Source organism: Pelobates fuscus, chromosome 7 (genome assembly GCF_036172605.1).
Source record: "Pelobates fuscus isolate aPelFus1 chromosome 7, aPelFus1.pri, whole genome shotgun sequence".
NCBI lineage: Eukaryota > Metazoa > Chordata > Amphibia > Anura > Pelobatidae > Pelobates > Pelobates fuscus.
Genome location: NC_086323.1, coordinates 55,148,482 through 55,220,570, shown reverse-complemented (window position 1 = coordinate 55,220,570; position 72,089 = coordinate 55,148,482). Strand labels below are relative to the sequence as shown.

The following is a 72,089-nucleotide window of genomic DNA, read 5'->3' as shown; positions in this document are numbered from 1 at the left end:
CCTTCTCTGAACTCTCTCTAAATTATCAATATCCTTCTAGAGATATGGTCTCCAGTACTGCATACAATACTCCAAGTGAGGTCTCACCAGTGTTCTGTACAATGGCATGAGCACTTCCCTCTTTCTACTTCTAATACCTCTCCCTATACAACCAAGCATTCTGCTAGCATTTCCTGCTGCTCTATTACATTGTCTGCCTACCTTTAAGTCATCAGAAATAATCACCCCTAAATCCCTTTCCTCAGATGTTGAGGTTAGGACTCTATCAAATATTCTGTACTCTGCCCTTGGGTTTTTATGTCCAAGAGGCATGATCTTGCACTTATCCACATTAAATGTCAGTTGCCACAACTCTGACCATTTTTCTAGTTTACCTAAATCATTTGCCATTTGGCTTATCCCTCCTGGAACATCAACCCTGTTACATATCTTAGTATCATCAGCAAAAATACATACTTTACCAACAAGACCTTATGCAATATCACTAATAAAAATATTTAAGAGAATGGGTCCAAGTACAGATCTCTGAGGTACCCCACTGGTGACAAGCCCATGCTTCGAATATATTCCATTGACTACAACCCTCTGTTGCCTGTCACTCAGCCACTGCCTTACCCATTGAACAATATTGGAATCCAAACTTAAAGATTGCAGTTTATTGATAAGACTTCTATGTGCAACAGTGTCAAAAGCCTTGCTGAAATCTAGCCAATCAATGTCTACTGCACCACCCTGATCTATAATTTTAGTTACCCAATCAAAAAAATCAATAAGATTAGTTTGGCATGATCTCCCTGAAGTAAACCCATGTTGTCTTTGATCTTGAAATCCATGTGATTTTAGATGTTCAACAATCCTATCCTTTAACATGGTTTCCATCACTTTCCCCACTACTGAAGTAAGGCTTACTGGCCTATAGTTGCCCGACTCCTCCCTACAACCTTTCTTGTGAATGGGCACAACATTCGCTAACTTCCAATCTTCTGGGACTACTCCTGTTATCAATGATTGGTTAAATAAATCTGTTAATGGTTTTGCTAGTACACCACTAAGCTCTTTTAATAGCTTTGGATGTATTTCATCAGCTCCCATTGACTTATTTGTCTTTACTTTTGACAGTTGAAGTAGAACCTCTTCCTCTGTTAACTCACATGTAACAAATTACTAATTTGTCCTTTTTCCTAACTGAGGCCCCTTTCCTTCATTTTCATCTGTAAATACTGAACAGATTGCAAGTAAGATTTTTAGGACTGAATTACAGCCCTGACAGTAAAAAGCTATCATACAAGAGATTGTAACTAGAATCAGCTACTATCTGACTGGTTTGGATCCTTGTCACTATTTATACTGGCTGACTACTACTCAGATCTACTCACAAAGATAGTGACCGATTTCAGATCAGCCAGTTGCTGGTAAAGCCCAGAAATACATCATCATTAACAACAGCCACAACTTCCCGGTAGAAAAGGCTTGCCATTAGAATGCATACGTCACCCTTCTCTTGGCCTTAACAATAGAAAGCTACAATGTTACAATGCATTAAACCGTTAATCTGTACTATGTCAGTTACAGTACGTAACTTTTGATTTTGTTTATCAGCTGTCCTTTTAAGTGACACATGCACTTTATTTTAAAGGAATGTGTTAGGAATGCAAAGCTGTATTCCTAACACTGTAGTGTCCCTCTGCTCCTTAATGAATGCAATTATCTTTTGGCACTACAGCTGTAGTGGATCCAAGATGAGGAATGTAGCTTAACAATATATGCAATAATGCAAAGCCGTAGGTTACCCATGGTCTGTTAAAATCTTTAATCATGGAACAATCTACTATTTTATAAAAAAAATATCATGGAGCTTATGAGGCTTGTAAGTTGGTGAGCTTCAAAAGAAAAATTACATTTCACTGTATCGGTTTACAAATGTGAAAACACAATATCACAAACATTTATCGTCCAAGTAAACAGGCTTCGTTCTAATGTTTCTGCCAAGACGTTACCATGTAAAGTGGATGAAGCACTAAAAGTTCAAAACATTTCCAGGGACTATGTTTCACAACATGTGTTGGCAATACCAAGGTTATTTGTACTTCCTGGTGACTGCTTACCATCTCTCGATGCTGTCCTTTGTACTCTTACAGAAAACACAATTAGAAGAAAGAGTAACTGATCTACATAGCTAGAATTAATAGCAATGCTTCATGGTACCCCTTTTATGGTTGTCAGTTCTGTCCAATCTTAGTCTAATATATGAGATTACTGTATCAAAACAAATTGGATTGATACATATTTTTAACTCACATGTTTAGGAGTTCCTTCTCATCTCTGAACCTGAGTAACACCAATCTTGTTTTATTTAACACAAACCTTTCCTTATATACTGTGATGGATTTTTTTCTCTGGATTGGTTTATTTATTGCACAATTTCGAGGGCTTCAAAGTGAATTACAAAATGTTTGACAAAATAGCCAAATTAGAAAACGAGTCCAAATCATTAGACAAAGAAGACTTTTGCTTTGTGTTGGATATATTTAATCTGTGAGCATTTACACTGTGCCAGTTGTACAAGGAATAATGGGTAGCTAAGGTGAGTAAAATTAGATGTTCTGAATGGTTGAGACAGGAATCCCAATCTAGAGAATAAAGGTTTGGAATATAAAGATTATATGTTTGGAATATAAAGATATGAGCGTTTCCACTGCAAGTCAGACCTTCAGGGGCCATGCGTTGTTTAGAAAAAATGCTCTTCCTGTCCACCAATCAATGGATTGTAAAGTCACTCCGCTCTAACTGAACCGTACCATTTCCTATGGCCCTACATCTGAAGCAGGAACCTGAATGGTGCGGTACAGTTCGGTTGTATTAGCCACTTTCATAATAGAAACACTCAAATTAGCGAACCAAACCGAACCGATCTGCTCAGTGGAAGCGATGCATATGATTGCATCTTGGTTAGTTCATATGGACTATATTGATTTAGGAATCAGGGAGAAGAGGGTTACTCAGTTGGATAGAAGTTTCACATATCATTTTAAAACACAATTCAACAAAGGTTTGGATATGTAGTTGTCATGGTAATCACAACTCAAACACACAGGATATGAAGCTTAAAAAAATAACACAGATAAAAAAATGTGTTACTGGTCCTTAGAGGTGATCAATCTTCACGAAAGACAAGGGTAGTAGAATAACTAGCCAAGGTGAAGGGATTACAGAAAGCAGGTAAACAAGAAAACTAACAACATATCATTGGAAGAGGAGGGGGACGGAAGGAGGGATTCGCAGGACCGAATCAGAGCATCGCATAATTGGCTGCAAGTGAGTAAAGTTGCTGGCCTCCTGGCAGTAGTTGGGACAGGATGTTACTTTCTCGTCTTGTTTGAAAAGAATCAGGATATATGCCTCTCATTTTTCTGTGGGGAATTCACCTGTCACAGATGGTTAAGTATAATTGCTAGATGAGGTGTCAGGGTGTCCTTTAAAACTCTATAATTCAGGAAGTTAAATTCACATCATGTTTTTAGTGGACAGAGTATCTAGCTGGCTTCAGGGAGGCCATAGCCTTCCTACCTTATATTTGTCCCTCTTGTGTCACCCACCAAGTGCTTAGTGCCACCATATTACTCTGTATAATCTTAATGTGAGGGCTCTTCCAATCGCTTACAGAGGGAATGGCATTTCTCTGGTAATTACACCATTGAATACAACATTAAATGTCATCTATAGCAAGTTAACCATTTTTTTCATGTAATGCACAGTTGTTATCTTTTAAACATACATATTAAGAGATTTAGCAAATCACATCAAAATCCAGTTCATACCAGATACAGCCAGGGCACACAATGCTCTGGAGATGAAGAAACAGACATTATTTCTATATCTCTTCCTTTCTCTACGCTGACATACAGGTACAAAGATGATTGACAGGGAGCTAAGATGGAGGCACTCAGTTCAAGGATAGGAGACAAACACCAGTATGGAGTTTTATATTTAATATTTAATATTTAATTTTTAAATTAAACAAACACATATTGGTAAAATATAGGGGATGCATAAAGGTAATATTGAAAATTGTGTTAACTTTCAATTCCCCTTTAATAATATCACATGTTAAAATATTACAATATAACTTATTTTGATTCTGGAAATCGAGAGTAAATAAGGCTCTTGAGATTATGTTAGTGTGTGGAGCGGGTGGGAAAGAATTTGCATCCTAGCACAGTCAGTGTTTTCTGTATGTAAGCAACAGCGAGATATTCAGCTCCTTAATTCAGGTCCCCAGAGGCAAAAATCAGTGGCAAATTAGAAAACATGTACTATAAATTACAACACATGCATTATGTTAAAATTTGGCAACATGTTGTTTTTTTTATTCGTTAGGGCATAGTGCGAAATTTAGACAACTAACATGTCGAAAACTTTTCCAGTTATTTTTCTAGTTCAACTGTTTTGTCCTGTGATTTGCAATTTTTATATCTATTCTCCTTAAGGCACACTCCAGGCACCTAAACATCTTCATCTAAATGAAGTTGCTATGGTGCAAGGCGGCCCGCTGGAAGTACTCTTACCTCAAGGCAAATTTTAGATGAAAAGTACAGAATTGAAAAAATACAATTCCAACTCAGCTATAGTTAGTTTGACACTTTTATCTGAAAATAAATTTTTAATTTTAATTCCCTACAATCCTGGGCTATGTGAATAATCATTGTTACTTTGCACCGTTTGTGTCCTATACAGTTTGTCATTACCAGTTTAACTTTAGGTTGTTTAACAAAGATATAACACAAACAGTGCCACACATAATAGATTTACTGTTCATATTTGACTTTGCTATCAAACTGTAGACTTTTGATATGCATCCATTAACAGGTGTTTGTAGCGCATATGAAAGGGAAATGTTATGCAATCATTTTTCTATCTTTTGCATGTTTAAAGGCATTTTTTTTATTTTCTTCACAGTTACATTTTATGCAGTGTGTGTAGATTTTTATGTTGTCTTTCAATATTATTATTTTCTTAAGGCTCTAATTCTATCTGTTTTCTAAACCTATCACCTCCGTATCTGAGGGTTTCTGCAAATAATAGAAAGTGGCAAAAAAAACAGTGTGAGAAATAACCCCAAACCATTATCCATGTCCGGAAAATAAAGAAAATTGGGAATGTAATAACTTCTAGAAACACCAACGATGGCCTCAATTTAATATTGTTTGATAATAGTTCTAAACGATGTAATATTTTTGGATAATTTTATTTAACTGATTTAATATTATGAAAAATATTTTAATTTTATTATGTTGATATCTCTTTCTATATATGATATATTTTTTATTCTTTAATATGGTTTTAAAAAGTTATTTTAAAAAGTTAGACAAAAATACTAAATCATTTGGAAAGCTTATCCAATGCTGAAAAATACATGTAAATCACCGTGGTTCGTAGGAGCATAGTTAACTACTGTATGTTGTGAATTTTAGAGACGTCCGCAATAAAGTTTTCATTTTATTTCATCAAACGTGCAGTGGTGGAAGTTTCTTCATTGATGCCACCTTCATAGTAAGCATCATATTTGAAAGATGGACCGTCTATCTATTGCACTACCAAGTGGTGGATTCAAACCCGCTAAATAGTCGTAGAGGGCCGCGCTTGCTAAATTCCTTCACATATACTCAAATGAATGCTGAGAAAGGGACTTTCTATTATATAGTTTTTTGTTGTTGTTGTTGTTGGATATATAGAGAGTTTATCCAATAATATGAAACCAAGCCAAAGTTATTCACCAACTGTGGGGCATTGACAAAGGAATTGCAGATTATATTTCAAAATAGTCGAGTAGGAAAAAAGAAAAAATCTCAAATTAAACTGCTTTTTGGTAATGCCTTAGATAGTCCTTAAAACGAATAAGCATACAAATGAGAAAATCTGATTGCGCAAGTAGAAAACCGACAAAGCATCATATTAAACACTTTAAAATCAACACACACACAAAATGTTCAGATTTAGTTTTTTTATTATAAAAAGAAAAACAAAATCTATTTTAAAAACCAAACTATGTCAGATTGAGAAGCCAGTTAGAAGCAGTAGGTCCTAACCCGCTATTAACACCAGAGGCAAACCCAGAAAAAAAAGGGGAAGGGATGAAGTTATTTTTGACTGCATCATTTTTTATTTGTTTATTTAATATTACAAATAAGGATTGATAAAATGTTATCAATTAATGGTAACATTAATTATGAGTGTTTGCTACCTGAATAATGGCATGGAGTCCGTAATCTATTAAACGGAAAAGCTTAAATATCAGCTCATCTCCTTGCCCCTTCCCCCACTAATAAAAACTTTTGGAAGAGCCTCTTAATACATCAAATATACCCAAGCATTGTATAAGGAAAATGTAACATACAGATATCCCATTTTCCCAAAATATCTCCCTTACAAAATATGACAGGACACGTAGAGTTTAAGTAACAAATAACTGAGAAATTCCAAAACATGGCAAGATGACTCATAAAGAGTACCTGCCTTAATGCCGTTGAATGAAAATCTAAAGTGTGCCTGGATATGATAAAGCATTTTTAAGTTTACAATTTATATCCCTGTTGAAAAAACATATATAGCTTGGTTTTCACAAACATTTAAGCAAAATAAGTGATGCTATCACTGACTTTTTTTATTGGGTGCAAGAATTTTGGAATTTTGGAGATCAATGCATAGTGAGAACTTTCTAGAGTAGTCCGTTCTGGAAGTTTTTTCAAGAATAAAACATTATTTGTCAATCCATCATGTTGATGGTTTAGAAGCATTTGATTGTTTTCCACAGTGCTGGTGGAGTTGCAGCACATGACACAACTATCTATCATTATTTGCTTTTTGGAGACTTGCTCTTAAGATGTTCTAATGAAAAGATGCGGTCTACGGTGTTGCTTGTTTTTTTTTTTTTGCTGTTCTAAAATGATTGGGATCTTGTCAGATTTTATGCTAAAGTATAAATTCAGTATTCAATCTTTCTAAGTAGTTTAGCACTGACATGCACATTTTTAATTATTCCCAAACACTGACATAATGATGTTCTTAACCATTGCTTAAAAGACTACATTTACATATAAATATAAAAAATTACTACAGAAATGGACCCAAATAACAACAGGGTTTTTCATTTAACAAGTGCTTTAGAGACTAAACAGCATCTGACAAAACACTAAAAATGAGCCTTGGTTCACTTGAAAGCTCACAATAGGTCACAGCTGGGCAGAAGAATAGGCCCAGGTAAAAGTAGGATGACTGGAAGTACCTGACAAACAGTTGGATGAAGTTCATTCTCCCTCCTTGTTAGTGGTTATTTACTGAAAACGAGTGGAGGATCTCATCCCAGATACCTATAAACCTATTTTCCACCCAACTCCCCATTTCACCATTTGAGACTAACAATAGATTATGACCTATGCATCGGTCATATAGGCATACTGTTTTACTCATTAAAAACAAAATAAAAAAATAAAAAAATCACATTATGTTTGAATTTTCTAGTTGATGTAATGCTGGTGCCCATGCCCATTTAGATTTCATATTTATATTAAATTAACCAACAAAAAACACCTAACATCCTTTCCTGCCATAGATGGCTGTATGCTATCTGCTTGAACAGGTTCCCTTGTTTTTAAGTTCACAAAAATTATCTCTTGCAGGAAAGTGCCATGGCCAGTCCTGTTCCTATCTTAATATAATTTGTTTATATTTTATTAGCCCTAAAATATTGTGGAGAAAGTGAGTGTTCTCGGACACTGGGCTCTGTTATAGCCTTGTCCCTTTTAACATGTTGCCATATATTATATATTTTGTGTAAACATCAGTTGGAGTTTCTACGTCCGATATCTATCTTAACTGCGTTTGCAATCAAAAAGTTGCAGGGATTGCAAAGAATATAGACATACAGTACATACAGTTAATGAGAGATATGGGCAGTTGTTCTACACAATTCTACTATAAAAAAGTGGCATTTTATGGACTTGGTAAGACATGATATAGACAGTGCTTCAAGACAGATTTGAAGAACAGAAACAGAACTGGCTAAAAAGATCAAGTGTAATGGCAATACAACAGCCAGAGATGGCAAGCTGTCTACTTTAGTTCTTGTATTCATGAGGTTCCTCTCCAGTTTCTTTCAGCAGGCAGGTCCGGATCAATGCCTCTGTCACAGCATAGGGATCACAGTTGGCTGAAGGACGACGGTCTTCAAAGTAGCCTTTCCCCTCTTGCCCTACTGTGCGTGGGATCCGAATACTTGCTCCACGGTTAGCAACACCAGCAGAAAACTCATGAATATTGGAGGTCTCATGGAAGCCAGTGAGGCGACGTGCATTGTCTGAACCTCCCTTGGGGTCATAGCTTCGGATGTGATACTCATGACGTTTGCCTAGACGTTCAATGGACTCTTCTATATGCCTGGAAAACATTGCAGTCAATAAAATTATTTTGTTTCTCAGATTTATTTTCGGTTTCCTAATGTGCGATTTACCTAAACACTCAAAGTTTGTAGTTATTTTTTTTTCATATTCCAACAGTTCCTCATAAAATTTAACAGAATACCATGCCCTGTGATACCCTACCTATAACCTATTTGAAAACCATTATTCCCTGTAAGACATTTTATCAGAGTTTCATCACCATTAGAGTTTATACAGGAATCTTTAAATTCACAATCAATGTTCTCAATTCAAACTGCAGGAACATATTTAATACGATTAGTTTCTTAAATGTTTTAGCTCTTATTTTCGGAAAATACTTACATGGAACATAGTTCACAGCCTTTTTCTTTAGCAATGTTCCATGTAATGTTGATGTCTGAAAGCCCTATCCCCACCTCTCAGCAAATACAATCCAATTTTAGACTTTAACTGTAATTTTATTTCTAAGACTCGGCTTCTGACATATTTGCTACATTGATTGTACTTACTTGATGCCTCCTTCCTCACGCATAGACTTGGTACTAAAATTTGTGTGGCACCCAGCTCCATTCCAGTTTCCAGTGATAGGTTTGGGGTCAAATGAGACAACAATGCCAAAGTCTTCACATACACGATGCAAAATAAAACGGGCTATCCACAGGTGGTCTCCCATATCGATGCCTTCACATGGTCCTACCTGGAACTCCCACTGCCAATTGAACAAACATAGTTTAGTTCATCTTCCAGATGATTACTACAGGTACTCCATCAACATGGAACGTCTGCTCTACTCAAGTAGGAGGTGGTATTGAACTTGATTATACTATATTTGGAATAATTACCTGTGCTGGCATAACTTCGGCATTTGTTCCGGCGATCTTCACACCAGCGTACAGACATGCTCGATAATGAGCTTCCACAACGTCTCGGCCATAGGCTTTATCTGAACCAACCCCACAGTAATATGGACCTGAAAACAAGCAGAGAATGAGGTAAAAGGTTAAACAATACAACAGAGCTTTAGCAAAGACACAACTTGGATAGAATATAATAGTAGATATAATAGCTTGTGGAACTTTACAAAACTGCAGAACTCAATGAATAGGGATAGATTATTCTAATATGAAACTTTTAGGCTTTGCATTGTTGTTCATAGCACATTGAATTATGGTATAGAGAAAATGCCATCAAATGTATCACTAAAAATAAAAATACACATTTATAATAAGTATGTGTTCTCAAAATTAGATGTGATTGATAGCTTCAACATGGAGACCTAAATTGAAGGACAGGGAGGACAATTTGGTCCGGCATTAGAGTAATCTTGGGTACACATTGCACAGCCCTTGTACATGCCTATGGGTGCTTGACTTTCAGATTTTACTCGGCGTATCTGATATATGAATAGGATATTGTAAAACCATGAGGTCCCTTCAATGAATATATTTTGGGTTATTATGTGCATTACACTTTATCTGTCTACATTTCTATATCTAAAGAACATTTTTTAGATGGGTGGAAAACATTTGTGCTAGTTTTACATTTGTATGTAGCCTATAGTATCAATACAAAGCCCACCTTGCACCCCATGCCTAAATTTACAATACTGCACAACTGTCCCTATTTTGGGCCAAAATACTCTGTCACAGTAATGAGTGCTTAAGCTGCAATAATATGTCTAGAAATCAGTCTGTGTAAATATTTATAATTGTTCTAAAGTACATTTTAGTAGCCAAAACATTTAGTAAGCCAAGATTTCTCAGAATACCCCTTCCCATGGTCATATCTCCAAACACCCCTAAAATGAAAGTGCCCCTCTTTATCCATTTTAAAATGCTATGATAAAAATGTATGATTTAAAATGTATAATTTTGTACAATTTCAGGTTGCACCTTATTGAAGCAATAATAATAAAAAATATTTCTTATTGCCTTAAAACTAAATTTATTTCCATTTTGAATTCACTTTAACACTTTAAGGTGATTATCTTGGCTGTTATAGTCATATAAATTATAATAAACTAGCTTTCACAAATGTGTATCGTTTGTGTGAGGTTCCTCAGGTCTTGTCCTGCTTTGAATATACATCTCTGACATTAAAGTTAACAAAGAAACATTAGTTGTAATGGAAGATAAAAATCCATTGGCCCACAGAGTCTGACCATATTTCACAATTAAACTGAATTACATTACACTGTTAGTGCCAGGTGACCACTGCCTAGAATGGCGATGCTTATCAAGAAAGTGTCTTGTGTCTGGGATTAGAAAGAACCCAGTGTTGGCACTGTTAATACCTTGAGGTCCTGGGAAACCATTAGAAGGCCAGCCAAAGGGGTGTCCATCCATCCCCAACAATGTGTACTCTTGTTCCATTCCAAACCACGGAATCTCATTATTAACCATGTCCATGATCTGTTTACACGAGTGACGTAAGTTTGTTTCTGGAAAAACATTCAAGGTGTTAATACAGAAATTAGCATTTGAAATCAAAAGTCCAAATTAGGCATACATTCATCCTTTTACAGCCCAGCTGGATGGCAGCTTTTTTGCCATCGGGGGAAGTGATTCTCACCGAGTCAGAAATTAGTGCCACCCCATTGAGTAATTTTGTCCTTTAGAGAAGCAACTTAACCACTTCAAGACAAGTGTCTAGGCTAATCCCATTCTACCATGGATTATCCTGGAACTTTGGTCATGAAGAAGTTACCGTAATATCTGTGTCCATTAATTAAATGCTCAATAAATTGATCAGGTAAATACTACTTTAAGATAAATGCCTAAACTGGAGGAATTTAATTGGTCTTATTTTAAATTTGTTTGGTTAATCTGGAAAAATATTTTGATTCGCACAATAAGGCTACTAATTGACAAAAATAAAATAACCCTTCTGTGTGATTTAACTGGACTTGGATAATGCAGTTAACTAGAAATAAATATATTTGTGCATCACATCAGACATGCTCATTTACAATTATGAATTTTAGGTTATGGTCTGCTCACGGTAGATTGAATATTTAAAACAGTAAATCCTACAGGCTTTACAGGAAAGCCAGGGACTACGCATAACTACTGAGGTCATCATCTGGTTTGGAGACTTATTTGATCTGCAATTCTTAGAAGATGCAAATTCTCTACTTGCTGTTATAGATTAAGAGAGATGAAAATGATTGTTCTACATTTTCTTTGGCAGACTTGTTCCAGATCTTGCATTCTTCCAAAATGGCTGTCTTTGTATTGAATTAGACATTTATACTCTGGCTATTACAGACTTCATCTCGTCATTCAATAGATATGTTTTACTGTGCTTATGTTTCTCTTTAGATTATTTGAAAAACATTATAAATCTACTAGTATGTTAATGACCAATGATAAAGTAAATTCCACGGATAATAAACTTCTACTCCTCACTTTAACCATCTTAATTAAAAAAAAAAAATATGTTGAATAATATTTCAAAGGATCATAATCTCTTACCTGCTAGAGTTTTGTTGTATTTCAAGACTTCGCAGAGCACCAGTTTGTTGGGATCTCTCCGAAACGGATCTCTAAACATGGCGACCGGATTCAAGAACATATCACTGTTTGATCCCTCTGACTGATATGTGCTAGAGCCATCGAAGTTCCATTCAGGCAAATCTGCACAAGGTTAGAGCCATATTGTAGGGTGCTACACATCCTTGACCACAGCAGGTATTTTTTTTGTAATGGTATCTTTTAATATGTTATTGGATTTCAACTAGTAGTTATAGGTTAATGACTATATTATTTTACAATATATATGCATTAAGTGGCAAATATCATGTTAAGAGCCTTAATGATACAACATATATATATATATTTTTGTAAAGCTTGTTTGAGCAGGGTTCTTGTCAACCTATTATTCCTGTAACATTTTGTAATTGTCTAATTTATTCTTAAATTTGTAAAGCGCTGCTGAATAAGTTGGCGCTATGTAAATGCTAATAATAGTAAATATATATGTATATAGTGATGTAACGCTAAAATGCAAACCAGTATAGTCTAACTAATATATTGGATAAACTTGCTGTCTGGTAATAGAAGTGTTAATAGACAAAAGCATTTGCTCAGCAGAATAATTGCTAAGCAGTATAATTATGTTGTAACAAATCTCTCAGTGTTTGTAGCTAAGGTTTTCAGGGCTAGCAGGTGTGTGAGGGGTTGTCCTACTCTCATTGTGAGAAGTTACCCTCCTCCCAATTAGAAAAGTCTACTGCTTCTCCTCTTTCGCAATAAAGAACGTGATCCTATACTTACACTATTCCGACCTCTGACTGGTTCATTGTAAATGTTTTTTTCAGAGGGTACTGTCTATTTGGCTACCAATTAGATCGACTAAATAATCTACTTCGTTGTTTTTTTTTTCTCTTCTTAAAGCATCATTGGGTACAACGCCTTGCATGACATAGATCACTCAATCTGGCTACACTGTTGAGTCAATTGTTAGGTTTCCACATTGTGCCTCTGTGCAGGATAGAAACTAGGGGGTGCTATGTTTCTTAAAAGGGTAAAGAGAAAAGTGTTTCTGCTGGTAGAAGGGGAAATGCACACCTTCAATAGTCTTGGGTTCAGAGTCCAACGTGCGAGTCTTGCAGCGCAGACCCTCCCCTGTTCCATCAATCCATATGTACATAGCCTGGACCTTGTCCCCCTGAGGCAGTTCCATGTACATCTTCTTTATTTCCTTAGACAGCTGTGCACTCTCTGAGGTCGCCATGGCTGTCAAAGAGTTAGGGACTCTGCAAAGGAAGGGACAGAAAAAAAAAAAGGTTATGTTGGGTCTTGGTTAGTACAGCATCTGTGTTCTAGGCTGAAACATCTTGCAAACACATTGTACGGTCTCGGGAAAAGGCTAATGTATATAAGGAGGAGAAACCCAAGTACTCGATGTTCTGCAGACAGCAGTAGGTTGTGAGTAGGTTATGTTACACCCACCACATGGGAAATTTCATTTGATGTAAAATAAAGTCATTCCGTGTTAAGCTAATTTGAAAAGACAAAAAAACAAAAGAAGAACAAAACAGTCTGATAAAATGACACACTAAATAATAAATAAATAAAAGTTAAAGAAGATCAAGTGTCACAATTTCTAATTGTTCTGCTCAAAACAATGAGACTAGTTCTCTGCAACAATTGTATCTCATACATAGATATGCCATACAAATCAATATTCTAGAATATATCAATGGCCGCTAAACTTGGCATACCAAATAGAAACTGAAAAGTCACATGATGCCAAGATTTGTGGTCAGGCAATCTCCAATCCCCTTGTATGTACAATATAGAAATAAACTACCCTGCTTCCTATCTACCAACAGAATATTAATAAAAAGCCATTTTTTATCTTTAATCTCATGCTAAGAGATTAGGCTCAGGGGTTTTTAAACTTTTAATGATAGACAATATTTAGGGGCCCGAGAGCATGGCAATCCACTGTGCTATTATTATATGTGCTACCCACCAACAGCTCCATTAGGTGTTTAAAAAACATACAGGGCATGCCCAGCATATTAACCTTTCACCCCTGCACATAGGATGAAGGTAGATGGACATTGGGGTTTGGGCATTCAGGCATTAAGTAAGGAATGATTTTCAGGCACACTCTGGTTTAAGGGGTTCTGGGAACCATTCACATTGTATTTCAACTATGTTAAGCTCTTTTGTCAATGGTATGGGATCATACAGGGTTAACCAGTAAGATTTAGCTATATGGAGCAGGTACAGAGATTAATTAACAGCTCAAAAATAGATGTCAACAGCAAAACAAATTATAATACACGCACACAGAAATATAGTCAAAACAATTGTGCATAAACAGTCAGTGCAGTGATTCAACAAAAAACAATCGGTATACAGAGCATACTAATCTACATAATTCAATTCATAGAGGCAGAACCTAAAAATATTAACCCTGTGTGCACAATATTATTATTTAAATAATAACCGTCGATATTATAATAATTATGGTATATGATTCCATATGGTAAATTCACAATTGTTGCATCGGTAGGGCACTGTGAATCATAACAGATAGTGTATAAGCACAAATAAATTGCAAATACATAATTATTAAAATGGTGGTTTAAATGGAATTTAACATGAATGTACACCATCGCTAACACAGATTCTTCTACTGTATACAGTGCAATATTTCTGCCCCTTCTCTATAAAATACCTCATTAGCTCACCTGCTCCTATAGAATCTCAGAGTATAATAGTATACAGTCCATTGCATATCTCCTCTCCCTGTCATACTTAAAACATGAATATATCATAGAAAAAAATATTTCTTTAGGCACAAGATGTAGTTTTTCTGCTTGCCCCAGGCATGTGGAAATATACACACACACACACACATTAGATATACACACATATTTAAAAAAAAAAAGCAGTCATACACAGCCTGCTTAAACAAACAGTGACAAAGAAAACAGCAGGTAGACATGGTAACAGGCAAGGAAAACACAGGGGATGGGGATAGTTGCACAGAGGAATCACAAGGTGCCTAGATAATCCAGGTGTTTGCAGAGCCTTAATTACTTGCAGGGCATCTAAACTTCTGTCCAATATGGGGAAGGTACAGGGACATCACAATGAACAATGGAAACAACACACAGTGATTCATCAAGGCAAGTACAGAGCTAAGAGACAGAGGAGAAGTCAGTCCCTGGGTCCAGCCATCAGTTACCTGTGTGAAGAGATGATGTAATGCAGAATGTTGCCAGTCCAGAGGGATGGAGGAATTGCTAGCTTTGTTGCAGTGTTAGTCTGTAGCTCCCATTCTAAGCTTTGAAAGGCTCACTTATGTGCTTTGTACATATATTCAGGAGCCCAGCGCCGGCCCCCAGGGCAATGATAGGCTGTGCACAGACGTGATCGGTACATGCTATGCTAGAGCCGCCTTCATGGCACCCTGTCATTGGGTATGCACAGAAAAAGGGCTGCCCATCTTCAGAACTCCTCACACCCCCACAGCTGAGAAAAACAAGTGTAGGGGGGCAGTGGAGGAAAAAAAAAAATCAGCAATGGGGGGACTGAGAGGGGGGAGAAGGGGCAGAGAGAGAGAGAATGAGAGATGCTTCTGTGATAATTAACAACAATATATATAAAAAATAAAAGGATCCCCCCACACCATATAATTAGGGGGACATTGCGGGGTAAAGGGGTGGGGGTGATGGACAGGTGCGGTGAGCATAACAAATAGGAACTGTCTGATGGAGATATACAGGATGGAGAACCTAGGTCATTGCTGTGTATTGATGTACCAATACCTTTTTACAAAGTATCTGAGCAGGTTAAATGTGCTGTCTGTCAATTATCACTGAGAGCTAAGCCTGTGCTACTCTTATTAAAACAAAATCCACTGCTTAGTAAATATATATATATATTTTTTTTCTGGAGCTTATTTTAGTCCAGTAATCACAACCAGTTTCGGGAATATTCTGGAAAATCCTGCTACAAGATGTCAGCTGCTGTTCTATTAAAGGGATCAGACTTAAAATCAGTGCAATGCACTTGTTTTTGAAGCACATACAACACTGATTGACAGCTCTCTTCACCAAGATGTTTTGCAGCACCTTGGCTTAAATGGAATTAAACCTGATTTGTGCTGAATCTGATCATTTTCTGCATGTTTATATTTTGTGCATACTGAACGAGCCATTACATATAATTACGCTATGTACGCTTTGTAATCCTAGAGTTCTTGGAAAACTGCTGGCCTTTTATCATTTTTTTTTTGTGTGTATACTTGTAATATTACCATTTCTTTGCATGTTGTTGTGTATATAGAACACAATGAATTGAGTAGATATAGATATAGATATAGAGATAGGGTTATTATTATTATTATTGGGCACATTGCATAACCAGTTTAAATTGTTGCAACATATATTTTTATGTTTATATAAAAGGTCAGTAATTTAACAGTTTCAGTCCCAGAGGGGTTAAATAGAGCATTTTCCACTAGATTTGCTAGTGTAAGGAAGATCACAAGATTGGAAATATTTATAAAGTGCAATTTTTAAAAACATTTCGGGTTGGAGAATATTTGAAAAACATTTTTTTTAAATGTAAATTTTAATTTCACATTGATTGGGTAACTGTCTTGCCTCACTGAGAACATGACCACTGAGGGTGTAGGCGAATGTAATCTCCATAGTGACGTACACTTTACCGTCATGAGGCCATATGAACATGCGGAGCGCGTGTATGGCAAGACCATTGAGTACATACGAGCGTGCCCAGAGCTTTATGGAGAGACTATATGACCTGGACATGGATGTGCTTGCTATGTCAGGGCTTTTCATACTCGCCTTAGCTACACAACTCATTGATATTTACTGGGATGATGGGTTGAGAAGGTTTTTTTTTTAATTGATGTAATGCTTATAAAGAATGTGTTGGAATTTCTTTGGAATTTCTCTAAAATTCCAACTCGGTATAAAGATTTCAAACAATAAAGTAGGGACTACTTTGTATTATGGTAAAATGTTACTTTGACAAAACTTGACAATAGGTGGAACTATCACTGTCAAGCCTCATCACTTCCCATATCTGTCACTAGCGACGGCTGTGGGAATAATGCATTGTCTCGCCATGTGATGTCTGTGGAGGCTACCGGGATCTTGCACTATTCTTCAGATACACCAGTGTTGTACTCGTACCTATGTGCAAGCATACAGCACTAACGTGGATTCCTGAAGGATGAAACACCGGGAGCTAAAGATTGTAGATGGCAGTGCCCGCCAGTGAAAATCAGGTAAGTATAACTCACCTCCCAGGCCATTGTACACCAATCAGCAATGTCAACATTGGGAATCTTTGCAAGATATGGAAATACCCCAGAAGTTGACAGAGCTGCCTTAAAAAAAATCAACAAAGAACATTATTTGGGTTTCCATGGCAATTGCTCCACGTTTAGTAACTTTAATCGTACAATGACTCATGGAATTCAATTAAAAGGAAACATTTAAACATTTAGTCATATTAAAATATATATATATATATTTTTTTTTTCGTAATGGTTTTGTGTTTTTAATGGGGATGTGTACATTGTGTAGTGCAGAGGAAAAAGTGACTAAATACACACACACCTAGGTCTCTGCGTACAGTCTATTTTTTTTTTGTTTTTTTATATGAAGCCACAGGCTTTGTTGTGTTGCCAGCCTTTGATTTCTTTTTCTAAGATTTTATTTATTTTGACATGGCGAACTCTAGTTAAATACAGCATGCGTGGCAGTTTAAGCTTTGGGGGGGTGGCACCCCACATGAAACCATTGCATCCTGTCATGTGGGCTTATGTAACCAGCCCTGGCATAGCTTACAGAACACAATGTCCTGTCTTCTTTTCACTACAAAGATTTCTATTAGCTATAATAGAAGCTTGTTTACGGGGTGAGGTGGAGAATATGAAAGTCTGAGTGTTGAGCGGTGGTTCTCAACAAATAAAGAAGATTCGGATGACACCAAGTGGCCATGTGTTGATACTGCAGCTTGTTTGTGCTACATTACATAATGGAATGTTCTGTGCCTATACATCACAAACAGTCAGTTATAAACCCACAATCCTCTGCATAATTATTACTGTTGACTCATAGATATTTCAGAATCATACTACCACTTTTCATTATAAAGTCTGTCTGCATGAAGCCCAAATCATCTAATAGTAATATAATATATGATTGCACTACCATTATATCCTGTTTGCAAACATACAGTATATGGTCATAAGTATGATAAACCTGGCACAAGTAATCTCATAAGAGCAGGCATTAGGTTAGTAGAGTAGGACCTGCCAAAAAAAAATGGGGTACATTTGGCGTTGTGGCAATCTTATACAGTGTACGGACCAGTAACGGGAGATGATGTGGAGAACCTATGACTCGCATGTAAGCAGGGAGGTTTCTGTGTCCAGCTGTGTCATGCATGCCAAAGTTTTGTCATCGCTGTCTTCAGCAGTCACATAAAGTGAATTCTAGTGAATTTCGGATTTAAGGTCAAAATAGCTCAACTTTACGTGTAGCTGACTTTTGGAATGTTTTTTAGTTCAACTATTTTGGATTTTACATTGAAATTCACTATGAATTCACTTGGAATTCCTGACAATCCCTAACTTTAGTATACAACACTGTGTATGAATAAAATGTAAATGCATACATGCCGGCAATATTATGTATGCACGTATGTGCGTAACATTTTGTAACATTTATTGTTGATGTAGCGGAATGAACGCTCTTAATACACCTTTATTCCCTGTTGTTCACTGTCTGTACACTCCAGTTCGTTTACTGAAACCCCATCTGTGTGGTCCCCTTGTTCGCAACTTTTAAAAACTGACCACCCCTGGCTGTTAACCACAAATTGCTCATTAAGGAAAGCAGTACATGGTTGTCGACGGCGTGGAACTATTTTTGGCAACGTGACCCAGCAAACACTCAATAAACTTGTACCGCTGCCCATCAAACTTCCCGAACAGTTATGACAGTGGCATTCGGGAGGCATGAACTACCGAACAGGGGCCATTTATACACTAACAACCAGGGGGAGCATTCATCGGTGTTCGTACAAAAAGCCCAGAAAGATCACCGGTCGTTGCCTTATTTTCTTTGGAACGGTTTTGGGTCATCACTACGTGGCCGACCGGTGAAAACTTAATTTGAATGGTGTTAGCGAACCACCGACGGTAAACATGTATTCTAGGCTGGACAGGTTTATGGTTCAGAGTGCTTTAATTCCCCGCATCTTCAAATCTGATATATTTTAGATATTAATTGGTCCGACCATGCTCCAGTTATAATGCATATAGATGAAACTATATCTTTAGTCCCAAATAGGATTTGGAAACTAGGTGATTATTTGTAAAATGATGTTGACAATAGGTAATTGGCAGAGAGGGCTTTCAGTGATTATTTTTCAGACAATGCTTCATCTGAGGTTCCTGGAGAAAATAGCATATTGATTAAATGATCAGGGGCAAAAATATTTCACCCAACCAAAATTAGTGATCTATTTGCGGAATATTACAGCAAACTTTAAAATTCAGAATTGAATTCGGAAATTTCCCTTCCCAACCCTCTGAGGTAACAATTGATAAATTCTTAGATAGAGTGACATTGCCTCGTTTTCCCCAGACAATTTGGAAAGCATAGAGTGTGACATATCAGCTGAAGAGATAGCTGAGGCAATCAAACTTATGCCACCTGGAAAGGCCCCTGGTCCTCATGGATTCACCAATCTATATTATAAAACCTTTGCAGAAATCTTAATTCCCCACATGGTAATATTGTTCAACTTTTATAAGACCAGGGGGAAGATGCCGGAGGAGTCCTAGTGCGCACAGATAGTCACCTTGCCAAAGCCGTGGAAAACTCCCGACAGGTGTCCTAATTTTAGGCCCATTTCTCTGATAAATAATGACTCAAAAATGTATTCCAAAGTTCTTGCAAATAGATTAACTATATTAATTCCTTTGATAATTAATAATGATCAAGTGGGTTCTGTAAAAGGCAGACAGGCACCAGATGGAACAAGTAGATTGATTAATTTGATCCAGCTTATTAACTCGACTAGAACACCTTCTTTGCTTCTATCATTGGATGTGGAGAAGGCGTTCAATAGGATACATTGAGCAGATTCAACATCCCATCATCCTTTATTAATGCAATAAGGGCACTATACTGTGCCCCCACAGCCCATGTCTCAGCTTCTGGCTTTCAATCCCAAATTTTCTCTGTAACCAATGGAACGAGACAGGGGTGCCCTTTATCTCCATTTTTGTTGTCCTAGCTATAGAACCCCTGGCTGAATTGATCAGACTCCGGAAATTGAAGGTATAAAGTTCAAATAATCCACTCACAAAAATGACTTGCTCGCTGATATTATTTTAGCAATTAAAAACCCGAAATAATTTTTAAAACATCTCAAAGATATCTTAAATCAGTTTGGAGAAGTATCCTATTATAAATTAAACAAGTCCAAGACTCAGGCCCTTCCATTTCATATAAACCTTTTAGAAGTCACCACACTTAAGACATTGTATTTATTTGATTGGAGAAACAAATCTCTGGAATACCAAGGCATTCATTTATGCAAAAACAAAGTCAATATGCATACCCATAACCTGGGGAAAGCGTGGCCGGACCTACAAAGAGAGATGGGGCGGCATGGAGGTCTCATGGTTGGGGAGGGTTGCATCTATTAAGATGACAATCCTCCTCAAACGTTTGTATTATCTTAGGACCATACCCCTGTCTATCCCATTATCTTTTTTCAATAAAGTTAATTCGGTTATGTTAAAGTTTATATGGGCATAGGCGTGGGCAGCCTGTTGCATTAGGGTGTGCACCCTAAAGCACAAACACACACGCTGCATGTATATGTATTTTTATATACACACACAAACATATATATATACATACATACACACATACATACACACATATATATATACAAATACAAATATACATAGGTGCAGTGTGTGTGATTGTGAGCGGTGCAGTGTGTGTGTGATTGTGAGCAGTGCAGCGTGTAAGGGGTGCAGTGCAGGGACGTTTTAGCCGCGAGGCAAACAAGACATTTGCCTTGGGCGGCATCACTCCCGGCGGAGCTGCAGACTGAGGCTGGATCTCCGTCAGGGCAGACTGACAGGAGGGGTCTTGAATTCGGCGGCATTGTGGGCAAGCCGCCGGGCCCCCTCTTGTGTCGGGTTCTCGGCCCGACATGTTAGTCTGCCCTAAGCATAGGCAGTGCAGCATAGAGGTGTGATTAGGGTGTGCCCAGGCACATCCGGCACACCCTGTGCGCATGCCTATGTATATGGGGAATAAATCTCGCAGGATTAAGCTTACCTCCCGGCAGTATCATAAATCTGACAGCGGTATTGGTGTACCGTATATCCAAAAATATTATTTGGCTACTAATCCTGCAGTGGTTGTGAGTTTTAATAATCAAGGTGATAAGCCAAGATGAATGGATATGGAAGAGTCACAAATTCTCCCATTTAGACTCACGGAGATACCATGGGTGGGTCCTGAAAAAAGATCTAGAATTACTAAATTATTTCTATCAACCAAAACTACACTCAGGGCTTGGGACATTGTTTTTCAAAATAATAGCCATACTTCAAGAATGTATAGAGCGATGCCAATTGAATCGGTGAAAAACCATATACTATCTTTGAATATAGAGTTATGGAAAAAATACTATAACAAACCTAGACAGCTTTTTTCATGGCAATGCCATCTTTTCATTTGAGAAATTGAAATTCAAGTATGGACTAATGAATGACTCTGAATCTGAATGTATGTTATAAAAAAAAAAAAAAGCACTATTTAACGTATCAGACACTGACAAAAACTATAAGTCACTATAGATATCAGGACTGGAAACAGTTTTTTTATATGATCCAAACAGAAAGGGTACAATAAAGGGTTAATATTCTTTATTTACTTACCTGATCCCAGTGCCAATGTCCCTGGGCACTGGGTTGAAGCTCCTTCTCCATCTACGCCCCACAACGAGCAGGATCTAATGTGCATGTGCAGCAAATGCCACAAACGCCTTAGACCTCCCCATATGAAAGCATTGAATCAATGCTTTCCTATGGGCAAAAATCTGACCCTGGAGGTCCTCATGCATAGTGTGAGGACGTCCAGTTAGACAGCCACTAGAGGCTGACTTAGTGCTGCAATGTACACATTGCAGTTTCTCTGGAACTGCAATGTTTAACATTGCAAAATTAAGGGCAATAGAGACACTGCGCCCAGAACACTTCAATGAGCTGAAGTGGGCTGGATGCGTCCCTTTTGAGACGTTCGCAAAAAAAAAAAAAAACTAGGTATTACATTAATAAAATGCCAGTTGTCATAACTGCTAAATAAAAATATTAAAAATTTGTTGCTAATGTGCATTTGTCAATTTTGAAATGTATTTATTTTTGTTCATTTTGATTGTACATTCTTCTTTAGATATTGACAGTTGCTAACATGACTGCATTATTAAATAATGTACCGAATAGGTAAACAGGTTGATCTGGGAAATGGCATATGCTGCATATTTGCTCCAAACTAGAGAACTTGGAGTGTTAAATCTTGCCAGATGTGAGTGCAACTGACTGGACTGAGATTTTTCATGCATTGTGTTTTTAGTGAGTGGTACTGTTTTATATAATGCTAAGAATGTTTACATTGTGCATGTGTTACAAAATGTTTCTGTACCACGGATTACATATTGGCACAATGAAAAGCTCTGAATAAATGGTTTCATGCCAAAAATAATGTACTGACTTCTATTCATCGTGAACTTTACCGTTCAAAGGGTGGCTGGAAGGTTAGGTCTAGCAGGAGAAGGTCGCCATCTACTGGTTTATTTTGAGAATTCTGAAAATGATACTACATTAAACATTTCAATACATTAGCTCTGTCTGACATATTACATGTTTCATTAGTGTAACAAATGGATAACCTTGGAGTTGCAGGTGTTTATGAACTAAATGTCCAGTGGTTTTAGACAGCTCAAAACATCTCTAAAAATACTAAACCATTTGAGAAATGTACCGGTTGTGCAGATATGACTTTGTAAAAATCACTGTAGATGATTTCTGGAGAGATCAGAGAAAAGTCCCTATTATATCTAGAACGTGCCAAGTGCATGTTTATTTCAGTGAATCTCCTGGCTTTTATTTTCTACATGGAGGAGATGGTCGTTAGCCCTCTTAAGTTCGAAGCATCTTTCACCTGCTAAGATCATATACAATTTGGAGTTCTGAAACTGTCCAACAATGCTTTTATGAGACAGTACAAAATGGAAAAGTGCTCTGTGCAATCGAAGGAGCTTAATAAGTAAGCCAAGACAATATATGTAGAAAGCAGCTCAACACTCATGTAAATACCCCTAAATTACACACATTGATTGTACAAATGAAGTGAACACAGTGAAATAGACCACTAAAAGTAAAGTCAATGGAGCACTAAATAATTATATCTAAATTAACACTTACAAGAAGGGTAGTGCTCCCTTAAAGGCACATACACCATAATACTGTGAGCCTAGAACAACTGGCTTTTAAGAAGGTGAGCAATAATTTGCACCTGCATTTTGATACTTACCCTGTTCTGACAATTTTACACAAATATACTTTGTCTCTTTCTTTTACTTTGAGAACTTCTGAGTCAAGAATTGGAAGTGGTTCTGGTATTACCTTATAATTTGTGAATACGATATGTGCCTATACATGTAGGGCTCTAAAACATGTGAGTGTGGGTCATATACATGCACATGTCACTTTGTCTGACTTTAAATTCTACACAATTTTGTGCTATTATTTTTCTTTTTTACATATTCTAGTTTCAATATTCCTCCCTCTATAGGAGGGTAAGTGTTCATTTGGATACAATTATATAGCGCTCCACAGAGTTTATTTTCGGTGATCCATTCCACTGGGTTCACTTCATTTGTACAATGCTTTTTGAGATACCTGATGCTTGGGCATGATATCAAGTTTTGCCAATGCTCTTTTAATTTTATTGTTGATAAGATTATAAGTTGTGTTTCCTGACTTAGTTTCCTGACTTAATTTTGGCCACCCTAATATAGTAAGGGTAGGTCAAGAGATACAGTTAAATAATGATTAACTTAAAAGTACACATTGCAAAATAATACACAGGAAGGCTTTAATACATACATCTTTTTGTTTTAAAGGAACGCTCCAAGCACCATAACCACTACAGCTTGCTCTACTAGTTATGGTGCCAGGAGTGTACTGCCCCCTGTTTTTGAATGGTTTGACATCTTCCCTTACGTCTGTTGCGTGCCGCTCCCCATCTCCACTACCGACCCCAGGAATCTGGAAGTTCCTAAGCAGGAATTATCCTTTGCTCTCCTGAGCTTAGCTCTTCAATGCAGGCCTTAGCTCATTGGGTAAAAACAATAATCGAAAGCTCTCAGCCAATGAGCTAAGCACTGCATTGTAGAGCTAAACTCAGAAGAACGCAAGTTTCTGTAAAGGACATTTACCAGAGTGATTTCTAAACACATTTATTGTAGTTTCATAAAATATTACTGTGCGTATTATTGCTGTTATGCTCTGATATACACTCAGACTGAACAACAATATGGAGCCCCAAAAAAGATGGACACTAGGATAGTAAAGAGGGACAGAGAGATTTGGGTCCAAAGTAGGGACTGTCCCTCGAAGATAGGAACACTTGGGAAGTATGCTAAAGGAGAATTGGTGGGAGTTTAACGTGAATTCAAAGTTCATTTCAAAATTTAGGCCAAAGTAATTGAATTAGAAAGATTCTCCTAGTGTGGGTAGGCAACCTTCAGCACTCCAGATGTTGTGGACTACATCTCCCAACATTCTTTGCCAGCATTATGGATGTAAGAGCAGGTTGGGAGATATAGTCCACAACATCTACAGTGCCAAAGGCTGCATGTCCCTGTCCCAGTGCATTCTGTGTCCAGTAAGTCTAAAATGGTTATTCACTAAGGTGTGAAATGTCAGGATTTCAAAGGAGTTCATTGACTGAACTAAACCTCTTAAGTCTGGCGTCCTGAGAATATGGGTGCTGGTGGGATGGAGGTAAAGAGGTGGACCAGTGACACTCTCGGCCACAAAAGGGTAAACCTACCTGGTAAGGGGCCGGGTCCGCCTGAGTAGACGGCAGACCAGCCTGGTATGAATACACACCAGGCTACCTGTCTTTTACTCAGACTGGTCCACTGAGGATAGGACATGCAGGGAGCACTGTATTACATAGCACGAGCATGTGTTATGATGCGCTCATGCCATGATTGTTGGGGACTGCTCATGCACAGTGCATCATTGGGGATAAGGTTAGAGCTGGTTATTCACCTCTATTTTCTGATTTTCATCCTTACTAGAGATACTGTAGAATCTTGATACCTCACAGAGCAATAGAATCCTAACAGAAATTATTAATAGCTGTAAACCTATAGCAATTTCCGACAGCCACCTGCTACTTCCACATCAAATACTCTTTATGAACCGATCTACGTGGATTTCTTAACCTACAATGAGTAGAGTTTGTGAGTATGAATTAAATTGTCCAGCTGTTCTTAAACTTGTTTTTGGTTGCAGAGCTTTAGCTTGCATCAACACGAGTCCCTACTCATTGATCTTTAGAGGAACACACCAGGCTTGAGTTAGTCCACTCTATTAATGCATTGCACATATAATACATAAAATATTTTTTAAAAATGGGGAAAAATAGAAAGATACCAACATTTAAAAGTTCATACATTTGCTGCAAATCTTCAGTCCATGCAGCTTCTGCAGTCAGTACTGCAGCAGAACAAGGAAATGACTCCACCAGCCGTGAAGCTTACTTAAAGCGACTTCTGTCACTTTTCCAGCTTTGATTTTAAATTCATCCTTTTTTTGACCATCTATTGTCCATTGTTTTAATTTTTTTGATATTCATCTCAGTTTATTTTTTATACATATGTTATAGTATGGACTATTTTTTTTTTTCTCATGGAAAATGGTCAAAGCTTAAACTGTCACCTCAAAACTGTTGTTTAATATAAGAATCGTTTCATCAAGTTTTGAAAGTAAAATAGTTTTTTGTTTAAATGGAAGTTTATGTAAAAGAAATGTGGAAAAACTCATTCCTACTTTTAGTATATGACAGGATTGTTTGGCCATATACATGGACCTTGGGTCGGACAGTGTTTGAAAACCGACAGTTAGTCGCTGTGATCTTCCCTTCGGGGAGCGAAGCAGGGAAGACCATAGAGACTAACTGTCGGTTTTCAAACACTGAATTTTAAAAGGATTATTATATTAAAAAATAGTTTTGAGGTGACAGTTTAAGCAACGTTCCATTTAACTGCTGAGCTTATCTTGTGAGCTTTCAGAGAGCTTGGGCCAACCTACTTCCACAAGCTTCAATCAATCCCAGTGCACTCCCACCTGTCATAGCATGCTCCCACTAGACCCTAGGGAAGCCATCATTCGGCATCCAATAGGTAGAGAAACAGGAGTGTGGCTAATAATATGTATTTTCTCATTATTTGTATGTGAGCCACTGTATGAGTATATATATATATATATGTGTATCTGTCTGTGTGTGTGTGTGCAGTATGTGCTATTACTGTGTGTATCTGTCTACATGTATCTGTTTGCAGTGGTGTATCTTGGTTTTGTGCTGCCCTAGGCATGGCAAAACTCAGGCGCCTCCCCTCCCCTGCGCCACCCCCACCCCGCCCTTCCCCCCTGCCCCGCCTTCTAAATACACACACACACACATTCACTGACAGACACGCATACACTAGCTAACAGACATACACACTACAAACACATACAGTCACTACTCACTAGCAGACACACACATTCACTAACAGACATGCATACACACTCACTAACAGACACATACAGTCACTACTCACTAGCAGACACACACATTCACTAACAGACACACACTCACACACTCACACACACTCCCTAACAGACACACTCCCTGACATACACACACTCACTAACAGACACACACACACTCACATTAACACACTCACTTTTTTTTTAAAGAAAAATTCAACCCCCCCAGCCTCCTTACCTTTGGGAATGCTGGGGGGTTCTCCCTTTCCCTGGGATCCAGTAACTGCTGGGCTGCTGGGCGGGCGGTGCTGGCGAGGGAGCACTTTCCCCTGAGCTCTCTGCTCAGCTCCCTCGCGTGCCGCAGAGTGATGCCGGGAGCGGGAATATGATTTCATTTTCCGGCTCCCGGCATCACTCTGCGGCGCGTGAGGGAGCTGAGCAGAGAGCTCAGGGGAAAGTGCTCCCTCACCAGCGCCGCCCGCCAAGACATTTGCCCTGGCCATTTGCGGGTGGATTTTTTTGCCACCCGCTGGAAAATGCCGCCCAAGGCAAATGCCTTGTTTGCCTCGCGGCTAATACGTCCCTGTCTGTCTGTGTGCGTCTGTGTGTCATTGCGTGTATCTCTTATAGTGTATCTATGTGTAAAGGCCTATGTGTACATTGGTGTGCGTACTTGTGACCAAGTGTTCCTAAAAAACTTTTTCCAGTGTTTTGACTGTGGGATGATTTTTAAAACATAAACTGGAACACAATGGGTGTGCTTTCAAAACCAAAATATTTGATTTTAAAAAAATGTACATGCCAACCAATTAGAGCTCTTGGAGTGAAATTGCATAGTGTGGGAAAGCACTTTGCATGGAACAAATTTTTTTTATTTTTTTTATTTTTTTTATTGAGTTGCAGTTTTGTTTTGCGATCCAGAACTCTGTTTTTCAATTATAATAGTTGAGTTGCATTATTGTGGAATTTATTTTGGCCTTTTGGAGGCTGAAGAAAAGCAGATTTAGAAGAGGTCCAGTATTAAGAATGTATACTTAGTAAAATGTTCTTCGCTGTCCTGACAATGATGAACATATACACTGATTAGCCACACCATTAAAACCACTGATGGGTGAAGTGAATAACATTGATTGTATTGTTACAATGGTACCTGTCATAGGAGTGGAATATATTGGGCAGCCAGTTCCTGAATTTCTTCTGTTGGAAGCAGGAAAAATTAGCAAGCGATAGGATTTGAGTAACCTTGACAAGTGCCATATAGTGATAGCAAGTTGACTGGGTCAGAACATCTCCAAAACTGTCTTGTGGTATGCTCATGGTATGCAATGGTTAGTATCTACCACAAGTGGTGCAAGGAAGGACAACCGATGAACCGGCGTCAGGGTCATGTGTGCCCAAGGCTCATTGATGTATGTGGGGAACAAAGGCTAGTCCGTCTGGAACAATCACACAAAAGAGCTACTGTAGCTCAAATTGCTGATAAACTTAATTCTGGTTATAAAAGAAAGGTGTCAGAACACACAGTGCATTGCAGTTTGTGGTGTATGGTGCTGTATAGCTGCAGACCTGTCAAAGAGCCCATGATGACCCCTGTCCACCACCAGAAGCACCTTCAATGAGGATGTGAGTATCAGAACTGGACCATATAGTAATGGAAGAAGGTTACCTGGTCTGATAAATCATGTTTTCTTTAAGATCAGGAGGATGGCCATATGTGTGAGCATCATTTACCTAGGGAAGAGATGGCAGCAGGATGCACTATGGGAAAAAGGGAGGCATGTTCTGCTGGGATACCTTGGGTTCTTGCATTCATGTAGATGCTAATTTGACATGTATTGTTGCAGACCACCTACCCATGAATGGTGTTCCCTGATGGCAGTGGCCTCTTTCAGCAGGATAGTGCACCCTGCTACACTGCAAAAATTGTTCAGGAATGAGGGGGCGTGGCTGACTGAGCAGCGAGAAAGACATGTTTGAGAAGAGCTCCGACAAAGCCGACGATTAATAGCAGACACTTGCAAAGTAATAGCTCTCACAAGCTCCACACGTCACTACCTCCACCCAGCTGACACAATGGGGCAAAAAAAAAATAATCTTTATCCCGGAGACCCCAAAAATGCTGGACATCAGGCTTTCTTTTGACAGGCCTATCCCGTTCCCGAGATTGCGTCTTCATAGCCGAGTGACGACGAGGCCTCAGAAGCATCTAGGGAGGATGAGCAAAATGCAGAAACCCCTCCAGCAAGCGGTACCTACTGCAACTCAGACTCGGAAGACTCTGCACCAGCGACCAAAAGAGATATAAGAAACCTGCTGCTGGAGATGAGACAGGTGTGGAAAGCAGACCTGCTAATAACGCAGACTGAGATGGGGACTTACAGAAGTGGAGTCCAGAGATGGAGCCAGGGAACAATGGCTACAGACCGTGCAAGAAGAGATACAAGACCTCGCCCAACAGGTCTAGAAACTTACCAAATCAATAATGGTACTAGAATCGAGACACAGACGGAGGAACATCCACCTCAGAGGGGTGCCGGAGTGAGTCTCGGGAGATGCCCTGCTGCCCTTCCTCCAGCGACTACTGACCCACATGGGAGCCAAGAAAGGTGCAGACACCGAGCTCATTGCATCAGCATTCAGGATCCGCAAGGCGGCTTCGGCGCACTTTGTCGGATCACTTCCGGTTTCGGGAGCATAGACGGGCACTGATTGTTATTGATCTTGATAAAAACCCAGGAGGGTCAAAACATTGATTTATTTTTCAATGCACATTTAAAAATCCCTGTGGAGTGCTCTATTTCTTTACTATTTATATTTAGGTGCTGGAAGCAACCAGGTAATATTGGATTTATATGTATATTTTGTTGATGGTGAGTGCCAGAGATTGGATCTTTTTGTATGGGTGCAGTGCTGTGGCGCGGCACTTTCTGAGCACCCCTAGCACTAATATTTGGTTTGATTTACGTAGATTGTGATACAACTCCCATCAATCTTATCAAGTTTTTCACAATGGAGGATTTCATACAAAAAAAAAAATTGTTATGGCGCACTCAGACTTCTAAAAATAAAGTAGTGGTGGGCTTAACATCATATGGCCATATGGGGGAACTAAATCCCCATATTTATTCTCTTAGATAGGCATTTTATAGTAGCCTTCTTAGTTATGTATTTTTAGAAGTCTGAGTGCGCCGTAACTATTTTTTTCTGTATGAATTTTGGTCACTGCGGCAGCACCTTTCTTGCGTGATGCATCTCTCGGGTGTGCCCCCAATCTCTTCTCTGTGCAATGGAGGATTTCATGGCCAGAGCTGGAGCTTTGCTGGATAGAGCAGAAACATTGCAAATATCGGAGGCAGAAGCTAAGAATATTTTATGGCCTAAAACTACTGATGACCTTGTGCATACTGATTCTATCAGAAATGTATACAATTATTTGATTAAACTTAATAGGAGGGAGGTGGATCTTGACCTGCATGGCATATTTATTTCTGAATATTACCGAGCGAAAATAATTACTAGGGGCTTCAAAGAACGCTATGCCCCAACTATAGGATGGCACAACCCAGAGTTCTGTAGAAAATGGACCTGCATTGCTAACAGACTGGATGATTATTGTAGTGGAGGAGGTTAAGAATGAATTGGCCTTGATTAAGGAATTCCTCAATAAGGTAGAAGCTGCTAGTATAACTACCCTTACAGATTCAACTTTAATGCAACACATGATTAAACTACAGGATAAAGTCATGAGGTATAGAAATGACCTGATAAGGTTTAAGGAAACAGAAACGAGAACGAGTTTACTTTGACTATACCCACCACCAGGTGTACCACTGGCTGAGTGGGGAAAGACGTAAACCTAATTTTACTTGCCAGAAGCAAAGGGTACTTAAACCGCAGTTCCTGAGTATTGATACAAGCTCGGCTGAATCCACATCTGAAACAGAAGGGATAGACACATCTGGCAAAACTACTAAGTAGGAACCAATCGTCTTTTTTTGGCAGAGGTCAACATACCAATGACCCCCCTATGCCATCCACATCCAGAACCAGAGGAGACGAAGACTACGACCCATCAGGCAGAGCCAGAAGATCCGCAAGCTCCCGATCCAAACCGCCCATAAAGAAATAGCTAATCCGGTATTTAGTTTAGATTCCATCTGAGGGACTTACTTTTGTGCCTACAACAAATGCAGGCAAATTTAACATGGAAGTTGAGTTGTATAAGATGAACAGAACCCTAAATCTTAATATCACCGGAGATCGGTGGGAAAAGTAGGAAAAACATCCTTTCAAGTTGAAGAACACATTGGAACCTAAAACTACACACTCTTCTAAAACTTTTATCCAACTTGTTCGATCAGACACTGAACATATTTTTAAACAGCCTTTAAGGAGACAACCTAACTATGAATGAAAGAGTGAAAGAGCATCATTGAAGGATTTAAAGGACGATGTCAGTATTACTATTAGACCCGCTGATAAAGGGGGAGCTATTGTGATTCAGGACTTTTCTGATTATAGAACAGAAATCTTGGGACAATTATTGGATATTGAAACATATCAGCAAATCAATTACGATCCTACTTCAACTATATTGGAGAAATTATATTGGAGAGCATTAGTAAAACATGGTTTGGAATCAGGATGATTAGACGAATATACAGAGACATATGAGAATCCCAAGATACCCATACTATATACCTTGCCAAAGGTCCACAAGGACCCGGCCAAACCACCAGGAAGACCGATCGTTTTGGCCCGTATTAGAGCCACTGGCAAAATTTGTGGATTTACATTGCAAATCTAGTATCGATACTATTCCTACGGGTCTGATGGACACTCCTGATTTTTTATCTAAAATTAAGATGTTACATATACCTAAAGATTCAGGGATTTTTGCTACAGTGGATGTTAAGAATTTATTCACAGGTATACCCCATGATGAAGGGATAGAGGCAATGCGCACTTGGCTCTCTGAGGGTCAAACAAACCATGGACCTCCCATTGAGTTTCTATTGTACAACAATTATTTTAGGTTTGAGAAAATGTTTTACTTTCAACGCACCGGGACTGCCATAGCACCAGCATATGCAAATTGCTTCATGCATCTATTGGAAAGATCCAAAATAAATCGGCTGACCGCAATACTTTACTACACGTCAGTAGTTTTTTATTCCCCATTACTTAAGAATTCTTTACCTCTTTTCCAATTCCTCAGGGTGTTGAGCAGGTACTTCAGAAAGCCCTCATCAAGGCTCTGGATATTTACAACAAGGAAGACAACAAGACAGATGAATACTACATTCAGGACACCACCCAGAATAGCATTGTGAATCAGGGCTTGCGGTCGGTCTAGTTCGGTAGTTTAAAAAAGTGAACAAACTACCAAACGGAATCCATAGTTCTACCCCGGAGCTTGTTCACCTTCTTCAGACGAATGATTCCACCGAACAGTGTCTTCCTAAGTGTTGTAAAACCAAACACAGGCGATCATGGAAGTCCAGCGGTGTTCGGGAGTTTCAGAATCCGAAAATAGTTCCATGAACTCAACGACCAAACAGCGCTGCCTGTGTTCATGTGAACAAGACGGCTGCCACCTCGTGGTCATCCATAGGAACTGCAGCCACCCAGATGAACACTTAGAACACTAAGGTGGAAATTGCTACAAAGTAGCAATTAGGCTTTGCAAGCTCCAGGTTGGTCTCCGGTTCGTGCGGCTGTTCAGTTCCCGAACCATATAGTCTAATTACATGAACGGAGACTTTTAGATCACAGTTTACAGGGTCCAAAGTCTGTAGGCAGGAGGCTGGCAAGCAGGCTCCTCCAGGAACTTGTGGAAAACTCACTTGAAAAAGGGAGTTTGTCACTATATATATATATATATATAGAAGGTAGAGAACTTTTTGAGCACTGGCTGGGCTGGCACCCGGGACTTTAAAATATTTTAAGCCTGTGTGCAGTTATATATACAGTTTATATATTTATTTGTATTTGTATATTTATTTATTTGTAAAAGCTAAAGGGTATTCAACCCTAAGCAATAACTGGATTAGTTCAACCGGCAGCTAAATCGCTGGGGTCTCTTGTCCTGACCACAAACAGATGAAAGTACGAGTGGTGCAGCATCTAAAGTGTCCTTAAAAATATATATATAAAAGCAGATAAAAAAAAGAAAAAAAGGGAAAATATATAGTGTAGTATGTCACTGTCCAAATAAATAGAATAAAACAAAAGAAATACACTCTTCTACAATTTCCTGGAGCTAAAATTGTAGTTCCAACTTGAACGCCTGGACGGAACAATCCCCGCCTATGGATATAGTGTGGTTCTTGGTGGCTGCAGTCACTAAAATGGTGGAAACATAAGCAGCTCTGTGGATATGGGCTTAGGGTATTATAGTGTAGTGTCCACTTGTAGGTATAGATAATGGTCTTTTCCCTTTCAGAAATATAGGAGAAAAAGGAAAAAATAAAAACCAAAATAGTGTGTACCGCAAGGCACAGAATACAATTAAAGTGGTAAGAAATTTCCTCACATTTGATGGAGCAGATGTGGACTGCTCTATCCCTCGGGCTTGGGTGGTACAATCCCCACCACGGATACGGTAGTTCAAGCAGCATAGCAGCAAAGGTTGGTCCAATAAAAAAGTACATTTATTTAAAGATAATTAATATAAAAATATAAAACAAGAAAAAATACACTCAAAGTGAGGTAGATAATAATAATAATAATAATAATAATAAATAGACTTAACGCGTTTCACCTGGCAAGAGGCTTTCTCACAAGTGTTTTCACATAAAAGTGTTTCGTATATATATTTGTGTTCGGGGCAATATTGCCATAATGAATGAAGTTAAAACATGAATAGTTGTAATACACCAGTCGGTTGTGGTGTGCTGGAACCGACAATGCAGTAGGTCTGTAATAAAGAAGTGAACAAAAAAGGAGAGAGGAAACCGCGCCTTAAATATAGAGAAATATATAAATATACAAAATGTATACGTACACAATGGTAGGAGTAATGGTCTCTAATACAATTTGACCTCGAAAAGAAAAGAGCATACAAAATAATAGTGCAGTATGTCAAATATAATAAGTATGTGGATGACTAATGGAGATAATTTTCACTCACATTTCCCAGAGCTAACTAAGAGCTCCGCTGTTAGTACACGTGGACGGAACAATCCCCGTTTAAGGATATATGTGGAGTAGTATATCCTTAGACGGGGATTGTTCCGTCCACGTGTACTAATAGCAGAACTCTTAGTTAGCTCTGGGAAATGTGAGTGAAAATTACCTCCATTAATCATCCACATACTTATTATATTTGACATACTGCACTATTATTTTGTATGCTCTTTTCTTTTCTAGGTCAAATTGTATTAGAGACCATTACTCCTACCATTGTGTACGTATACATTTTGTATATTTATATATTTCTCTATATTTAAGGCGCGGTTTCCTCTCTCCTTTTTTGTTTACGTCACTTTCTTACAAGGTTGGGGTTCCTTTTATTGGTCACTGCAGCCTATTTTCCACATAGCGAGCGCCCAAATCATCAATTTTCTGTAATAAAGAAGGTCCACTTTAGAGGGTGATGTGAAAAGAGGGAGTGGTGGGAGGGGCAACTCGCCAGACCAGTAACGGTAAGGGAGAGAGGATTGGCGGCCCTTAAAAGGGGACCCAATCCTCTCCCACAACTCCCTCTGGTTATGGGATATTCCTTTTGCAGAGCTCAGCAGTGATTTGTTGAAAGGTGTTCTAAGGGAAGTTGGACTAGCTGTGTCCACTCTGTGAGAAGAAGAGCCAGATCTGGCAGGGGTACTCGGAAGAGACAGTTCCTCTGCTACTTTTGGGAACTTGAGACAAACTATAATATTAAACAACAATTAGTATGAAACCTAAATGAATACTGGCAGGCTAACTATTGCCAAATGGTGAAGAAATTCCACTAAAAAGGTGACATGAGAGGCCCTGCTAGTTGCCAAGCTGCGTGATAGGCTCTATCTATGCATTGGCCTGAGGGGATTTCGTGGTCACCAAACGTTGTGGCAGGGTGTCGGCCTCTAGGTGACAATTAATGCATAAGATAGTATGGGATTGACAGGTGAGCACTAACCAATGGAATAAAGTCCAGAAAAGTTATACTTTATTGGACTCCTAGATCCCTATGAGCCAGTAACTTCTACCTGGGGGAGTACATAAGTTGCGTATGAGCAATACATAGTTAATTGATGTACCTTAGACTGTGTAATTCAGAAGAATAGTCAGTTCACTAGGTTTGGAACCTAATGATGAGAAAACGCATAGTTTTGTTTAGAGTATCTAAGATTTGTGTGGGCCAGATCATGGCCCCAGATAATTTTGAAACAGACAGACCTACCCAAGTAGCTAAGTATGAGGTATAATGGGCAAATGCTGCCCAGCAACCTTGTAACCTGAAATGTAAAGCATAATAGTCAAGTTAAGTAATAGTGCATGATCTACCATTATACTATATATACCCAGATCCACCTTGCTAGTAGAAACCTGACTCAAGTGATAACAGCTGGCCAGAGTATATCACCTATTAACAGAGTGAAATTGACAGTAAGCATTGTGAATGACAAGCCATGGTGGTATATATGTCAAATAATTAAAAATGTAACCCACCTAAATGTGTCAAAAGCTGAAACCTGCCAAATGGCAGAAGAAACCTAAACAGTGTACAAGTCCTCAAATAAACCTAAGGATATAAGTGATAAACATATAAATATTGGACAGCTTAATGATGCTGCATGCAATGATAGCAAAACATGATTTATAATATGAAAACACCCCGAAATAGTAAGTTTCAGGAACACAGTAGATTAACCTGTGAAACCAGAAGATTGTAATACCTAACTTTAACCAGTAGGGGGACTCGCAACCCCTGTAATTCCTGAAACAAGTATGGTAATAGTGCAATTCGCCTAAATTCGCATTAATACCTTTAATGTACAGTGAAACAAAACAGTTCAATGTGTGTTCGGGAGTAACTGCACGAATGCTCTATATGGCAATAGAGCGTTCTTGTATTATCAACACTACAAGATTATGGAGCCGAATGCTCCAAGAAACAAAGTATTAAAAGTGCCTAATATGTGCGAAGGGAGCCGAACCTGGAAAACCATTTGTGTCAGTGAAAGTCCCTGAAAGCTCCCCTGCAGTAAGTATGTGAGTAAGCGTTCTTGCTTAAGTAGGCACGAAAACAGCCGAATGTAACCAAATAAGACAAACGAGTAAGTAGTCAAATAGACCCAAACCAAGATGATGCCATTGGATGTGACCGAGGCGTGACGGCTGAGCCTATAGCTTGCAGTTCAGCAGGCACTTCTGGGACAGTCTCCGTCGAACTGGAGGAGGAAGCGGGCTGGAACAGTCGGAAATAGGTTGGGTAAGCTGAACAATGGACAGCAAGCCATGAAAGCAGGATCACGAGGAGACAGGTAAGCTCTGTAAGATGGCGACTTGTGGGTGACCACAAGTAGTCACACTCAACTCGCTAGACCAGTAATGGTAAGGGAGAGCGGATTGGCAACCCTTAAAAGGGGATCCAAGCCCCTCCCACAACTACAGGGCCAGCCTTTAATATATATATAGTCATGGGAAAAAGAAAGTACACCCTCTTTTAATTCTATGGTTTTACATATACGGACATAATAACAATCATCTGTTCCTTATTAGGTCTTAAAATTAGGTAAATATCTTATACTACTAATTGTAATGTCTTCATGGAGCACTGGAGTCCTGCATGTTCTACCAGGTGACTCCTCTATGTAATCCTTTATCTCTTATCCTACAATAAAAAAGTATATTTACCTAAAATGAGGTAAATACAACCTCAGATGTACAAAAACACATGACATATTACACATTGTCATGCTTTATTTAACACAATTAAAGCCAAAATGGAGAAGCCATGTGTAAAAAAGAAAGTACACCCTTACTGCTTCCATAGGAATTAAAATGCCCTTGATTAATTGATCATCAGCAAGTGTGACCAAAGCCAAAGTATTAGCAGCTTGCTGGTGTGGATTGTTCAGGTGTGACATGGTGTAATATGTCATGTGTTGTTGTTCTAGTTATCTCATTTTAAAACCTGCTAAGGAACAGGTGATTGTTATTATGGCCCGATATGTAAAACCATATAATTCAAAGGGGGGTATTTATCTAATTTGCCAACGTTCTACCTTAAAATGTCTGCAACTATTGTTTTACATATTTATTTATTTTTTGTAAGTTCAGTTAAGCAAACAATTAAACAAATGATCTATTCGGGGTGAAAATATACATATATTTTAATTTACACAGTATGTAAGGTTGTCAAAGCAAATTTTAAATACTTTTCTGTTAGTATTTCTTTTAGAATCTAATTAGATTTTTCTTTCTTTAGCACAATTATCCAATAGAGGTATCCTAGATTTGTTGAAAGATGAGATCTTTGTGGACTTCTTTAACACTTTTCTAAACCTTCCTGTGAGTATTGAAGGAACACTAAATCAGACGCATTGCACATGTATAAAGAACACCATCATCTTTGCTGACAAGTTATTTTTTTTTTGTTAAAGAAATTCTCATTTTTAAAGTGAGAATCCACCACATCTACCTACTGGATAAAATGCAGGGAATATCTCCACCCCATTTAGGGGCAATAACCCTATCAATACCTAAGAAACTGCAGCAAGATAAATGTAGTGGTGAATTTGATTACCGTATTATTCCATGAATACGACTTTTTTTTTTCAAAATACATTTTGGCTAAAATTGGGTGTCATCTTATAAAGGAATGTCACTGCAGGGGTTAAAAAAAAACACTTGTGTGGTGGGCCCAAGTTAAGATCGTACCTGCCACATTTTAGTGTACAAAGGCCCACACACATACCTGTTCTCCCTCCCACCAATCCACTTTTGAATGCTGTGGCAAGGAGTGGGAGTTGCGTGGGAGCTGTGTCAGACATCAGTACTTACCACCAATGGAGCTCCGGATACATGCTACACTATAAAAGGAGCAGCCATATTAAGGTTTGCTCCACCTCAGGTAGGTGCTGCTTTCTGATTTATATTTATAGGAGAGAAAATGGGGATCAGGGAGCAGAGGGAATAGTACTGTGATGTCCCAGCATGCCCTCACACCACCTGCTGTATCATGGGAGCTGTAGTCTCCCAGCACGCACTATAGAGCTATTAACTTCACAGAGTACCGTAGCACAGGGGAGGCATGAGAATCAGACGTGTGTGGTGCTAGTCAGAAGTCACCTTTAAAATATCAAAGTTGTTCTATTTGATGTTTAAAATATTAATTTCTACATTTTAGGCTCAGAAAATAGGAGTCGTCTTATACACGGGGGTGTCTTATACGGTGCTTGCATGAGGTGCATGGGCAAGATTGATAGAAACCGAAGGAAAGAATCCGAGAATATTTACCCAGGAGGGAGAAGTGGTGGATTTTCACTTTAAAAACGAGAATCCCTCTTGGGTTAAATGTGAAGTAGGATCTATCTATTGATTATTAAAATATTATAACATTTTGTGTTTTTTTATGTATATGTTTATTGTTTGAACAGTGCTATGTGTCATCTTATAGCTTTATAGTATTTTTGTATCATTTTGCCTTTTGGGGCAAATGAAACTTTTCATGTTAATTTAATTTTACAGATCTTCGGTCAGACTCCCTGCTTTATTTCCGGCTTGCAGCAGTGGGAGCTATGTCCGGCTTTACCTTCTAAACTTGTAAGTTTGTTCTTACATTGTGTGTATATTAGTAATATAGACAACAATTTAAATAACATTATTTAGCGTTTTCCTAATTTCCCCACTTCATATCTTTGTGAACAGGACTATCTCCTTTACTTTGTGGCATTCAATATATATTAATCACCAAACTGGAAAATGTATTATAGTAAAATATAATTAATGTAATATAGTATGCCGCTTGCATTTTCACCTTTTGGAAACCAGCTATCAATGAATGTGCTGACGCTTAAAGTCTTTTAAGAAATGTATCTTGCCTAAATAAGTTACAGGTATTATACACTGATCAGCCAGAACATTAAAACCACCTGCCTAATATAGTGTAGGTACTGCTTATACTGCCAAAACTGCTCTGATGCATTGAAGGATGCTATCCACAAGACCTGTGAACATGTCCTGTGGTATCTGGCACCAAGACATTAGCAGCAGATCTTGTAAGTCCTGCTAGTTGTGAGGTGGGGCCTCCATGGATCGGATTTTTTTTTTTGTTTCAGCACATCACACGGATGCCCAACAGCATTTAGAGCTGGGGAATTTGGTGACCGAAGCCACACATTGAACTCTGTCATGTTCCTCAAAGGTCCCAGTTGGCCTGCCTTCCTCCCACAGTGCATCCTGCTGCCATCTCTTCCCCAGTTAAATGATGCACACTAAAAGAAAATGTGATTCTTCAGACAAAGCAACCTGCTTCCATTTCTCCATGGTCCAGTTCTGATGCTCATATCCCCATATCCGCAAGGTTCTTCTGGTGGTAGACAGGGGTCATTGGGCAGCCACGCAGCCCAATATGCAGCATACTGTGATGCACTGTGTGTTCTGACTCTTTTTTGTCATGGCCAGCTTACATTTTTCAGTAATTTGAGCTACAGTAGCTTTTCAGTGTGATCAGACAAGATGGTCTTTCCTTCTCTTCATACATACATCATTGACTCATGGGTGCCCCTGACCCTGATGACAGTTCACCAGTTGTCCATTCTTCTACCACTTTTGGTAGGTATTAACCACTGCATACCGTAAACATGACATGACATGACTTGCCATTTTGGAGATGCTCTGACCCAGTGATCTGGCCATCACTATTTGGCCCTGGTCAAAGTCACTCAGATCGTTTTCTTGCTCATTTTCCCTGCTTCCAACACAAGAAATTCAAGTACTGATTGTTCACTTGCTGCCTAATCTATCCCACCCCTGGACAAGTACCATTGTAACTGTACAATTAATGTTATTCACTTCACTTGTCAGTGGTTTTAATGTTGTGATCATTGTACTTGTACATTGTGCTTTAAGACATTATAGAAATAAAATATTTTCAATTTAGTCTAGTATTGGTTTCAACATCTTAAATATTGGAAAGTGTGAGACATGTAAATTAATATTTTATAATCTAGTTCAGATCAGTGCATTGGCCCAGCAGAGATAGCCTTAAGACATTTGTAATATGATCTAAAAGGGATTTACACACAAATATATTTAAACTTTTCATTGATGCACCCTTATTCTAGATCAGTGCTATCCAACTTTGTTTCAATTTCATTTACCTTTCACCCTGTCTGTATTCAATCCATCAGCCAACTCAACTATATATCATCTCCACATTCCATTCTATATGTCCTTTTCTTCTTCCATTTTAGAAAGTAATAACATTAACTGAAATAATATCCTCAGGTTAAATCCATCCCCATACATAATACTTAATTTGAACCTTAGTTCACACCTATACATAATCCTAACTGCACTGTTGACCACCAGTTGGATTCTCCCCTATAGTACACTGGCGAACAGTGCATGGTCTTGCTCAAGTTTTATTGTCTCTGCTATGTTGCCTTATGTGGGCCTCTTTCAGATGTCCAGGACAGAGAGAGAACATGACACAAATTCCCTTGATCTCTCTGCAACTCCAAGGATTGTAACATATTGGTGCAGTGCACAAGCTAGACATTAAAGTCTAAAAGGCCTCGCCTTGAAATGTAGTGGGGGCACATTATCCACCACAGTGTGATAGCAGTAGCTTTTGCAACACTCTGCTGCACTCCTTGTGATCTGTCAGGTTTGTGCGTCAGCAACCACTATGTATGTGGTCAATGCAATCACAGGTTGCACAGCTCTAAGGCCAGGTCTGGATGGTCAGCACAACCCTAGATTTGTTAGGGTTAGAATATATAGGATGCATTGGGATTCAATTGGATTCTTGCTGTACCTATTCAGCTGCCAAATCACTGCAGACCTTGCTTAATTCAAATAGACACCACACACCACTGAAGCCTTCATCTATTTGCTGGGGTCTCAGCACTTATTTTAGAGTCTTGTCCTTTTCTTTTTGATATTAGGCTCACTGTACACTGTCATCATCTCCACCAACAAGAATATGGCATTAGCAATGTAAGGATTTGCTTCACATTAGCTGTCATGTTCTGTCAACTAGTAATAATAATGTTGCTAACATTTGCTGTGTATCGTCTACTGGGTAGTTTTGTGAGATGTTCTTTTTACTCATTGCTTATATTTTTTAATTGTATGCAGAGCCCTCGGTGCACAGGATTCATAAAATGGCTAAAAGATCACCGACTTCCGTTCTTCTACCATTCTGACCTTTGCTTGCACTACCTGCTCTGCCAGGAGCTACTGCAAAATGGGAGAGAGGGACAGACCTTCCATCAAAATGAAACCTCTTCCAAAGGTATGACATGAAGCCACCATCATTTACACTGCACAGAGCTGTCTACCAGTGTTTAAAGAGAATGATTGATAGGGTTTTTTCATTAAATCCCAAATTGTCAGGAATTAACCATAGGATTACAGATTTTAGGCCAATTTAGCCACATTTGAAAGTTTTTCTAACTCACCTGTTTTGGTTAAAGATTGACAATCCCCTGGTTGTTTCTCCTCCATAAATTACTGGTTTAGTGAATTATCTTTTAAGATAAGTTATGACAATTCACTTGAAATCTGTTGCAGATCAGGATGAAGCTCATTGGCTGCTGCGTCGGTGCATTGGGAGCGTAAGGGGAATTCTGCGTTTTCGAGCATACTTGCATGGCTCATTAGGTAAGTCACTTCCAAGCACAACATGTTGAGTGCCAGCAAAGATAGGATTGTTGCAAAGGGACCACTTCATAATGAAACAAAACAATTATGAACATATCTGAAAAAAATTAAACTAGTTACAGAGTAAGCAATTAACGGTTGACAAATTAGAGTCTGTCCCCGTTTCAAAGTACAAAATTGTGATAAGGATATGAACTCATATTATTAACTGGGAACTTGCCTGAAGATCTACATATAGAGACTAGGAGTAGGTAGCCTTGGGCTAAAGCTGTAGATTAGTTTCCTTTTGTGTGTTGAGAGACAACAGACAGCACAATACAATAAACACTGAATAAAATACTATTTGCTAACACACAGGGAGCGGGGCCTGACTGCCATGCCGGACAGAGGCATCTAGTGAGAGTTCCGGCACTTACTCTAACAAAAGCAGATATTCCTTCAATTTGTGCCCACATCGACAATGCTGGATGCTCCTGGGGTGCCCCTGAACCAATCAAGGGGTCACCGGAACGTGTATTGATGCCTCTGGGTGTCCACGCAACCGGGGAAGCCTGTGCTGGTTTGGCAGCCTAGTTAATCTGGGTGAGTGGAGATGTGGCCGATCTACACACCCTGGACTTGCTGCTGAGGATTGAGCCCCAACTCCTGCCCCTATGGGCTGGTGGGGGTTAACCTGGTCCCCACTGGAGGGAACTGATGCCACACAGACCACCACAGCTGAACTAACAGAGCAGATGGGTTCCAGCGCTTGATCCACAAAATGGCATCCACGTGGCTTACCCTAGACAAAGCTCTGCCGACTGAATGCGGACATCCCTACAAACCAAGACATCTGCTGACCGCAGCTCTCACCCTTGAACTTGTCTTACCAGCGAATGGCAATGGCATTTCGGCTGTCCAATGCTCCAGGCCCAGTGTACTGGACTGGTCTCCACGACTTCCTTCCTGGGCTTTGAGCCCCCCAGAGGACACCCCTACAACCATGACCCCACTCCTGGACAGAACATCCCAGCCAGGATCTCTGTTCATGGTCCTTAGTGGAGCCGGAACCGTGGGCACAGGTGGCAGGCTCAAGAAGAGCCTAGGGCTGGCAGGGTGGTGCTTATTAGCCCACCTGTTAGGACCCTGCAGCTATTACACTTCAATGGGAAGCCGAGACCTGATGATCCAGCATGTATACCCCTGTGTCTACACCAGCGGTCTCATGAAGCTGATCCCAGAGGGTAGCGTGGACTCCCCTCTCCGAGACTCCAGTGGCTTATAATAACTCTTGCTCCACATGTCGACCTTATGCTTGTATTCATTAAGCCTGCTAGTCGTTCATAAATAGGGCCCTATCTAATGCCCTGTTCATCATATGTACACACTTCTTACATTTAGGATGTGTGTAGCTCAGTACTGTACAGGAGGTATTAAGCATGTTGATTTTAGTGGTGCAGTAGCTCCGTGGAGTGTATTGTCTCAATAACTTGCATTACCTGATTGTTTAACTGGAATTGCTGCATCCCTTTTGCATATAGAAACATAGAATGTGACGGCAGATAAGAACCCTTCGGCCCATCTAGTCTGCCCAATTTTCTAAATACTTTCATTAGTCCCTAGCCTTATCTTATAGTTAGGATAGCCTTATGCCTATCCCACGCATGCTTAAACTTCTTTACTGTGTTAACCTCTACCACTTCAGCTGGAAGGCTATTCCATGCATCCACTACCCTCTTAGTAAAGTAATACTTCCTGATATATCACTGTCACTGTGTAACTTAGGCAGTTGAATCCTGCATAGTAACTCTCTAGACCCACTTTATCCAACAGTCCCTCATGATGAACATACCTACCTAACCTATCGGATTATGGCATGTGTACTTAACCTGCGTTTCACTAACTGTTTAGTCTGCAAATTTAACATTCTCACAGTCATTAATCTTGCCTGGATAGCTCACTACTGCTTAACTAAGATTCTAATAACTGTCTACGATAATGAACCTGAGATCCTGTACCGTGTACCGTGATCATGACTTATTTCTATTATTTTCTAACACTCCTTTCTCTTCTGTAACGTACCTTTATTGATTCAATAAAAGAAAGATTGAAAAAAAATTATAATTTGCTAGCACATTCTGTGGATTACAGGGGAATAATCCTGACATTTAGTAGTTAATTTAGTTTGTATAAGAAAAGTCTTACGTCATTAAAATGGAGAAAATAAGATGAATGGGGAGGAGTTTTTTGATGCATGCCTTTATAAACATTTTTTGGAACTGAGATCCTTAGCAAAGTTTGATTAATGAATTGGTTTAGGAATATATGTAGATATTTCTATACAATCACGATTTGTATAGCAAGTACAAATGTATTTTCTGTGTATATTTTATTTCAGTTACCTAAATGCAATTAGTGAAAAGGTGTTTTGGTAGAGTTAGTTTTGCAGCTGTTTTATCATTTGTCCTATTTTTCCAGGTGAAGAGTTGGCCTGTTTTTGGCTACATGCAGAGCGGATTTTGGGTATAGATGAAAATGACGAAACTCAGAAAGCCTTATACCTGTCCCTTATCAGAGTATTAAAGGTTACTCATCTGCGTGCCGGTTCTGCTGTAATGGAATCTTGCAGCATTAGCAGTGGTAAGAAAATATAACTGAATAATGTCAAAACTTGAGTTGAGTTTGTACAATAACGTGTAAGCAGTGCAGTGACCCAACATATACAAAGTGAGTGTAAAACCATTTGGTTTGCCGGATTATGGTTGCATTTTGATAGGGGATTCCCAGTGTCCTCGTTGGTGCGGTCATTGTTCTGCCTGTATGGGAGCAGGAGATGGGGTGCGTCCGGCGGCCCTCACTTCGGGGGTGCCGCATGGTCTCCGCCATTTTGGGAGCGGACTCTCGTTGGTGTAGCGGCACTTGTCTGGGTCACAGGGTGGGGACCGGGATCACCCCCGCCGGTCCATAGGGGGGGGGAACAGGGCCGGACCCGCCCAGCCTTGCGTTTCAGCTATACCGCTGGTGGGCAGGATAGCTGGGCGGCGGCCGTCCACCCCACTCACCGCCCGGGCGGTCTCCATCACGGTCGTCTGGGATCGCCCCACCGAGGGACTAGAACCGCGTGGCAAGCCTCACCTCGGGACCAGGGTTGCCTCACAAACTGGGGTACAAGTTTCTGGCTGTGAATCAGTGTTTTGCTGATCGATAGGGCCATAAACTCGAGCTTTTTTGCAGGAGCTCTGTCTCCATGCTTCCACTCAGCATGGCGGTCCGGCCCCGCCCCCCGTTTCTGATTCTTAATGGTTGAATAGTCAAATTTTTTTTAACCAGGTATCTTTGCTGTCTTCTTGACCATTTGTGATTTCTTTTTTCTTCTCGTTTTAGAGTCAGTCGCCCAGTTAAAACACTGGCATCCACCAGGACGACCGCGAGATGTACTGAATTCATTGCAGACTGAGGCTCTTGAAAAACTACACAAGTATTGGGTGCCAGGATTTCTTTCACACTGTCAAGTTTGCCTGTCTAGGTTTCCTGAGGGATCTATTCTGCTGGAAATACGGCAGCAAAGCACAACAGTGAGAGACTTTTCTGATCCTCTTCCTATGAGTATCAAAAAGCAAGAAAAGCCACCTGCAATTTACTCCAGTGAGGTTAACAAAAGGAGGCAGTGGCATCTCCTGACTTTTGGTATTGGAACCAATTATGATAGTTATCTTGAAACACATGCAACCTGCCAACTGAACCTCAAAGAGAGCAATTGTATGAATTCTTCTGTTAACCAAAAAGTTGGATGTCCAAATGTCCTTGTTCCAACATCAACAAGGACAGAATCTTCCTTTATTGTTCAACCACTGCCCAAAAACATGCAGGATCCATGTGGTGTACACAAGATTCTTCTTCCCCATCCACAGGATACTCCCATCACGTGTCAGTTTTTGTCCTCAGGGTTAGATTTGAGAAATACTGAACTCATCTCTGACTGGTTGCATTGGGCTCTAAGTGCAGAGGAGTATGCATCTGCTCCTTTTCATGCATTCTTGATAAAAAAGGGTGAACACAAAGGTGTCAGACTGGTCAGTCTGTGGAAGGAACTGAGAGTAATCCTATGGGCACTGCTTCGTAAGGATAGTATGGTGCTTTGCCGTGTGTTAAGTCACCAGTTGTGCCAAAATTATCTGCAGGAAGAGAAAGACAAGTTCAGTAAAACTTCATCCAAAACAGATTCCTGCCCATCACAACTTATTGCCAGGCGTCTTAGGCAGCTGCTGCCTTTCCAAGATGCTCTACCATGGGTCCTGCAGGCACAAACTCAGGTCTGCCAGGTATGTATTTTTCCACCAATATAAAAATAAAATGTCTGCTAGTATAAGGGAATTGTGTGCAACAGTTGCAGTCAGATAATTGACGTTATTATCCTGATGATAGAATGTTGATGCAGTGACAAATCTTAGTCATCTGGAATTATCAGACTTTGACAAGGCAATTAAGAATTTTAAAATACCTGAATTGGAAAACATTTTCCAGGTTAGATATTTTGAGTATATAAAATTGTATTTATTTCCCTTCAGAAGATACTTAGAAGTGTTTGTTCTGTTTTTGATTATCCTTTACTGTGTTACTGTTCTGATCTACAGAGTCTATGTTCCCTTTATAAGCAATTTCTTGATGAAGAAGACCGAATTTTCCTGCAGTTTGTGGTAAGTGCACATCCCAGTTATCTCCATTGCCGCAAGCCAGCATTCCCTTTTTAAATAAACTGGATATTAATTAAGAACTGTTCATTCTTTTATAACTATCAATCTAAAAGTGATATCAATTTTAGCCTTGTAGAAATATTTCTTTCAAGATTCACTGTTGGTTCCAAGTTAATTTCTAGCAAAATGTCATTCATGGGGCTTCTTCATAAATAAGGATACATGTCTTATAACTTAGAATACTGTAGGTAACATTTTAGGACCTTTTTTCAATTATTGTTATTTTCACATATACCAGAGTTCTAAATTCCTAGAAGTCAACCCCGACAGGTCGGTAAACTCCCACACAGGGGAGATCTGCATTAATAGGATCCAAAGGATAAAGACAGCTCTGGCTTTGGCTCAGGCGTGTGCACATGGTGAGGAGATAGAGCCACTGGATTCGGAGGCATGGAACATTCTGGTCACTGAAGATCTTTCCCAGGGAGGGTCACTCAAGCCACCTCCTCAACCAGAAATTATTCTGAAACTAGGTAACACATGGAATACCTGCTATACCATCCAAAGAATGTTCAGTTCACCGTTTTTGTTGTGTACATTTTCTTTAATCCCAACATTTAACAAAGGGTGGGATCAGTAAACTCCAATTACTACGTTCACAGGCTAAGCAGAAAAAAGTTATAATTAAAATGATACTTGTAACCCCTAAAACACTTTAGCTTGCTGAAATCATTTACGTGTGAGGAGTGTGTCATCTTTTTTCATTTTACAAAAATGTGCAGATTTCAATGGAAATCAACAATTTTATAAATTAGCCTTGTTAAACCAACTCTCTCCACCCCCCCCAACCCCCCCTGGCTGACAGGCAATCAGACAACCAGTCCAGTTACTTGTTACTTCCTGGTTACTTAGCTCAGTGGAGCTAAACTCAAAAGGCAATTTCCCAGAGCACCTGCCTTTCAAAGACTTCTCACTAAGCTGATTTGGAAGTCTGTGATAAGACAGCTACAGAAAGACCCCAGCTTTCATAAGTGATTTTTAAATATACCCTTAATGAAAAAATGTATGCATGCATTCATTGGGACTATATGTACTAAACAGTGTTTTTTTTTTTTATTATTTGGACAGTGAAGGCATGTGTGAAGGGTTAAACTTAATTCCATTACAATTGTTATAATAGCTATCCAAATTATGTATAAAAGCTTCGGAGGTTTGGCGCACTTACCTCAGTCAAGAGACTTAATACAGCAGTGATCAATGATATATCGATTTATGATCAGTCTAGATTGTGTAGATTTTGCATATTGCACTGTTTTTGTGCACAGACAGATTTTCCATTTGCCTGCTTTAGAAGTCATGTTTAAGCAATATTCAGTAACATTGTTTTATATTTGGTTTTCTACAGACTTTAGTAAAATGACCTTTGAAGAACTGGTCTTATGGAACCCTAAACTTGCTATTGAGATGATGAGTAAACAATTTCATTCCCTCAACTTGTACAAATCGTCTACTGGTAAGAGATTGGCTGGTAAGCCAATCATAGTAAAAGGTTTGGAGATGGGAAGTTGTAACATAAGTGGTAGAAGGAGAGGTTTAACAATCTGCTCCCTGCTCTTTATGCAATTGGGTGTTACATATAAATGGGAAAATAAATAAAAGAGATCCCCTATCACTTGGATTAATAATGTAGTATCAGCTAGGGATGACATGCTAATAGAAAGTCCTGTGGTTCTCCTGCACTATTTTTGCATGTTCTTTGTCTGTAGGGCATTGTGTAAGGGGCACTTGACTGTTTTGCTGTATATAAGGCATCATGCATATAGCACCAAACCTTATTTGTGTGGAAGGATGATAGTCTCACATAGTTTCACTGTGTTGTGGCTATACAGTCTAATAGGCTCGCTGTTGTCCCAGTTTACATACAGATGTTGGACTGTGAATGGAGATACTTGAATTCCTCCATCATTATGTAGCAGCCTTTCAACAGTGAGCATGGACTGCCCTTCCAGCAGTACTTATAGTACTTACTAGGTCATTCTCTGTATTTTAAAGGACAAATCCACACTGATAAAGCAATGTCCCAGCTTGCTGATGTACTTTATATGTCGGGAGTCTGTAATATCTGTGACAGTTTATAAAATAGAAATCAATGGAAATCAGCACTTGACAATTAGTAAGGTTTTCTTCCAAATCTGTTAACTCCACACAGTTACTGGAAGCGGCAGATGTGCTGATAGTACAACTCATGGAGAACAGAGCAGGATTAGAGGTGACTCTAGGCAGCCACCTAGGGGTTCGGGGATAGACAGGTGCCATGGAACCATGTTTTTGCTTGACCCCTATGCGAATATGGGTGGGGGGGGGCATAGTGGTGACCTGCCTAGTGACCTGTGGGATCCTAATTCTTCTCTGATTGAGAAGCGTAAGAACGAAACGTATCAATAAATCTTGGCTGGGGAAAAAGGGGAGGACTTGCAAAGGCTGCAGACAGCTGGTATGCAGGTTCTGCAAGCTGTTTTTAGATAAATGCCCCCAAAATATGCAGAAAAAAATGCATGCAAATTTACCACGGGAATATATCTACCTTTTTTTTTCCAATGGCGTATTCCGTTAATCTACTACGGTACAAAGGAACAAGAATTATTTTTTAATTTCCTGTTTATGGATAACATGTGATAACCCAAGATAAAAAAAAGTGATGCGACATGGAAGTGCAACATGGAGGAGAATAAAAAAAAACCAATATTTAATTGTTCCCTAGATATAGCACATGAAGAGCCTCTTGTAAAGGCAAAACAAGCATTGGCATCCTAGTCTAGCTATTATAATATAGTTATTAGGCTTTAGAATCACAAGGTAGGGCTGTTTATACCTTTTTCCTTCTGCCTCTCCAGAGAACCATCAATGTTTCTATCTGCCTAGAATTTCTTTACTTCTTAGAAGAAAATGCAATAGGCTTTACCATTGACTAGCTGTCTAGCATACTAATTTAGTGATTGAAAAATACTTTGATAGACCGCAGGTATCTGGGAGATATTTCTATAAGTAACAGGTGATCTTTTGAGTTATTTTGCATCTATCTCCTGGCTTTCGCATGTTCTAGGATTAGACTGCCATCTAGTTGTTTTTGTTTATATTACGATATGTAATTACTCTGGTTTCTAGAATTTGTTGTAGATAAATATAACATCCAATTTAAAGGGACACTCCAGGCACCCAGACCACTTCTGCCCATTGGAGTGGTCTGGGTGCCAACTCCCACTACCATTAACCCTGCAACTGTAATTATTCCAGTTTTTCATAAACTGCAATAATTACATTGCAGGGTTAACTCCTCCTCTAGTGGCTGTCTACTAGACAGCCACTAGAGGGCACTTCCGAGTTTCTAGCACAGATTTTCTGTGCTATAGCGTCGCTGGACGTCCTCACGCTATGTAAAGGACCTCCAGCGTTGCTAAAATCCCCATAGGGAAGCATTGAAAGCATTTTTCAATGCTTTCCTATGGGGAAGTCTAATGCGCGTGCGCGGCATTGCCGCACATGCACATTAGGTCTCAACCCGCCGGCAGCCATGCATGCGCAATTGGTCTCCCCCGTCGGATGGCGTGGGCGGATCCTGGGCTCCGGTAAGTCACTGAAGGGGTTAAAACCCCTTCAGCAACCTGAGATGGGGGGTGGGAGGGAGAGGGGACCTGCAGTGCCAGGAAAACGGTTTGTTTTCCTGGCACTGGAGTGTCCCTTTAAGGAAAGACTGAGAAACATTCCCAGTGAAATTTTTGACTTATTTTCAGTCTCTTTAACTAAATATTTGAAAGCATATTTTATTCACTTATTTGGTGCATTTTACTACAGTAAATTAAAAAAAGGTTATGTTTTTTATAGATTTTTTTCCAGTTTTTCTCCGTAACCTTTCCTTGCAGTATCACTGTATATTAATTTGCTACTATATGTTATTAACACAATACATTCAGGGCATTGATTATTAATCCACACATGCCACTGAATAGCAAAACTCTACCCTCTTTATACCGGTATCTGCACTCTACATTATCTGCCTGCATACCACTAAATTATATTAGTGTGCTTATTATTAATCCAATAATTAATAGCATGCATGGTAATCAATTAATCATTTTAACCCCCTCCATTCCATATTAACTTACATGCTATTTAAATATTTTAACCCTCTGCGCATATCATTTGCTATGTTAACGCTCTGCATTCCACATTAACCTGCAGATTTTTTCAGTTTATTATATTGCCTACACAGTCTATTAATCTGCATGCTATCACTTGATACTATTGCTCAGTATTCATTATTTACATGCATGACAGTGAACCTTGTTCATATTGCAGAGTTCCAAGGAAAGAGACAATCACGTGACATAAAACCCAAGAAGGCCAGTATCATGCTTCGCAAACCATCGTACAGACCCAGGTTCAGTTCTCGGTTTCCGAATCATCAATGCTTTGTTAATGTTAATTTGTTATAAGAAACCTGTTTATATTGTGTTTTGACCCCTTTCTATCCCATAACGTTAATTGACCCTATTCTTTCCAAAGGACTTTGCTAGAGGTTTTACATGATCCAGTGCACCTTCCATACTTCCGTCATTTTATGTTATTACATCAAGCTTTAGGACCTTTAGAATTCTGGCTGATGGTGGATGATTTGACATCTCTAAAAGATCCTAAGGCCCAAAGAGCACAGATCAATTTGATAAAAAGGAGTTTTTTTCAGTCAAAGAACAACCCAGGTAATTTGATGTATATTTACAATTTGATAAAATTGTATCTCTCAGATGCTCATCATTAGCAATGAACAAAGGAGGCCTGTGAGAATTGCCCTCTGAACAAACAAGCATACAGTGGTTGATACTTTCAGCCTCACATCATTCTCATTAAAGGGATTCTATAGTGTAAGGAATACGAAGTTGACTAGAGGGCGTCTTAGTCCTGCAATGTTATCATTGCAGTTTATCTAAAACTAAGTGGGGCTGGGGCACTGCACTCAGACCACTTCAATGTTCTGATTCTTTAAAGAGACACTATAGTCACCTGAACAACTGAATTAAGCAGTTTTGGTGTATAGAACATGCCCCTGCAGCCTCACTGCTAAATCCTCTGCCATTTAGGAGTTAAATCCCTTTGTTTATGAACCCTAGTCACACCTCCCTGCATGTGACTTGCACAGCCTTCCATAAACACTTCCTGTAAAGAGAGCCCTATTCTGTTTAAGTAAGATTTTCTTATCCCCTGCTATGTTAATAGCTTGCTAGACCCTGCAAGAGCCTCCTGTATGTGATTAAAGTTCAATTTAGAGATTTAGATACAATTATTTAAGGTAAATTACATCTGTTTGAAAGTGAAACCAGTTTTTTTTTTCATGCAGCCTCTGTCAATCATAGCCAGGGGAGGTGTGGCTAGGGCTGCATAAACAGAAACAAAGTGATTTAACTCCTAAATGACAGTGAATTGAACAGTGAAATTGCAGGGGAATGATCTATACACTAAAACTGCTTTATTTAGCTAAAGTAATTTAGGTGACTATAGTGTTCCTTTAATAGCAATTAGAAGTGATTGGGCAGCTTCTGGCAGAGTACTGCAGGAGTGTTAAAAGCATCGAGGAATTGTGCAGAGCCTTAGTTTGCCGAGGCTCTGGAGGGCTATTTCCAAAAAAACTGCACTATTTGAATGAAATAAGTGGCTATAGTGTTTCTGAAGGTGATTGCAAGTGGTCATATTGCTGGCGGCTGCATGAATATATGATGTCATACTTCAGAGATCCAGCAGCCTCCACCTGCCAGACCCATATATTGCATGCAATATGTGAGTTAGTAGGGCCCTCCACCTAGATATCGGTGAGTTTTGTGGCAACATTTGATGTGTTTGTACTTGCTCCAGGCAAACATCTCTTGGGTCTCCCCAGGCAGTGAATGAGATTATGTGGTTTCTAGGAGGAATCTCGCTGAGACAGATGGAACCAGTTACTTTGGTATATGTGTCTGAAATGATATTACTGTAATATCAACATGATCTACCCTGTGCACCAAATAACCTTGGTGTGCCTCTGGGTTAACCATCACTGTTTGAGTATCGCCTTTCAATTTCATTATTTTCTCCCTATTTTTGACAGAGAGCTTACTGCAATGCGGTGATGCTAGTATACAAGAGTTTCAAAAGACGAATTCTGTGCCAGTCCTTGTCTCTGCTCAGTCCAGTGTGTTTCGAAGCATGGAGATTGCATGGTAAGTGCATTGACTGTTAACCATGAACGATGTCATTTTGTTCTCCCTGGAAGCATGCATTTTAAAGAAGCTATAACGAAAATACAATTCCACACTTCTTGTTGCATTGACATATACTAAGCATGTGGGAAATTATCCATATTTCGGAAGGTCTGTAATAACAATTCTATGTGTGAACAATTGGACAAATTATTTAATTACAAAATTATAAAAAAAAGTGTGAAAGTGGAACAAAAAACAAAACAAAACAGATTGCTTCAATAACTTCCAAAATGTATAAATGCATCTCTTTACAGAGACTTTCTCAGAACTCCATATAAATATATAGATACATCCTGGAAATACTGGGTATCATCTGAAATTCTAACAAAAAGGGACTTAAAACATTTACAGGGTTATTCACTAACGTAAGAACTTAAAGTGAATTTCAAATTTAAGAGCACACTGTCAGGGATCTTACCTGAGGTTGGAGTCTGTAGCACAGATATGTTTGTGCACCCTTGCAGACAGACACAGTCCAAGGTGACCAGATAAGAAGCCACTTGGACTGTGAATTTATGCGTGGGGGCTGTGCAGGAAAGGATATTCCAATGCAGTACCCACAAGGACACAAACAGTAGGATAGTCGAAGGATATCCAAAGTCAAAGGATGCCAGATGTCAGGATTAATGAAGTGTAGCCTAAGTCAAGGGATGCCAGAAGTCAGGATAAACAAAGTGTAGCCAAAGTCAGAAACTGCGGTCAATATGGAATACAAGTTCAGGAGACTAGAAAACAGGAACTGAACACATACACCAGGATCAAAGACTTGATAATGCCCCCAGTTCTGCAGACATAGCCAGGTAGCACAGGGCTAGAACTACTCCAAAGAATAGGAACTGCTCTGTCTGAAAGGCAGAGTAGCAGGCCCAGGACAGCAAAGGACCTAGATTCAAATCTAAGATGGCCAAGCTTGTTTGTTTCAGTTCATGATTCTGAATTCTGCCGATGGCTCCAAAAAAGAGTAGATTGATGGCTAGGGGCAGGGCCGGATAAACATAGGGGCGGATGGAGCTGAAGCTCCAGGCCCAGGCCCATGAAATAAATCTTTTTTTTTTTTCTTCTTTTTTTTTACACACTATTTTAAGGCACAGCCTTATTTGAGGCTGCCTGGTCGTGCTGGTATTGCAGTATTACCGGCAATACAAATGCAAAAAAAAATTTCAGTGTAAACGGAGATTACTCTGCAATACCAGCACCGGCCAGTAGGGGTCACTGTGTATGGAGAGAGTCAGGGATAGGAAGTTACAGCATATCCCTCCCTGCCTCTCTCTACTCACTGATACACAGGGGAGCAGCTACACAGTGCAGATAGTTCAGACAGCAGCTCCCAGCCTGCAGAGACAGACTACAGCTCAGGGAAGTGAGGGATGAGGGGAAAGGCATCAGGGAGACATGGGGACACTGTGACACTAGGGGACACTGGGAGACGTGGGGACACTGAGACACATGGGGACACTGTGAAACATGGGGACACAGACACATGGGGATGCTGTGAGACATAGGTAGACACATTGGGACACATGTCTCCCAGTATCCCCATGCCTCCCAGCCAGTGTCCCCATGGCTCCCATTGTCCCCATATGTCTGTGTCCCCATGTCTCCCAGTGTCCCTATGTCTCCCAGCTAGTGTCCCTAGTTTCTCAGTGTCCCTATGGCTCCCAGTATCCCCATGCCTCCCAGCCAGTGTCCCCATGGCTCCCATTGTCCCCATATGTCAGTGTCCCCATGTATCTGTGTCCTTAGTGTCTGTGACCCCATTTCTCCCAGTGTCCCCAAATGTCTGTGTCTCCATGTTTCCATGTCTATGTGTCCCCATGTCTGTATCCACAAGTGCCCCTATGTCTCCCAGTGTCCCCAAGTGTCTCAGTGCCCCCGTGTCTCCAAGTGTCTCAGTGTCCCCGTGTCTCTGTGTCCCCATGTATCCTAGTGACACGGGACACACTGAGACATGGGGAGAAATGGGGACACAGACACTGGGAGACTAGGGGACTGGGCGACATGGGGACACTGACACTGTGATGCATAGGGACACTGATGCCAGACTGGCCTTCCAATTCTTTGGACAGACATAACCCCTTTTTGAGCATGTTAGCCCCTTCTGGCAGTTCTGGTCATGTGATTCGCATCAGTGGCCTACTTTTTTACCCCTCCCATTGGCTTCCTGCTTAACTGGACACTGCTGTTGGTATGGATTTACTTGAAAGATGAAAGCATAAATTAGATAAAGAGATTAGCATAGAGTATGTGTTTTCTTATAGCTGCATCCTTTGAGTTTCCCTTCAACACCAACTCCATCAGATACATGATGCTTGAGAGGTATGACTGTTTTAGTATACAATAAAAAGTACAAATGAATAAAAGTTCCTAAAATCTAATAGTGGTGCTACAATCACCTTAGTGGGCCACACTACCACAAATACAACAAGTGAACAATAAAAACAAATAATTTATTTTTGAGAGCACTCAAAATAAATAGATAAAAATACCCAGAATGCAATCGATCAATCTAAAGGAATAAACCAAAAAGAGAAAAACATAGGGTAATATAGTTAGGATAAAATAATTGAATATCAGGTGTTGGTCTCACTCACATATACAGAGCCACTCAATAAGCTGGCTCAAACTTCATGCCTTGGATAAATGGTTAAAAGGACTTCTGGCAGGAACGCCAAAGAAATCTGTATCTGGTACCTCCAAGTTCATTCAGGACGCAGAATGTAGGGGGTTACACCAAAATTTATTGTAACAATTGATAAATAAAACAGAAAAAATTGGAAAGTTCCACACAATTAAAAGTCCAGTCACTCAACGCGTTTCGGCTATCGCCTTCGTCAGAAGTGATCCATTTCTCCAAGGCATCTATTCTTTTATTCGAATGAATACATACAATAGATGGTAAATCACACTTCTGGATATATCTGTAAAAAATGTATTTAACACACACAATAGTGTAATACAGTTTATATAACTGGACAGTGCAGAATTTTCAAATGAGGTACTCACAAACGTGGAGCCAATTATATGTGGCTCTCACTGATATCGCCTTGGGACGTTTTTGGAAGGATGTCCCTCTCCTAACTGGATCACTGGTCCCACTCGATTTTCAAACGATTCCGAGATGGGTGGATATACCCGGTTTTCCAGGAAAATGAAGCTCTTTAATACGGAATATTTAGAATGGCATAAATAGGCAACAAATTTATTGGAAAAATGCTTGTACAAATAAAATATGAAAATACTAAGGGTTTAAAAGTAACAAATAAAATGATAAAAAACTTTCAGCTATAGCTGCTATATAAAAGTGCAGCCAAGTGGCTAATAAGTAGTCCGAAACGCGTTTCGCCCCTGTGTGGGGCTTTATAAATCGGTAAAAAAGTCAGATCTTGTCAGACCTTCCGGCATTCGCTAACCGTGGACTTCCGGGTTCTCGGAGCGCGGCCACTCCCCCTCCTATGACGTGGTCGTTCCCAGGGTTCATAGAGAGTCCGCGTCAACACCACAGTGCTTGATCAACTCGAAAGCTCCCGCGAACTTCAAACTGAATAATTACTTCTACTGTGTATCGGACCCGGACTGTTTAATCATTTACCCTCCTTCTCCTCTCCTACGACCTCGGACTGTTTTTGGATATTCTCTTGCCTGCTGCAACCTCGATTCTCTCTGGAATCTCCATCACCAATTTGGATTATCACTCCTTCATAAGTTAAGTAAACCAGATTGGCTCAACCTTAATATATAACCATCCTAAATCTAAGTGGTTCGCTATCTGCTCCACATCAACTCATAATCTTGTTTCCAACACCTACTTATTTATCTGCATCCTACTTTGGAACTTCTCGCTGGTTGTGTTAAAATTACCTTATCCTAAAACAACTTCAAACACCGCTGCTGGTTATAACCTGCCAGGAATTAAAGAGACAGTTCAATTTGATTATCTTTTTTATTTAAAGTAATAAACGTTATCAAACTCAGAAATCTGCAGTTGTTTCCATCTTATCACCAATTGAGCGTTACAGATTGATCAAGCCTAATTAATGGATACAGCAGATCTCACTTCTGAAATCACCAGATTAAACCAAAGGGTGGATACTCTCACTCAAGGCATGCAAGATCTACAGATCACCAATGAAAGAATCCTTACTTATGTAAGGGACTTGCAAACCCATACTCCTCACACAGTTACACACTCGGCTAGTGACCCTGCTGTCTCCAACCCCGAAAAATTCTCTGGAGACAGGTCCCAATACCGAGAGTTCATCAATTCCTGCAAGTTGTTGATTGCATTAAAACCCCGATCATATCCCACAGAAAGATCTAAAGTTTGTTCTGTTATTTCATTTTTGAGAGGTGAACCCATGGCCTGGGCTCATTCCTTTCTTGAGAATGATGATCCCATATTGGATTCTCTGGATGAATTCTTTGAAGCCATGTCTCTCCTTTACGAAGACCCAAACAAACAAGCGACTGCAGATTTAACCATTAGAACACTGCAGCAAAGAAACCGGCCTGTTGAAGATTACATTGCTGAATTCAAACGATGGGCACCTGAAACTCAGTGGAATGACATAACTCTACGTAACCAGTTCCGTATTGGGTTATCTGAAGCTGTCAAAGATGAGCTCTCCAGAACTGAACTACCTACTACACTAAATACACTTATTCAACTGTCAATCAGTATCGACAGAAGACTTAGGGAAAGAAAAGCTGAGAAATCACTCATTAGCTCTCTATGGAAAAAACCCTTCACCTCTTCAAAGGCACCGGAGAAACCTATAACTCCCGCTGAACCTATGGAAATAGGGGTTGTGAGAAGTCCTCTTACTCCAGAAGAGAGAACCAGAAGAAGACAACTGAACCTCTGCATGTACTGTGCTTCGCAAGAACATGTGGTCCCAGACTGTCCCCTATTGAAACGTCCAAGAGGCGGTAAGCATGGTTCTACCACGACTATAATGAGTGTACTTCCTTCTAAACCAACCTCTCATTTCTCCTCTGTCTCTCTCATATTACAGTGGGACAAAGAAAGAATTACGACTAAGGCCATTATTGATTCCGGTGCTAATGGGGTGTTCCTGGACTCATCCTTTGTTACAAAAAATAAAATTCCTTGTGTTCAAAAACGTAATTCCGTCTCTGTCAGAGTTATTGATGGCTCCTTAATCTCCTCGGGGCCCATTCGCCTTGAAACTGTCCCTTTAAGGACTACTACTAATTATGTCCATTCTGAATTTCTTGTTTTTGATGTCATAAATTCTCCTCTTTATCCTATAATATTAGGGATAGACTGGTTACGGACTCACAACCCACTTATTACCTGGGCTCCTTTCTCTCTCACGTTTAACTCTGCATATTGCCAGAAAACATGTCTACAACACATCCCCATTTTGCATGTTACTAGGGAATCCACTATACCTTCCAGCTATTCGGAGTTCGCTGATGTGTTCAGTAAAAAGGAAGCAGAGACACTTCCTCCTCATCGACCCTATGATTGTCCGATTGACCTTGTTCCTGGTGCTCCTATCCCTTTTGGACATATTTATCCCCTCTCTGAATCAGAGCTAAAAACCCTCAAGGAATACCTAGATGAAAACCTCCGGAAGGGGTTCATTAGACCTTCCTGTTCACCAGCCGCTTCCAGCATGTTTTTTGTAAGAAACAAGGACCAGACTATTCGGCCAATCATCGATTACAGGTCTTTAAATAAAATAACTATCAAGAATCGTTACCCTCTTCCCCTGATCAATGAGTTGATTGAAAGATTAAGAACAGCTACCATCTACACTAAACTTGACCTTCGTGGAGCATATAACCTTGTTAGAATCAAAGCCAATGATGAATGGAAAACGGCGTTCAGAACCCGATATGGTCTTTACGAATATCTTGTCATGCCCTTCGGGCTATGTAACGCCCCTGCAACCTTTCAGCATTTCATTAACGATATCTTCCGAGATCTCCTAGACGTTTGTGTCATCATTTACTTAGATGATATTCTCATCTACTCCAACAACCTTGAAGAACACAGAAAACACGTGAGATGGGTATTATCCAGATTAAGAACACACAAATTATACGCAAAACCAGAAAAATGTATATTTGAAGTCAATGAAATCACTTTTTTGGGATATGTTATCTCCCCTCATTCAATAAGTATGGATACCTCCAAAATAGATTGCATTGTCAACTGGTCTACTCCTACTAATACTAAAGACTTACAACGTTTTCTGGGATTTGCCAACTTCTATAGGAAGTTCATTAAAAACTACTCCAAGGTTGCTCATCCCCTCAACCTGCTCAATAGCAGTAAACGGTCCTTTGCTTGGAACGAAGAGGCTCAAGCAGCCTTTGATGAATTAAAACGGAGATTCACAAGTGCACCCATTCTTCAACTACCTAATCCTGCTTTTCTCTACGTCATGGAAACGGATGCTTCTGATACAGCTATCGGGGCTGTCCTCTCTCAACACCAAACGCCTCAAGATCCTCTCCATCCAGTAGCTTTTTTTTCACGATCCTTGTCTCCTGCTGAACGAAATTATCCTGTAGGAGAAAAAGAATTATTAAGTATTAAAGCTGCATTCGAAAACTGGCGTCACATACTTGAAGACACACGCACTCCTGTAATTGTTTATACCGACCATAGGAACCTTGAATATCTTCATTCCAACAAAACACTCTCTGCCAGACAAGTACGCTGGAATCTTTTCTTTTCCCGTTTCAATTTTCAAATCATCTACAGACCTGGATCCAGAAATAAAAAGGCAGATGCCCTGTCCAGAATTCACCAAGATCTTCCTGTAAACGAAACTCAACCTCCTAAAATCATAGGTATTATTTCGTCATTAACTGATGATATTAAACATCTCAAAGAAGAAGATCTTGAACTTCCCAAACAAGGCAATCTATCAAAAAAGGACGGTTTGTACTACTTCAAAGACAGGTTATACATTCCTCCCTTGTTTAGGAATAAAATACTCTCCTTGATTCATGATTCCCCTCTGGCTGGTCATCCTGGTACAAGAAAAACACTGGAGCTGTCTAAAAGATATTACTGGTGGCCTCGCCAGGACAGAACCATAGAATCTTATGTCAAAAACTGTCCAACCTGTCTGAGATCAAAATCTGACCATCATCCACCATTCGGTCAATTACTGAGCCTACCTGTTCCAGAAAGACCTTGGCAGTCCATCTCAATGGATTTCTTGGTAGAACTCCCTCCTTCGCAACATCATACCACCATTCTGGTAGTGGTAGACCGTTTCACCAAGATGTCCCATTTTATTCCTTTAAAGAAATTACCCTCTTCATCTGAACTTGCAAAAGTATTCATCAACAACATCGTGAAACTTCATGGTCTTCCTGAAGAAATCATATCAGACAGAGGAACACAGTTCACCTCCAAATTCTGGAATGAGATGTGTTCCTCCCTCAACATTCAACGTGAATTATCTTCAGCCTATCATCCTCAAACCAACGGACAAACAGAGAGAGTTAACCAATGTCTTGAACAATACTTGCGATGTTATTGCTCTCATTTACAAGATGATTGGATCACGTGGTTACCAATGGCAGAGTTCTCATACAACAACTCGGTACACTCTAGTAGCAAAATGACTCCATTCTTCTCAAATTTTGGATTCCATCCTTCTTCATTCCCCGATCAAGGACTTCCTTCTTCTAATCCATACGTCTCCAACCATAACTCGTTCATGTCTGCCCTCTTCCTCAGGTTACGTGATAACCTTAAAAATGCATCATCTGCTCAGAAAAAGTTTTTCGATACTGGTAGACGACCTTCCCCTACTTACAAGGTTGGTGATCTAGTATGGCTCTCTTCAAAAAACATTGTTACCAACCGTCCCTCAAAGAAACTAAGTTCACTCTTCCTTGGCCCTTTTCGTATCTTGTCACTCATCAACGAAAACGTGGTTAGATTGAAACTTCCACCTACCATGAAGCTGCATCCAGTCTTCCATGTGTCGTTGCTTAAACCACACCACTCCGACCCTTTCATGAGGGATGTTCATACCACTCCTGATCCCATTCTGGTACAAGGTGAAGAGGAATACGAGGTTCAGAGGATTCTCGACTCACGAATCCATCGTGGTTCCTTACAATATCTTGTCCGGTGGAAGGGCTACGGAGTTGACGAAGACTCATGGGTGTCGTCCTCCGCGGTGCACGCCCGTCGACTTATCAACGCGTACCATGCTCGCTACCCATCCAGACCTCGTTGACAGCATCCGGTGGCTGCTTCTTATGAGGGGGGTTCTGTCAGACCTTCCGGCATTCGCTAACCGTGGACTTCCGGGTTCTCGGAGCGCGGCCACTCCCCCTCCTATGACGTGGTCGTTCCCAGGGTTCATAGAGAGTCCGCGTCAACACCACAGTGCTTGATCAACTCGAAAGCTCCCGCGAACTTCAAACTGAATAATTACTTCTACTGTGTATCGGACCCGGACTGTTTAATCATTTACCCTCCTTCTCCTCTCCTACGACCTCGGACTGTTTTTGGATATTCTCTTGCCTGCTGCAACCTCGATTCTCTCTGGAATCTCCATCACCAATTTGGATTATCACTCCTTCATAAGTTAAGTAAACCAGATTGGCTCAACCTTAATATATAACCATCCTAAATCTAAGTGGTTCGCTATCTGCTCCACATCAACTCATAATCTTGTTTCCAACACCTACTTATTTATCTGCATCCTACTTTGGAACTTCTCGCTGGTTGTGTTAAAATTACCTTATCCTAAAACAACTTCAAACACCGCTGCTGGTTATAACCTGCCAGGAATTAAAGAGACAGTTCAATTTGATTATCTTTTTTATTTAAAGTAATAAACGTTATCAAACTCAGAAATCTGCAGTTGTTTCCATCTTATCACCAATTGAGCGTTACAGATCTCCTCTCTGGCGGCTTTTTCTCAAATTTCGTCCTTTTACTTCCGGGTTCCGGCGGATTCCGTTGTGGAACGCACTGTGCGTTCCAAATCACTTCCAGGTTCAGGATTCCTTTCGTTTGGAACGCATCGTTGCGTTCCACTTCGTTCTCTACATCACTTCCTGGCCTCAGATGCAGATCATTCACAGCACTTCGTGCATTTCACCGTATAAAAAACAGTCTCTTTTTATAGTGTGAAGGAAATAGTCTCTTTGTAGCCTCAAATAAACAAACAGTTCGCATTAATAATACATCCCCAAGAAGTGCACTCCTTTTCTACTTCACAGGAGTACAAAGAGAGTGGAGGGCCACAAAATGTAAAATAAATAGCCAGTAGGATGTGTAAAATCAATATATTAACACTATGTAGCCAATAGGTAAATACAATTAATGTAAACATTTAGGTGTCTCAAGTTATATAACGAACCTTAATGTTAGATGATACTCAAATCTTCCTACTGGCATTTATTAAAAAGAGTAATAAAATCATCTTACTAATATTCATTTTGGAGGAGCAATAATTTCCAACCCTTACATTATGGAAAAGCTCATAGCAGCATACAATAAAAAACACCTTTTTTCATGCATCTAAAAAAAGTGACACACCTCAAAATCAGAATTTAAACCGTGGGGTGCAAGAGTATTGAAATTGTATATAAATTGCATCTCTTCTTTCCCTATTTTTTGGTTAAAATCCCCCCCCCCCTCCAATCTCTTTTAACTGTTTTCAGCGGACAGAAAAACAAATTGTCAGGATTTTTTTGATGATATCTCTTAAAGTGATTGGACACACTATGTGTTTCTATTCCGTTTTTGACATTTCGTATGTGTTCTGAGATTCTTGTATGCAGGCATCTTATAGTTCTCCCTATATATAGTAAATTGCAGGGACATTTTAATACGTAGATCACTCCCTTTGAGAAACATGTTAATTGATCCCTAATATTAAAATCCTTATTAATATACTCTTTCAGGTTAATTAGGTGTCTTTTCTTACTTTTAGTGCTCCTGCATGCCAAACATGTTCCACATCCATAAAAACCTTTATTTTGATTTAAAAAGTGTGTGCTCGTGTTTGGACCATCACTACTGTGAACCAGGGTTCTTTTAAAATTGGCCGCGCCCCTATAAATTATATTTGGTCCAGTAGGTAAAATGTTTTTTAAAATAGGATCTTCTTGTAGAACATGCCAATATTTATTTATAACTTTATTTATACCTCTATGATTGCCATTGAAATTGCAAATAAAAGGAATTTCTTTGGAGTACATTTGTTGATTAGATTTTGGTTTATATGTCAAAATTTCTTTTCTCGTTATTTTTTTGACGTCCTCTATATCTTTCTCCAATGTTCTTCTCTCATAACCTTTTTCTTCAAACTGTGCTTTTATTCTTCCTGCCTGTGTCATATAGTCATCCTCATTGGTGCAATTCTGCCTGATTCTGAGAAATTTACCTTTTGGTGCATTATTTAACCAAGGTCTGTGGTGACAGCTCGATTTCTCTATGTACCCATTGGCATCCACTTCTTTAAAATAATTTCTTGTTTTAATCTGGGCATCTTCTATAAAAATTTGTAAATCTAAAATCTGTATTTCTGTCTGGCTGTGGGTAGTGGTTAGTAGAATTCCCCATTCATTGTCGTTAAGATAAAATATAAAATTATCTAAAAACTCTACAGGGCCATCCCAAATGAACAAGATATCGTCAATGTATCGATGGTAGGACACCAAATTCGACACCCAGGGATGGCAGGAAAAAATGTGATGTTCCTCCCAGTAGGCCATAAATAGATTTGCGTAACTGGGTGCGAATTTGGTGCCCATAGCTGTGCCTCGGACTTGAAGATAAAAATTATCATTGTACCAAAAAAAATTGTTGGTTAAAATGAGGTAGATTCCTTCTATAATAAAATCTATTTGTTCCCTCCTAAAATCAGCTTTGATTAAAAAATATTCGACTGCTTTTATCCCTTTATCGTGGGGAATGATAGTGTATAACAATGTTACATCACTCGTGACTAAGCAGTAACCATCTTTCCATTGTGTCGACTCCAGAATTTGTAGGGTATGAATGGTGTCTTTGAGGTGAGCTTGTGTTTTAGTGACTATGGGTTGTAATAATATGTCAATATATTCGGAAATTCGTGAGGATATTGAGTCAATACCGGAGATAATAGGACGGCCTGGGGGGTTAACCGGATTCTTATGTACCTTCGGTAAATAATAAAAAACTGGAATTTTTGGATGAGCTATTGATAAATACTTGCCTTCTTTCTCCGTGAGAATATCCTCTGCTACTCCTTTATTAATATATTCATCAAACAATTCTTTTACTTTCTCTGTGCGGTTGGAATTGAGTTTTCTATATGTTGTTGCATCAGATAGGATTCTCTCGGATTCCTTCATATATTCCGCTTTAGATAGTACCACTATCCCTCCCCCTTTATCCGCTGGTTTTATCACCAGTTCTTTATTCTTTTGTAGATTTTCCAATATTTTATTTTCTTTTATTGACATATTCTGCTGAAATTTATTCAACTTTTTCATTTTATTAATTTCTCCCATCACCATGGTTTCAAAAGTTCTCATCTTATCTGAATTCATGTGTGTTGACTTCAGATAAGATGAGAACTTTTGAAACCATGGTTGCACCCCACGGTTTAAATTCTGATTTTGAGGTGTGTCACTTTTTTTTGATGCATGAAAAAAGGTGTTTTTTATTGCATGCTGCTATGAGCTTTTCCATAATGTAAGGGTTGGAAATTATTGCTCCTCCAAAATGAATATTAGTAAGATGATTTTATTACACTTTTTAATAAATGCCAGTAGGAAGATTTGAGTATCATCTAACATTAAGGTTCGTTATATAACTTGAGACACCTACATTTTTACTTTCATTTTATTTACCTATTGGCTACATAGTGTTAATATATTGATTTTACACATCCTACTGGCTATTTATTTTACATTTTGTGGCCCTCCACTCTCTTTGTACTCCTGTGAAGTAGAAAAGGAGTGCACTTCTTGGGGATGTATTATTAATGCAAACTGTTTGTTTATTTGAGGCTACAAAGAGACTATTTCCTTCACACTATAAAAAGAGACTGGTTTTTATACGGTGAAATGCACAAAGTGCTGTGAATGATCTGCATCTAAGGCCAGGAAGTGATGTAGAGAACGAAGTGGAACGCAACAATGCGTTCCATACGAAAGGAATCCTGAACCTGGAAGTGATTTGGAACGCACAGTGCATTCCACAATGGAATCCGCCGGAACCCGGAAGTAAAAGGACGAAATTTGAGAAAAAGCCGCCAGAGAGGAGATCTGACTTTTTTACCGATTGATAAAGCCCCACACAGGGGCGAAACGCGTTTCGGACTGCTTATTAGCCACTTGGCTGCACTTTTATATAGCAGCTATAGCTGAAAGTTTTTTATCATTTTATTTGTTACTTTGAAACCCTTAGTATTTTCATATTTTATTTGTACAAGCATTTTTCCAATAAATTTGTTGGCTATTTATGCCATTCTAAATATTCCGTATTAAAGAGCTTTATTTTCCTGGAAAACCGGGTATATCCACCCATCTCGGAATCGTTTGAAAATCGAGTGGGACCAGTGATCCAGTTAGGAGAGGGACATCCTTCCAAAAATGTCCCAAGGCGATACCAGTGAGAGCCACATATAATTGGCTCCACGTTTGTGAGTACCTCATTTGAAAATTCTGCACTGTCCAGTTATATAAACTGTATTACACTATTGTGTGTGTTATATACATTTTTTACAGATATATCCAGAAGTGTGATTTACCATCTATTGTATGTATTCATTTATGTTATATTGAGTGGTGTGAGGGGTTTCCCACTCAGGTGGTTTGTAGCACTTCAGCTACCACACTTGCTTGCATTGTTCATATTGTATACACTCTTAATTTTCACTTTTATTTTATTCGAATGGTTTGCGCTCTTTTGCACTGTACTACCGGTCTTCCGCTTCCGGTTTCGGCATGGGCGTCGTGATGTCAACCCGCGTCCTTGCGTCCCGACGTCCACACTTCCGGTTCCATCTAAGTACTTCCGGAAAAGACGTCGGGACCATATCTTTACACCTATATTCTCGGAATGTTCCACAACCCATTAACAATGAGGGCCATATACTATTTACTCATAAAGAATATTATGAATTTGATCGAATAGTCAAAAATACACATAAATATACTAAATATATATATATTAAATAAAAAATGCATATACAAATATATATTAAATGAGGAAAAATAAGGAGAAAATCGAAAAACAAAAATATTATTAATGTTTATACCAATTTCTAATTTTTAAAACATCAATAAAAATATAGTATAGTTAATTATAAATATATAAAAATAGAATATAAAACAGGGTTAAAATAGGGAAAAGAAAGGGGAATACAAGGGGAGGAAAAATCATTATTAAACGAATGTATTAATCTCAAAATCAACATTTAACCCTTGTGGAGTTAATGTGTCGAATTCAAACATCCACCTAATTTCTGTTAAACCCAAAAGGTGATCTTTATCTCCACCTCTCCAGTGAATGTGAATTTGATCTATCCCTATAAAGTCAATACCTTTGGGATCTCCATTGTGTACCATCTAAATAATGCTTGGATACACTGTGGTTAATATATTTTCTTTGGATATTATAAATATGTTCCCTGATTCTTGTTTTTAAAGTGCGTGATGTCTTGCCAACATATTGATAGCCACACTGGCAAATCAACATGTAGATTACATCCTTTGTGGAGCATGTAATAAAAGGATGTATTGTATATTCTTTTTTAGTTACAAATGAAGTAAATTTCTCTTCTTTCCTCCTATTAGATCTAAAACGGCATCCTCTGCAGTTACCACAATAATGAAACCCTTTACTACCTTGTAAAAAGATCCCTTCAGTTTTAACTTTATCTTTATCTAAAAAACTTGACTGTTTTAGTGTTTTTCGTCGATGAGATTCTGTAATTAGGCCCTATCATAATTGTCAGCACCAGGCCCACTCGGCTCTTAATCCGGCCCTGGCTAGGAGACAGTACCTAAATGTTGATTTTATTCCCAAATCAGTTGGGAATTGAGCACCAAAGAGAAAAAAGGAGGAGCAGTAAAAATCTATATGTATCTATATGTAGAGATATAATATATAAATATATAAACATAGATTGTTATACTGCTCTTCCTGTTTTTCCCTCTGTTGGTTAATTTTTCTCACTTGATTTGTGAACCAAATGGCAGGAAAATTTTCCCATTAGTGTGCTGCAAAATATTATCACGTACTTTATATATTCTGCAGATCACTGATTTTCCCATTTTCACACTGATTTGCAATTTTTTTTGGTTCATTCCCAAATTAGTATTTCTATACTGAAATTTTCCTGAGCCGAACTGACGTCTGTCAAAATGTTGGTGTCCAGAAATGTTTTCTATTTTTTGGAAAAATGGTTTGGCCAAGTCGAATTGTATCGCTATTTAGCAATTTGTATCCAGTCCACCGGGGCAGATCTGTGGACATTGTCCTAAGGTTCTACTTTGACAGCTTTAGAATCTGTAGATAGATTTAATTACCATAAAAACAACATTCAATTTTTTTTGAGAGGTTTTACAATTGTTGATAGTGATAATTTATCTGCTCTTTTTTTTTATAGGTTTAGAAGATATCAGAATCTGTTTCCAGATTTCCCTGAGATAGATTCTGTACATGGCAAAATGAAGAAACACAGAAACAGTTTTTCACTTGGCAAGACAGTAAGAATGCTTCTGCATCTATATGAATACGTGAATGATGCAATGGTGGAAATAATATAGAGAGGGCCTGAGTAAAATAATGTTTTTGCCCTCCCCTCCACCCCAACAGTAGCCATAATAAGGCTTTACCAGCTGGCTATTTATTATTTGCCCATCCTTGCAGGGTTCTATTTGTGAGTACTGTGTTTCAGTGGAAGCATGTTTTTGTATGGAATATGTGTACATGAATGTAGGGAAGTATGTATGTATAGTGTTGATGTTTGAATACAGTTGTGTGTTTGTATGTAATGTTTTCATTTGAATGCAGTGGTGTATTTGTGTGTAGGGCTAGCGTTTGAATGCAAGGGTGTGTTTGTGTGTAAAAATGGCCGACCCAAGACACAAGCCTCCCTCTCCCCCACAGTCATGCACGCACACACAGGCACATCAAGGTGGTCACACATATACACAGACATATTCACTCACAGACACATGAACACACACTCACAGACTGGGCCGGTGCAAGACTTTTTGCCGCCCTAGGCAAAGGTATATTTTGCTGCCCCTTGCTGACCCCGTCCCCGGTCAATTTTTATGTACACATTAATTTCCATCTGCTTTCTCTTACCTTGCTTTCCTCTATTGCCTTTGCTCCTCTTCACACCATATTGTCTGCACCTTTTCACTCTTACTGCCTATTTTCATAGCACCAGAATGCCCCCACAGCATTTCCCACAGCACTAGATATTGCATTACACTTCAATGTTTCTCTCCCACCCTTCTTCAATGTCTCTTTCCCCCTCCTTGCATGCCTGTTTCTCCTTCCTCCTTCCATGTCTCTCTCTCTCCCCTTCTTTCATGTCTTTCACTCCCACTCCTTCCTTGTCTCTCTCTCCCACTCCTTCCTTGTCTCTCTCTCCCTTCCTTGTCTCTCTCTCCCCCATATTTCTCTCTACCTTCAATTCATGTATTTTATTCCCCCTTCAATCCATGTATTTTGTTCCCTCCTTCCATACATGTTTCTCCATCCCCACTTCCATACATGTCTCTTCATCCTCCATTTTAGCCATGTCTCTTCTTCCCCCCTTCCATCCATGTCTTTCCCCCTCTTCCACGTCTCTCTTCCTCCCCTTCCATGTATCTCTTCCTCCCTTTCCATCCATGTCTCCCTCCCATCTTCCATCCATGCCCCACCCTCCTTCCCAAGTGACTGTCAGTTGCTGCCCTCAAAGATCCAGCACCCTAGGCATTGAGGCTCTGAATGATCCTTCCCATATGGGCCTACCTCCTTATCTCTCTACAACAGAAACTATTGGTGGTGATAATGTGGTCAAGAGAGCCTGCAGTCTATCTTCTGACTCCAAAGAGCTGTGGGAGAACCCTGAACCCTAGGGGACCCTTGTGCAGTGATGCAGACTGCAACACTTGTAGTTCCGCTGCTGGAATGACGGGTAATGAGCTTGTGTGTCAATATGACTATGTGAATAATGATTACCTGCCAAATTTCTCTGCCTACCATTGTGAATGGAGTTTGGCAGGCAAGAGAACAGACCTGCTGTGAAAGGGGCATGAGAGGGACAAGTCCAGCTTTGTCTGGCAGCCTGTTCCTCAAGACAGACCATGTACAGAGCACTCTGTACATGGTAATAGTGCCCAGCCCCTTCCTGCATCTTCCTACTGATTTGTAGATGGAACTGTTGGGCAGATCTACGGAACTTATTTTTTCTGGGACAATTCCCCAAAATGTAGAAGAGGAACTGTCACTTTCATGAATTTTTACTGATCCCTGTATGTATTTGAGAGGTGTGAAAAATAATGTTAAAAATAGAAATCCACATCTCATTATCTTTCAACTTAGTTGGCACCTCCACATTAGCCCATTGTCAATCATGGATATAAACTCTGTCCTCCATACTTGAATATCAGCATAGAGAGAGAGAGAAATCAATGGAACGATGTTTTTATTTCTCCTTCTCATTTGCAATGTTTGCACTGGCTTTGCCTTGTCTGAACTTGGTTATGATGTAACCTGCTAAATCTTTAATATTACGTTTGAAATAAAATGGACCGTCACATATTCAATTATGGGTTATTTTCAATGTTTTATTCAATGGTAAAAATTCCAAAGAAGTGTCAGGTCCATTTTAAAGGAGTATTTGAGCAATGATATAGTATTTAATTGAATGGACTGCTATAAATTGACTTGTGATACATATTATCATAATATTTATAAAATCTGTGATGTCAATTATAGCTGATGATACATTATATTTTCATCACTGTCAATTAATTTGAACTTGACTGTGTGTCTCAGAGAAAAGCATGGAGCACTTTAATCGAATTTGTCCACGCTACATGCAAATTCCATCGCGCAATGGATAATCCCCTAACTAAGAGAGAATTTGAATATTTCTTGCATCTGGAGTTATTCAGCAGTTTAGAAAGTAAGAAGCCACAATTCTGTATTAATACAACCAGATATTTATGTATATATTGTTTAAGGAACATAATGTATTTTTATTATAGACCATATGTCTGGTTAGTTAGGTTGTGAGTGGGGCAAAACATATTTCTGTTGGTGTAATATAAAAAACGGTTGTATTCTCCTTCAGTTAGCACTCAACTTGGGGTTCAATTTTACACTTATTACACTGACCATATTGTATACCCTGGGAAAAATGTCCTTTTGCTTCAGTTATTTATAGACCTTTTATAGTTAACCCATATTGATACTTGAGAGAGAGTTCAGAGAAGGGCTACTAAACTGGTTAATTGATTGCAGTGTAAAACTTACCAGGAAAGGTTAAAGGATCTTAATATGTATAGCTGGGGGGAAAGACGAGACAGGGGGGATTTGATAGAAATATTAAAATACATAAAGGGAATCAATACAGTAAAGGAGGAGACTATATTTAAAAGAAGAAAAACTACCACAACAAGAGAAGATAATCTTAAATTAAAGGGGCAAATGTTTAAATATAATGTTAGGAAGTATTACTTTACTTAGAGGGTAGTGGATGCATGGAATAGGCTTCCAGTTGAAGTGGTAGAGGTTAACACGGTAAAGGAGTTTAAGCATGCGTGGGATAGGCATAAGGCCATCCTGACAATAAGATAATGCCAGGGACTAATGAAAGTATTTAGAAAATTGGGCAGACTAGATGGGCCGAATTGTTCTTATCTGCCATCACTTTCTATGTTTCTATGTTTTATTGTCTATGACTATGGTTGCCAAAACTTTATTTTTTCCTAGACACATACTTCTTGAAATGTAACGGCGTGTAGTTTGTAGCATTTATATGCAATTAGTCAAGGAAGCACCTTTGGGTTTTCTGACATGACTTATAATAGTATAGTAACTCTGCTTACTGAAGGGCAGTGCTTTCTATGTACTGCTTATCAGCAAGTAGAAGGGATGTGTCTTGTAAAAATGGTTGTTCTGGCAAACCTATATGGCACGCTTACATTTTTACTTTTACAAATTTTAGATAACTACTCTGTAATCAGCATGCAAGGTAGCTACTGTTTACTGCAAACTATAAAGATAATGGAAATTAGCACAGCATCTCCAATCAAGGGATAATTAACATCTGGAATTCCAGCTCCTCTGGACTACTGTGATTATAGATATTGCTTATTTGTATGTTAGTGTCAAAAAACCCTTCTGTCACTTAACTGATGTCCCTCAGAATAAGTTCAGGCTCCCCCTTCACTCCTCCCCCTCCAACATCAGTTGGTGGAGGGACCTAATGCGCACGTGTGCCGTGCTCACATTAGGACTTCCCCCAGAGGAATGCATTATACAATGCTTTCCTATGGGGTTTTGGGTGACGTTGGATGTCCTCATGCATATCGTTAGGACGTCCATCGTCAGGCGACCAAAACTTGCCTAAAGACCCGGAGGTCCCAACCAGACAGCCACTAGTGGTGGCAGGCTATTATTTCAGTTTATTAAAAAGGGTTAAGACACCTGGGATACTGCACCCAGACCACTTTAATGAGCTAAAGTGGTCTGGATGCCTATAGTGTCCATTTAAGTTGCCAGAAAGGCAGTGGAAATTCTTGGCAATGTAAACTGTTTTTGTTTCAATTTTATTACAGTCTTCTACACATCATAGTTATATTCATTCACAGATGTTCCAGTTGGGGCTGCGCCAGCCGTTAAAGTTCCTGCTAAAACTGCAAGTGCACAACAGTCCAAATTTCGTGTTGCAGATGAATCTGAAAATTTCCCGCCAATACGTTGTGTTGTGATCAATCAATCCATCCTGGTCAATTACTTGATTAGTGATCTTTCCTTCTATGTGGAAACCAGAAAGTATGTGAATTAGACATTTCATTGAGAATTTGTTTTTTGTTTTAATGGGAAAAAAAAGTTATTTTATTGTATGTATTCCAGGAGCTCTATCAACAAAGTTCCTTGTTTTTTTTTTCTTTTTACATCTTATTAATAGGGTTATTAACTAAAGTAAGACTTGTTAGGAATTCAAAGTGAATTCCCAACAACATGAATTTCAAATTTAAAGCCAACTGACTTGGAAAAACTGACTGACTCCAGTTCAGTTACTTTGGCCTGAAATGTAAAATTCACTTTAAATTCTAGACAGTTCTCACTTTGATAAATAACTCTGAATTTTGACAATTCTCACTTTAGTGAAAAGCCCTGTGAGATTCCATTCCAGCTTTTTGCTGTCTGCTATGTTTTGCCTGTGCAACAATCAGGAAAATTACTCCAGCAAAATCAACACAAGGCACAAATAACTTTTACTTGCTTGAATGATCTTGCAGCCAGGCTGGCAAGATCATGAATTTGCTAATGCACC

General features: G+C 39.2%; 2 protein-coding genes across 2 annotated transcripts; one reads left to right on the top strand and one right to left on the bottom strand.

The window, feature by feature from the left end:
- Positions 1-6,915: 6,915 nt before the first annotated feature.
- On the bottom strand, positions 6,916-15,264 carry GLUL (glutamate-ammonia ligase). The gene is made up of 7 exons (XM_063428297.1): positions 15,141-15,264; positions 13,004-13,191; positions 11,909-12,070; positions 10,729-10,875; positions 9,278-9,405; positions 8,945-9,144; positions 6,916-8,433 (listed from the first exon to the last, which is right to left on the bottom strand). Exons 2-7 carry the CDS (start codon positions 13,167-13,169, stop codon positions 8,115-8,117), a joined length of 1,122 nt encoding a protein of 373 aa, XP_063284367.1. The 5' UTR covers positions 13,170-13,191; positions 15,141-15,264; the 3' UTR covers positions 6,916-8,114.
- Positions 15,265-17,186: 1,922 nt separating this feature from the next.
- Positions 17,187-71,627, top strand: RGSL1 (regulator of G protein signaling like 1). The gene is made up of 15 exons (XM_063428048.1): positions 17,187-17,213; positions 28,971-29,330; positions 32,011-32,121; positions 38,469-38,543; positions 41,085-41,241; positions 44,067-44,228; positions 44,973-45,910; positions 46,223-46,285; positions 46,581-46,815; positions 47,688-47,795; positions 50,639-50,720; positions 50,846-51,039; positions 67,188-67,287; positions 69,581-69,710; positions 71,401-71,627. Exons 1-13 carry the CDS (start codon positions 17,187-17,189, stop codon positions 67,229-67,231), a joined length of 2,556 nt encoding a protein of 851 aa, XP_063284118.1. The 3' UTR covers positions 67,232-67,287; positions 69,581-69,710; positions 71,401-71,627.
- The last annotated feature ends 462 nt before the right edge of the window (positions 71,628-72,089 follow it).

Bases quoted from the DNA above. Each gene is read 5' to 3' on its own strand.
- GLUL (XM_063428297.1), bottom strand. From the start codon at position 13,169: ATGGCGACCTCAGAGAGTGCACAGCTGTCTAAGGAAATAAAGAAGATG. The intron at 9,406-10,728 runs GTATTAACAGTG...GCTTGTTTTCAG, and splicing joins TGGTTTCCCAGGACCTCAAG to GTCCATATTACTGTGGGGTT. The intron at 9,145-9,277 runs GTAATTATTCCA...TTCAATTGGCAG, and splicing joins CCGAAGTTATGCCAGCACAG to TGGGAGTTCCAGGTAGGACC.
- RGSL1 (XM_063428048.1), top strand. From the start codon at position 17,187: ATGGCAGTGCCCGCCAGTGAAAATCAG. The intron at 29,331-32,010 runs GTGAGTCTCGGG...CCAATTCCTCAG, and splicing joins CACCTCAGAGGGGTGCCGGA to GGTGTTGAGCAGGTACTTCA. The intron at 50,721-50,845 runs GTTCAGTTCTCG...TTCTTTCCAAAG, and splicing joins AAACCATCGTACAGACCCAG to GACTTTGCTAGAGGTTTTAC.